The sequence below is a fragment of the Ovis canadensis genome, chromosome 14 (assembly GCF_042477335.2).
Source record: "Ovis canadensis isolate MfBH-ARS-UI-01 breed Bighorn chromosome 14, ARS-UI_OviCan_v2, whole genome shotgun sequence".
NCBI lineage: Eukaryota > Metazoa > Chordata > Mammalia > Artiodactyla > Bovidae > Ovis > Ovis canadensis.
In genome coordinates, this window is record NC_091258.1 from 74,560,997 (window position 1) to 74,633,085 (window position 72,089).

The following is a 72,089-nucleotide window of genomic DNA, read 5'->3' on the forward strand; positions in this document are numbered from 1 at the left end:
AACGAACTCACATGGCTTCCTCTTCGGAAGATCTGACCCAATGGGGCCTCCAGCCTTCAAGATAGAGGCGAGACAACAAAAACCCCAGGAGGAAGAAATTCCAACACGGGCCATGGCGGCTCTAAAGAGCTCCAGAAAGAACCGCCCTGGCGGCATCAACCTTATGATCTCCCCTCTTGGGGACAAATAAAAACCCTTATAATAATCAAGCTGAAAATCTGGTTTCTCAACAGAGAATGCCTCAGAGTCCTGAAAATATTTTTGTTGCCCTGCTTGCTTTGCTTGCTTGTGCCTCCCCACCCGCTAAAGCTGAACTAATTAATCTCACTTACTGGGCTTACATACCCAACCCCACTTTACTTCAGGTTGTAGAATAGACAGAGAAAGGACCAATCATATTAACCAATGACTCCATACATATACCTTCTCCCTGGAGCCTTAAAGGGCCCTCACACCCTGAAGAAGGGAAACTAATTAATATCTCTCCAGGTTATGAAGCGGAGAAGGCAATGGCACCCCACTCCAGTACTCTTGCCTGGAAAATCCCATGGATGGAGGAGCCTGGAAAGCTGCAGTCCATGGGGTCGCTGAGGGTCGGACACGACTGAGCGACTTCACTTTCACTTTTCACTTTCATGCATTGGAGAAGGAAATGGCAACCCACTCTAGTGTTCTTGCTTGGAGAATCCTAGGGACAGGGGAGGCTGGTGGGCTGTCTATGGGGTCACACAGAGTCGGACACGACTGAAGTGACTTAGCAGCAGCACCAGCAGGTTATGAAGTCCTTCCTTTGTGTATGGGCCCAGCAAAATTATGCATAAACGTTAGCTGACAAACTTGGGCTTTTGCCCTGTGTAGCTTAGATTATTTACTGCCCTTTCTTTGTCTGTGAACCATGTTTATACTACTGAAACGTTGGGGAAAGAACAAAGAACACTATGCAAAGGGTTTACTAATAAGAACTTTAAATATACTCCGGTTCATTGGGACAAATGTCAGGGCAAATCAGGAAAATTAATGTTTGTGGCTAATCATACAATTGTCGATTGGGAACCCCATGGTATGTGGTTATCTAACTGCTCAGATGATATTAACAGTACTGTGTGTGATTATGCTACTCAAATAGCATAGGAGGTTACTAACACTACAATGGAATATTACCACGACAAAGGACTTCTTGGGTGGTTGACAGTGGAATGGCACCCCCTCCTCCTCGAATCGTCCTTAATAAACAGATTGGGCCTGAACAATGGGACATCTGGAAACTTGCTGCATCCACCCAAGAACTTGGAATTTGGACTGGACATTTCACAGGGACCAACTGTAGTCACAGAAACTATTTCTTCCGTTATAATCAGTCATATTTCATACAAGCTTGTGTTCCCCTTCCTTTTGTTCTAGCTGTAGGAAGTTTACAATTAAGACTTTACGTTCTGTAACTTGTATAAATTGCAAATTATATACTTAACTCTTCTGTTTCCTTAAGAAATGAATCCCTTTTGATTCTTTGATCTCGACGTAGTCTGTGGTTACCAATAAATCTCCAGCGGCCCTGGGAAGAAGGCCCCATGGCTGGACTTGCTTCCTGGTTACTTACTAAACTGCTCTGGTGATCTAAATGATTCATTGGATGGCTGATTCTTCGCATTTTGGGGATTAATAGCTATTTGCACCACTGCTGCCGTCACTGGCACTGCTTTACAAACCTCAATTCAAATACATAATTTTATCCAAGACTGGACTAAAGAGCTCATATTATGTTGGCCACTCAGGCTCAGATAGATGAGGATATTCAAGATGAAATACAGGAACTAAAAACTGCCATCAAATGGTTTGGAGACCAATTAATAGATGTACAAAAACAGGTGATGCTAAAATGTGATTGGAATTCTACTCAATTTTGTGTTAGTCCTGTTCAATTCAATAATAGTACCTACAACTGGGAACAAATCAAATTTCATTTCCAAAACATACATGACAATGCCTCTCTGAATGTACAATTATTACAAAAAGAAATCTTTGAAACCTTTTCTAAAAATCTGCCCTCTTCCACTAATTTGGAAACTTTAGCTGAACAACTAGCTGACCAATTATTGGGGCTAGACCCACACGGATGGCTTCAAAGCATTACTCACAGCATTGGGTCTGGAACTGTAATTTTGGTGATTGCCTGGACAATTATATTTGTCATTTACTGTTGCCTTCATGCAAAAATTGTTAAAACTAAACAAACTCAAATGGTCAGAACGCTTTTTACAATTATTGTAAATAAATAAGGGGGAATTGTCAGGGAATGTCTAACAGGAGGATTCCTACATGCTGTTTCTCATAAATCCTCTGTACCTTATCAGTTTCTGTTGTCAGAAACCTCCCAGGACTGAGGTCATAGGATGAGACAGGCTTGAATCTCCTTCAGTAAACATTCTCCTTATGACAAAGCTGCTTAGTCTCAACCCTCTTTCTTGAGATATGGATTGTCTCCTGACCTTGTGACCATTATTAATCCCTTGTTCCCTTGGTAACAGTTGCTGTACGTTTGGTTTTCTGATCATTATCAAAAGAAACTTCTTGTGCAACAGCCTATATATACTCACAGAAAGATCATTAAAGCACCTTTGCTCCACCAGACCTTCAGTCCCTGTGTCTCTCCCTCTCTCTTTCTTATCATCAACAACAGACCGCCAGGCTCCGGTCCACTAAATGATCCCAACAGATTCCAACACAATATATTCTTTAATCCTATAACTATTGCTAATACAGCTTTATTGGTTTTAAAATTTTTTAACTTACCGCAAGGGGTATTTTGACAAAAGCAAAAAAACATTTGACTCATTGGATACCTCCCTTCCTCTGCCCATTTGACATCAAGAAAGGTTGACTAAACAATGGAAATCTGGAAAATTAATATTACAGGGAAAGAGGTATGCTTGTATTTCTCCAGATGGACCCAAGGAATTCAGTTGGCTCCTTCTTTGGAAGATCCGCCCTAGGGGAGCCACCAGCATTCAAGACAAAGAAACGGTGAATGCCGGGAGCCAGCATGGGAGATCCCACCCATGACAAGGTCAGGAGGAGGAGACCTGACGAGCAAGGTGGATCAGGACTTGAGGCACCCCCCTGACCTGCTCGAGCATCTACCCCCAAACCAGAATCTATTTTATGCCTTTCATCAACTCTTCTGACATTAATGGGGACTATCCCCGACCACCTTTCTCTGGAGAAAATCAACTTAGGGCTCTAGCTAATAAGTCTCCTGGGCATGATAGGAGTGTTTCAGTTCAAACCCCTCTGATGGCTTTCTAGCTTGCCTGACAGGTATATCCAGACTCTTGCAGCTACGCATGTGATTGTTCACAGCCTCCCAATCATGAGAGGCATGGGAAGCCTAAAACATTCTAAAAATATGGAGCCTTTCAAAGAGTTAAAAATTACTAGAATAGTGCTGGTGGAGGATTTCGTTGTTGAGCCAATACTTGCTGCCAACTTCCCATATCCCTTATCCACTGTGCACCTGCAATAGTTAATGTAGTTGGAATGTAAGAAAAACAAGTAGTAGCCTTGGAATTAACCACATCAGACCTTTGAGCTAATTGGTTCTTTCTTTGTTGTAACTCACTGCACCTTTGCTCAGTGAGAATGTAACTCTGTTTAGCACTTTCTGAGGCTGACATAGATTAGAAATCTAAAGAAAAAACACTTCAAGGGAAAGTAAGTTTTCTGGTTGAGCAGCCTTTATCAAAAGAGGGTCCTAAAAAATCCACAGGCCTCCAAGGCCAGAAGATAATGTACACAACACTGTTTATGGGAAAGGTATGCAGAAAAAAATCCTGGTTTTGATAAGCGCAAACTGCTGGAATGTTTCGGCTAACTCTGCATGACTTTGCATTTTTCATTTCCCTCTATGTACAAGTCAGGGTATAAAAGTTCCTTTTGAAAATAAAGTTACAGGCCTTGCTCACCGAAGCTTGGTCTCCTCGTGTCATTCTTTCTTTCTCTTTCCTTTTCTCCCTCTCTCTCCCTCCCTTTTTCAGGCTGATCATTTGGAGCACAGGGGCTCTTCGAGTTCACTTTTCTGCCTGGGCTTCTAAGACCCGATCGAGAAGGCGCTCTGCATCTTCACTCTGGCGAGAGGGTGCCTGCAGCCTCCATGAACAGACCAAGTCCCTTGTCTGGGCCTTTATTGGCTTTCTGTGTAAACCAAGGAATATCAGCCTCTATTCTTCCTTCTCTCTCTCTCCTCCCTCCTCGCCGATGCCGTTCATCCAAATGGTATCCCTGGATCCTGCCGGGGCTGTACGCCCGTAGGTGAAATCCCCAGGAGGAGGAGTTTCCAGTACAAGCCATGGCAACTTGAAAAATTTCTAAGAAACGCCACACTCAAGGTCATTGACCTTATGATCTCCCCACTTGGGGACAGATAAAAACCTTTACTAATCAAGCTGAAAATCTAGTTTCTCAACAGGGAATGCCTCAGAATCCAGAAAATATTTTTCTCGCTATGCTTGCTTTTCTTTCCCCCGCTCAGGCTGACTTGATTAACCACACTTATTGGGCTTATATACCTAACCCCCCTTTATTGCAGGTTGTAGAATGGACAGATACAGGACCAGTCATATCCACTCAGTACATATGTCTCCTCCTCAGAGCTTGGAGGGGCCCTCTCATCCTGAGGAAGAAGGAAGATTAACATTTCTCTAGTCTATAAAATCCTTCCTTTATGCATGGGCCCAGCAGAATTATGTATTAATGGTAGTCAACAAACGTGGGCTTTCATCCTGCCTCCAAAAAATAACTTCTGCACATTGTTTAGACTATTTACTGCCCTGGCCTTTTATGAGAACCATGTCAATACTACCAACACTCTAGGGAAAGGACAAAAGTTGGAATGCAAGGGGTTTACTTATAAGGACTTTAAATATACTCCTGTTTATTGAGATAGATGTCAAGCTAAATCATGGAAATTAATGTTTGCGGCTAATTACACCGTTGTTGATTGGGGACCCTATGGTATGTGGTTATCTAACTTCTCAGATGATATTAATAGTACTATGTGTGATTATGTTACTCAAGTAACATGGAAGATTACCAACAGTTCAATGGAACACTTCCATGACAAAGGATTCCTTGCCTGGCTTGACATCGGAATGGCACCTCTTCACCGTCAAATCGTCCTCAATAAATGAATTGGGCCGGAACAATGGGACACCTGGAAACTTGCTCCAAATACTGAACTTGGAACTTGGACTGGATATTTCACAGGGACCATAGTCATAGTAACTATTCCTTCTATTATAATCATTCATATTTTATACAAGCTTGTGTTCCCCTTCCTTTTGTTATAGTCATAGGAAACTCAGAATTTAAGAACACTGTACATTCTGTGACTTGTATATTTGCAAACTGTATACTTGTCTTAATTCCTCTATTTTTCTAAAAAATCTCTTTTGATTCTTTGATCTCGACATTGTCTGTGGTTGCCAGCAGATTTCCAATGACCCTGGAAAGAGGGTCCCATGGCAAAGACTTGCCTCCCAGTTATTCACTAAATTACTCCGACGATCTAAGCAATTCATCAGATGGTTGATTCTTGGCATTTTGGGGTTAATAGCCATTTGCACCACTACTGCTGTCCCAGACATTGCTTTACAAACTTCAAACACAAAACTTTATTCACAGTTGGACTAAAGATGCTCATACTATTATATGAGTCACTCAGGTTGAGACAGATGAAAAAGTTCAAGATAAAACTCAGGAATTAAAAACAGCCATCCAATGGGTTGGAGATCAATTAATAGATTTACAAAAACAAGTATTATTAAATTGTGATTGGAATTCTACTCAATTTTGTATCACTTTTCTTCAGCTCAACCATAGTGCTTACAATTGGGAACAAATCAAATTTCGTTTGCAAGATATGCATAATAATGCTTCCTTAAATGTACAATTGTTGCAAAAGGAAATCCTTGAAACCTTTTCTAAGAGTCTACCCTCTTCCAACAATTTGGAAACCTTAGCTGAACAGCTAGCTGATCAATTATCTGGGCTAGACCCTCAAAGATGGTTTCAAGGCATAACACATAGTATTGGATCTGGAACTATAATGCTGATAATTATCCTGGTGATTGTATTTGTAATATACTGATGCCTTTCAACTAAAATTGTTCAAACTAAACAAACTCAATTGGTCAGGGCCTTTTTCACAAAAGTATCTACAGTCATCTCCAATTATGAAAAAATAAAAAAGGGGGAACTGTCAGGGGACGTTCAACTTTAAGGGATCCAATATGCTAGTTTCTTCTTTTGTGTGCCGTTTCTCAAGGACTCTCTATTCCTTACCAGTTCTTGGAAAACCGGAATGAGCAGAGCTGCAGGCAATTCTCAGGATTGAGGTCATGAGAAAGGGCACCTGCTTGGATTTCTTTCAGTGACTCCATTCCGTGACTTTTTACTTAAAGGTAATCTATTCAGTTATGCCCCTCTTTCTCAGGATATGGAATGCTTTCTGGCCCTTTCAAGATTGCTATTTGCTTGGCTTTGTTTTTGCTCAATTTTTTTTTTTTTTACTGCCTAAAGCTGCCTTGTTTGAAGATATACTAAACATGCGTTTCTGCAAATAAAGCAACCCTGTTTGACTCTAGACTTGGGTCCCCTGCATCCTTCTCATCGACTCCAGTCCCCAGGTCCTGGTCTACAAAGACCATGACAGCTCTGTCTTCAATTTCCACAAATAAGAGTAACTCTTCTTTAATCACACATACAACAGTTATTTCTATCCAATGGAGAACATGACTCTTTTCCTATGCATCATTCCTAGCACACCATCAGTCCCTGGTAACTGTCCCTCTCCTCCTACGAAAAGCCCAGTCCTTTGAAACATCTTGCCTATTCTGTTCAAGGTCAGCTGGTAGAACATTATGTTTTATAATAGGCTGGACTATGTACGGAAGGGCTTCCTGATCCTACTGACCATGAGTCATGTCCTAGTTTTACGTTATTTTCCGCCCTCCCTGTTGCTAATTCACACACACTATTGAATTTCGTAATTCAGGCTGTGTGTTTTTCCAGGAAACACAGATGTGAATGAATCATATCTAATGAAGTTGGCCCCTTCATCTCACTGATTCCTTCCCAGAGACCATCATGAAATGCATGTAGCAAATGTGTTTGATCAATGTATCACCAAAGCCAAGCTCTTAAGAGCTCACACACAACAGCCCAATAAACTGAGAGACTACTTGTCAGGCAAGGAATAGTGACTTTATTCAGAAAGCCAGGAGACCAAAAAGATGGTGGACTACTGTCCCAAAGAATCACCTTTGTTGAGTTATAATTCGGGTTTCTTTTACATGAAAAGATCTCTATAGCTTCTCTCCAAATATGGACTTACTGCTGAGGCTGAGTACCTGAACTAAAGTCATCAGAGAATACATATAGTGAAAAAGGTAAAGGATTTGCCACAACCGCTCAGTCTGGGAAGTATGGCTCCACTATGTCCCAGTCTTGTGACTTTTGGGTAAGATCCTTGCCACACACATTACATTGCTGTGTGTTTTCTCCAGGATAAATACTCTGATACTACTGGTGAAATGTGAGCTGTGAGGATAGGGTTTGTTTCCCTCCCCCCACACACTTAAATTGGTGAGGAATCTTTCTAGAATGAATTCATGTTCTAAAGACCTAATAAATACATATATATCTCAGTTCTATCCAGTATGAATTTTCTCATGAAGCCTAAGATGTTGCCACACTCATGATATTTGTATGGTTTCTCAGTAGGATGAACTCTCTCACCAACAGTAGGCTGTGAATTTTGTAAACTTTGAATTTTGAAGACTTTTACCATATTCATACCATTCACATACGTTTCTCTCATGTATGGATTTTCTGATGTTTAGTGAGTGCTGAGACCTGAGTAAAGGATTTTCCACACTTGAAACATTTGAAAGCTTTCTCTATATGTATTGTGCAATGACTTGTAAGGTGTGAATTTTGACTGAAGGACTTGCCACACTCATCACATCTGAAAGGTCTCTCTCCAGTATGAATTCTCCAATGAAGTTGAAGATGTGGTTTTTGACCAGAGACTCTTCCACACTCATCACATTTGTAAGGTTTCTCTCCAGTATGAAATCTCATATGACTTATGAAATGTGAAGGTTGACTAAAGTGCTTGCCACACTCATTACATTTGTAAGGTTTCTGTCCAGTATGAACCCTCTGATGACCAGCAAGGTGTGCATTTCGGCTGAAGACTTTGTCACATATATCACATTTAAATAATTTATTTCCTGTATGAATTTTCTGATGTCTCCTGAGGTGTGAGCTCTCAGTAAAGGCCTTGCCACATTCATCACATTTATAAGGTTTGTCACCAGTATGAACTGTCTGATGACTTAAAAGGATTGACTTTACATGAAATGCCTTGCCACACTCATAACATTTGTAAGGTTTCTCTCCAGTATGAATTGTTTTATGCCTTACAAGGATTGACTTTACACAAAAGGCCTTGCCACACTCATCACATTTGTAAGGTTTCTCTCCAGTATGAAATCTCTTATGACTTATGAACTGTGAAGGCTGACTAAAGTGCTTGCCACACTCATCACATTTGTAAGGTTTCTGTCCAGTATGAACTGTCTGATGACTTAAAAGGATTGACTTTACACGAAAGGTCTTGCCACACTTATCACATTTGTAAGGTTTCTCACCAGTATGAACTGTCTGATGACTTAAAAGGAAGGCTTTAACACGAAAGGTCTTGCCACACTCATCACATTTGTAAGGTTTCTCTCCAGTATGAACTGTCTGATGCCTTAAAAGCGTTGACTTTTGACGAAAGGCCATGCCACACTCATCACATTTGTAAGGTTTCTCACCAGTATGAACTGTCTGATGACTTAAAAGGAAGGTTTTAACACGAAAGGCCTTGCCACACTCATCACATCTGTAAGGTTTCTCTCCAGTATGAAGTCTCTTATGACTTATTAACTGTGAAGAGTGACTATAGTGCTTGCCACACTCGTTACATTTGTAAGGTTTCTCTCCAGTATGAACCCTCTGATGAACAGCAAGGTTTGCATTTCGGCTGAAGACTTTGTCACATATATCACATTTAAATAATTTTTTTCCTATATGAATTTTCTTATGTCTCCTGAGGTTTGAGCTGTGAGTAAAGGCCTTGCCACACTCATCACATTTGTAAGGTTTCTCTCCAGTATGAACTGTCTGATGAATTAAAAGGGTTGACTTTACACGAAAGGCCTTGCCACACTCATCACATTTGTAAGGTTTCTCTCCAGTATGAACCCTCTGATGACCAGCAAGGTGTGCATTTCGGCTGAAGACTTTGTCACATATATCACATTTAAATAATTTCTTTCCTATATGAATTTTCTTATGTCTCCTGAGGTTTGACCTGTGAGTAAAGGCCTTGCCACACTCATCACATTTGTAAGGTTTCTCTCCAGTATGTAATCTCTTATGACATCTGAACTGTGAAGGTTGCCTAAAGTGCTTGCCACACTCATCACATCTGTAAGGTTTCTCTCCAGTATGAACCCTCTGATGACCAGCAAGGTTTGCATTTTGGCTGAAGACTTTGTCACATATATCACATTTAAATAATTTCTGTCCTGTATGAATTTTCTGATGTCTCCTGAGGTTTGAGCTGTCGGTAAAGGCCTTGCCACACTCATCACATTTGTAAGGTTTCTGTCCAGTATGAACTGTCTGATGACTTAAAAGGATTGACTTTACACGAAAGGCCTTGCCACACTCATCACATTTGTAAGGTTTCTCTCCAGTATGAATTTTCTGATGACTTAAAAGGATTGACTTTACATGAAAGGCCTTGCCACACTCATCACATTTGTAAGGTTTTTCCCTGTGTGCTTTGAGGTCTTGCGATACTACTGAAGGATTCATAAAATCATTCCCATATATATTAGAAACACTGGTTTGGACACAAGGAGGAATTCTTTGAACTGGTGAAAATGAGAAACTGTTGTTGACAGACCTCTCAACTTCATTATGTTCAGAAATTATCCCGCCAGTTTGAAATATCTGCAGTTTATCTTGAGACTTAAATCCAAGCCTGTTTCCAAAGGGCTTGATTCCTGCATTCTTTCCATCATGCAAATCTCTTCCATCAGGCACATTTCCATTAAAGCTTACAGGTGTCCCTTTGTAATTTCTTTTGTCATCTCCCCGCTGACACTCAAAGTCACACATATTTTCCTGACTTTCCCAAAGATGAAAATGTTTGATTTCACAGCTTTCAGGTCTTCCCGGCATCAATGTTTGGAATGTTTCTTGTTTATCACTGTTCGCTTTGGGTTGCAAATGCTTGATCACATATGTAGGAGAGATATCTACAAGATAAAAAGAACCACAGGTATCCTGCTCACAATAATTCAAAAATAAATCTTTCATGTTGAGTATATATTACACCAAAAGTAATACTTACACCAAGTTATGAAACACCACAATGATGACCTTAAGTTTTTAGAAATATTAAAGGAATAGAATTCTTAACTTAAGAAAGCATGGTAACATAAATTCAACATTAAGGTAGCCTAGTTTTAAAAACCATATGCCAAATACACTCACATTGGACAATCTTATGCCAACTCTCAAAAACAGAGTATTTTTCTACCAGGACCCTTAGGAACATATCGATCAACAGTTGTCTCAAATTGAAAAGAAAAATATTACGCTATCATTGTATTCTGCATACTTACTGTACATAAATAAATTCTAAACAATATATTATATATTGTAATAGTAAATAATCCAAAAGCAAGCTCACCCGATTAACTATACATAACTGTTGTTTACAATTGAAAACAAATGAGAAAATGAAGAATATGACTAAAACAATTTTTTGGAAACAACATAGTTTTCTAAATCTGCTATAGAACTATGTACCCAAAAAGAAAAGGCATTTTACAATGTTAACAAGTAGTATGTGTCAACTGTATTGCGAAATACATGCTAAAAGACCATCATCTGTAAATGACACATAAATTAAGACATAAAATAGTCACTAGTTTTCTAACAGCCAATAATCAAAGCAATCCCTACCTATGTTGTTGTTCAGTCGCTCAGTTGTGCCTGACTCTTTGCGACCCTGTGGACTGTAGCCCACCGGACTCCTCTGTCCATGGGATTTCCCAGGCAAGAATAATGGAGTGGGTTGCCATTTCCTTCTCCATGGGATCTTCTTGACTCAGGGATCAAACCTGCATCTTCTGCATTAGCAGGTGAATTCTTTACCACTGAGCCACCAAGGAAGGCTTCTCTCTAGCCATGCACTATTCTGAATTACCTGGTTTAATGGCACCAAAATATAATAAAAAGTGAGTGCTTTGGGTATTTATTGACTAGGGTCAGACACAATATTGCTGAAAAATGTTGCAAGTGAAAAGCATACAAGATATAATGTAGTTGAGGTTTGACAGACAACAAAATTCTGTAAAGCAATTATACTACAATTATGAAATTAATAAAATTTTTAAAAGATATAATGTAGATAATGTCATATCATAAAGAACATGACAGTACAGATATTACATTTTTTAAACAAAAGTAAATTTTGATTATTTACTATAAAACATGCACTACTGTAAGCCAACCAACAGCACTAATTTGCTTTGAAAGGCTTGAGGTAAATTAACATGTTTTTCTCTAATCAGAGCAGAAGACACACCCAATTGGTGCACAAAGTGGTAATAGAAACAGGATATGAATCTGAACCTACAGACTGAGAAAACTTATTTGTCAACATGACCACCCACTGAATGAATAGATTAGAAAACATTAAAAAAAAAAATACAAGGAACTTGGAAAAAAATATCAAGGCAGACACAAGACAGAAGTAGTCTGTTTAACTATTATTCAACCATCCCATCTAGATATGGGTTGTGAGTCATCATGGACGCACAGAGTGATTTAGGTCATGTCCTGAGAAACTTGTTCAATAAATGACCAGAGATTATCTTTACAGTGAGAGTATGTAAAAGGTGGAGGGATGTGGTAGGTAAGAACGATGTTTCCGTCCATATCAAGGTAGTATGTGAGGACTGGTCAGGACTAAGAAAGGGCCTGTGTGGAGCACAGGGTACACAGGTTTATGTCAGATATCAGCCTGTGACTGCCATGTCTTTGTGAAAATAACTGAGAGTGCAAACTAACATACTGACCTTAAAAGAAAAGAACTGGTTCAGCAAGTTCATGGGCATTATACTATGGGTATGGGACAGAAACGAGAGATTTTAAAAGTGACTGTGATATATGGAGAAAGCAGGATAATACCTGTTATACTATTTACAATGTAATGTATCCAACTGTGAATTTTGTAAGTTACAATGGAATGCTTATATTCAAGAAAAGCATATACAATATTCCAGGATATTGTGTAAGAATCTTATTAGCAGAAATCAGAAGGAAAATCCAGGAAAAGGCTATCTAAACCTGGGTTCCTCTGCCAAGTATGATTAACCTCTCTATTGGATACTTATTTCATTTCTTCTTCCACACATGCTCATCTCAAGATCGAAGGGTATCAAAGGAGGGATTGAAACTGACTCTGGAGGACGTTCCCAGTTACAAAAGCCTTTCTGAGGCATCCAACACCTTTTTGTAGAAAAAGGCTTTATTCTCCTAGACCTCCCCTGAGCCCAAAAGAGCAGATTCAAACACTTACTAATACATAAAAGGATCATACCATGATCAAGTGGGATTTATTGCAGGGATGCAAGATTTCTCAATATCCAGAAGTTAATCACTATGATACACCACAGTAACAGATGACTAAAAACCATATGATCACAATAGATGCAGAAGTTTCTCACAAAATTCAAGTGCCATTTATGATAAAAGCCCTTCAGAAAGTCAGCACAGATGGACCCTGCCTCAACATAATTAAGACTGTATATGTCAAACACATAGCTAACATCATACTCAACAAGGAAAAACTGAAAGCATTCCCCTTAACAACATGAATAAGACAAGAATGTTCACTATTGCCACTTTGACTGAACATATTTTTGGAAGTCCTAGCCACAACAATCAGAAAAGAAAAAGAAATAAAAGGAATTCAAGTGAAAAAACACAAGAAAGAAGTAAAACTGTCACTATGAGGCTACACACAGAAAATCCTGAAGATGCCACCAGATGACTACTAGACCTCATCAATGAACAGAGTAAACTTGCTGGATACAAAATATATAGAAAACTGCTGCATGTCTATACACTGATAATGATACATCAGAAAGTAAAATTAATAAAACAATCCCATTCACCATCTCAGAGAAAAGAATAAAATTCTAAGGAATAAACCTACCTATAAAGTCATAAGAACTGTATTCATGAAACTATAAGATGCTGATGACTGATAGCAAAGATGACACGAACAGATGGAAACATATACTATGTTCTTGGATTGAAAGAAGTAACACTGTCAAAATGACCATACTATCCAAGGCAATCTGCATATTCAATGCAACCCTTATCAAATCAACAATGACATATTTCACAAAACAAAGGAAAACTTAATTTGTACCAAAATACAAAAGACTTTGATATCTAAATCGATCTTGAGAAGGAAGAACAGAGCTGGAGGAATCATGTTCCCTGAGTTCAGACCATACTACAAACTTACAGCCATTAAAGTGAAAGTGAAGTCGATCAGTGGTGTCCGACTCTGGGACCCCATGAACTGTAGCCTACCAGGTTCCTCTGTCCATGGGATTTTCCAGGCAAGAATACTGAAGTGGGTTGCCATTTCCTTCTCCAGAGATCTTCCTGACCCAGGGATTGAACCTGGGTCTCCTGCATTGTAGGCAGACGCTTTACCGTCTGAGCCACCAGGGAAGTCGTGTGATGATGGCACAAAACAGAAACACAGATCAGTAGAACAGGACAGAAAACCCAGAAACAAATCAATTTACTTATAGTCAATTATTCTATTAAAAAAAAAAAGGAGGAAAGAAGATAGAATGAAGAAGTCTCTTTAATAAGTGACGCTGGGAATAAATGGATAATTACATGAAAAAGAATGAAATTACAACATTCTCTAACACCACATACAAAAACAAACTCAAAATGTGTTAAACATCTAAATGCAAGACCAGATACGATAAAATTCATAGTGGAAAAAAATGCAAAACACTGACATAAATGTCAGCAAAATTTTTTGGATCTTAGAGTCATGGTAATAAAAGCAAAATCAAACAAATGAGACCTAATTAAATTTAAAACCTTTTTGCAAAACAAAGGAAACCAAACAAAGAACAAAAACACAACTTTTGGACTAGGAGACTATATATACAAATGATGCTACCTATAAGGGCTTTATCTCCAAAATATACAAACAGTTCATACAGCTTAATATAAAACAAACAACCCAATCAAAAACTGGGCAGAAGATCAAAACAGATATTTCTCCAAAGGAGACAAACAGATGACCAATAGTCACCTGAAAAGATGTTTGATGTCTCTACCTAGGAGAGAAATACAAATCAAAACCACAAAAATGTATCACCTCACACTGGTCAGAATGACCACCATCAAAAAGCCTACAAACAATGAATGCTTGAGAGGGTGTGGAGAAACGAGAACCCTCCTACACTGTTGGAAGGAACATAAATTGGTACTGCCACTTTGGAGGATAGCATGGAGGTTCCATAAAGAACTAAAACTAGAGCTATCACATGAACCAGCAATTCTAATCTTGGGCATATATCCAGAAAGGATGAAAACTAATTCAAAATGATACATGCACCCCAATGTTTTAGTAGCACTATTTACATGAGGCAAAACATGGCAGCAACCTAAATGTTCACTGACAGACAAAGGGATACAGAATATGTGGTACATACATACAAGGGAATATTGTGAAGTGAAAGTAGCTCAGCCGTGTCCAACTCTTTAAGACTCCATGGCCTGCAGCCTGCCAGACTGCTCTGTCCATGAAATTCTCCAAGAAAGAACACTGGAGTGGGTTGCCACTTCCACAGCATAAAACACAATGGAGTAATGCCTTTTGCAGCAATACAGACAGACTTAGCGATTATTCTAAATGAAATCAGACAGAGAAAGACAAATATCATAGGATATTACATGTTGAACTGAAACAAATGATACAAATGCACTTATTCACAAAATAAACTCCCCAGCATAAAAAACAACCTTATGGTTACCAAAGGGAATACTGCAGGATGGTGGCTGGGGCAGGAAAGGGAGAGATAAATGAGGAGTCTGAATATACACAAACTAATATATATATAAAATAGATAAACAAGAAACCTACAATATAGCTCAGGGAACTATATTAAGTATCTTGTAAACTGCTGTATACCTGAAACACAACATTGTAAATTAACTATACCTAAAAAGTGGAGAAGAAAATGGCAACCCACTCCAGAGTTCTTGCCTGGAGAATCCCAGGGACAGAGGAGCCTGGTGGGCTGCCGTCTGTGGGGTCGCACAGTCAGACACGACTGACGCGACTTAGCAGCAGCATACCTAAAAAGAAAGGTTAAAACAAAAACAAAAACACCTCTTCTGGAGATGTTCAAACAATGTTTCACAAGGGTTTAAAAATGACTAAATGTTGGAAGCAGTCTATGAAACAAGACATGTTGACAAAACTGAATACCCACCAACAAAAGAATTTACTTGAAATATTATCTAACTCTATAGACAAAAATGAACTCAAAATGGTTTAAAGACCTAAACCTCAGTCCCAAATGTATAAAACTCCTAGATGTAAACATGTAGGAAATCTTTCTGGAAATTGGACCCACAAATGATTTACCAGATGTAACAACAAAAGCACAGGCCACAAAATAAAACCAGATATTAATAATTTGAACTATATCAAAATTATAAACTATAGCCATGAAATCAAAAGATGCTTACTCCTTGGAAGGAAAGTCATGACCAACCTAGATAGCATATTGAAAAGCAGAGACATTAACATTACTTTGCCAAAAAAGGTTCCTTCTAGTCAAGGCTATGGTTTTTCCAGTGGTCAAGTATGGATGTGAGAGTTGGACTGTGAAGAAAGCTGAGTGCCAAAGAATTGATGGTTTTGACCTGTGGTGTTGGGGAAGACTCTTGAGAGTCCCTTGGACTGCAAGGAGATCCAGCCAGTCCGTTCTGAAGGAGATCATCCCTCGGATTTCTTTGGAAGGACTGATGCTGAAGCTGAAACTCCAATACTTTGGCCACCTCAGGCGAAGAGTTGATTCATCGGAAAAGACTCTGATGCTGGGAGGGATTGGGGGCAGGAAGAGAAGGGGACGACAGAGCTGAAATGGCCGGATGGCATCACTGACTCAATGGACGAGTTTGAGTAAACTCTAGGGGTTGGTGATGGACAGGGAAGCCTGGCGTGCTGCGATTCATGGGGTTGCAAAAAGTCGGACACGACTGAGGAACTGAACTGAACTGCATTAAAGTGCAGTGAGTTTGAAAAGACAATTAACAGTAAAAGAGAAAATATGTGGAAATCATACATCTGATAGTGAGTACAAAGAATATATAAAGAATTTTAAGAGGGACTGAGATCACCAGTTCCACCATAGGTACCATTCCCCAATCAACCATCCAACGCATTGCAAATACAAAACAGAAACACTAAGAGTAACACAGAAATTTGAACTCAATGATAAAATGAAAAAAAAATACTTACAATGCACAGAACAACAGTGCAGCCAATAGCCCCATAGATATGAGAATGTGAACTGGGACAAAGTTGTCCTGGGATAAATTCCCATACCATTTACAGAGGCTAAAATATATGGTCCTTGATATACAGGAACAACACTGTCATGGTGCCCTTGACAAAGTCTCCAAATCCAGAAAAAATGTGGAAAGATGTAACAGGCTCTTGTGATACTTTCTCTCTCATAATCTTAGAACATACTGACCATTCTACTGGATAGCTTCAAGTGGTGAGTTTGTGCAGAGCAAGAAAATAACATTAGGACTAGTGTCTGCTAGTAAATCCACTCCACAGAGACTCAGCAGAGGCTGCCAATTAAACATAGGTGGATTATCACAGCAAGGAAAAACCAGATAAACTTTCAGACCCTCAGGAATATATTTCAAATAAATTTAAGAGGTAAAATGATACAAAGTAAGGAGAATGGAACATCGGGAACAGCTGACATTCCCAGACTGGGTAGAACAGCACAAGAGTAAAAATAATACAACATGAAGGTCAGACATTAGAGGATCTTGAGATGAGACCATGCGCTCGACCTACAGACGGCAAGGTAAGAGTCCGTGAGATTCACATATGCTCCCCTCATAGGATCTAGGATCAAAAAGACAATCTCTCTACCCACTCTCCTTACATTTTCCTAAGTAACAACCACAGAGGATCCAATCCACCAGCTGTCCCACTCCTAAACAGAAAAAAACAGCCCTTTGGGATACTCGTTCTTTATACATTCTATTTTTCACTACTTTTACATCACTCCCCACTGTCCAGAGCTTTTTCTCATGCTCCAATGTGAAGATAATATTCAGATCAGAAACAGAAATTCTGGGACTCCCCTGGTGATCCAGTGGTTAACACTCTGCACTTCCAATGCAGGGGGTGCAGGTTTGATTCTTAGTCAGGGAACTAAGATCCCACCTGCAGAATGGTAGAGCCAAAAAAAAAAGCAAGCAAAAACAAACAATAAGAAGTAGATATTCAGGGTTATCAGAAGAAACAAATCTAAAGAGCTGCGGATTTTTTTAAACACTGAGCCAAAAGTCAAAAGGCAGAAAATAGGAAATCAGGTTTTTTGGTGTTTTTTTTTTTTAACATTTGCCAGTGAGCTTTGTACATAATTAAGCTCTAGGACAACCTCAGATGTGACATGAAACAGACACAGCATCTGAAGAGGGTCAGTTTAACCTTGTGAAGCTGTGTCATGCCCCAGTCACCAGAACTCTCAGATGAAAGACATCAGGGCCTCCCAAGGGGCACACAGGGAAAATGCAGATACCCAAGGGTAGCTCTGGAAGGAAGTCATCCTCACCCACACACAGCAGGTTCCTGTAGGTCTCCAGCATCACATCCCTGTACAAGGCCCTCTGAGCAGGACCCAGGAATTCCCACTCCTCCTGAGTAAATTTGATGGCCACATCCTCAGAGGTCAGTCGTTCCTGAAATGAAACCACATGTCACCAAAAGGGCCATGAAAAGTTCTCATTTTCATGCAAAAGAGAAAGGGTGGTAAGGGGTACGGATTGACTTGGTTGTAGTATGTGTTCTAACAGATCCATGCAGGGGTATCTGGAGAAATTATGCATCTCTTAATTTTAATTTCTTATGTTTTTTCATATGGCGTTATGAGATCCTCCAATTAATATGGATTTTTCATCACTGTTCAAAATCCATGAAATATATTTGAATAAAGCTCAACACTGTTTTGGCTATACAGAAGTGTCAGATATTATGTTCTACCCAGTGAGTGCAACTCATTATCTCGATGAGGTACAGCATGAGTGGTGTCTTCAGAGATGACAAAGTCCACGGCACTTTTAACGGAAAGGTCAAAAGTTTCAGTTATGACGTTGATAACAGCAGCAAAGACCAAAAGTGTCTGAAGGCTTCCTGTTGCTCTAAATTACTGTAGTATTACTCTAAACATTAAATAAGTACTTTACAGGCAAGAACCTGTCATCAATATAATAGCTCATTAAAGAACGCTCTGTTCCCACCTTACAGAAGAAAAACTGTGTCACAGACACTCTGAGAAACTCGACTCAGATCAACAAGGTAAGAAATGTTACACGAAGCACCTGAACTCAGAGGCTTGGGCTCAGCAACTGAAGCTTAAGCATCTAACAGTTAAGTAATACAGAGAACATTGAAAGTCCTTTGACAGAGAGCTCCTAAAGAAAACTTGAAAGAAGTCCAAGGTGAGCCTCTTCCCTGCCGCTCTGTCTTCTCTGCAGGGGGAGCAGCTCTAGGGCCTCAGGCCTTCATCCCCTGAAAATGGACGCCTATGCCAAATTCGTCTCCACTCCCTCCCTGATCGGGACAACCTCCTCCCCCCTGTTGAGTGATCACTGTCCACAGTGGTGGTGAAGGACTGAAGACACTGACCCATGAGAGCCACAGCAGCTTGGCAGCCCCAGGTCCCCGAACCATCTCACTTATTCCTAGCCACAGCTTCCAAACCAGTGCCATTTCAAAGGACTCTGACACAGCAGCCAAGTTCCCTGGAGCTCGACCTGCCACAGAAGGGGTGGCTGGCCCACTGGGCTTGGCCCTCTCAAAGGCTATGGGGCTATTTTGCCTGATGATGGTCTAGCTCATCTTCACGATGTGAAGGAGCTGTTTCCACCTCCCATAGCTCTTTTTCCTGTGTCTATCCAGTATGTTCTCTTTCCTGTAACTCCTCAGGCAGCCTGGGGAAAGTGGTGGGCTCAGGGGTTGACAGAAGGAAAACAAATAAATATTGTATTAATATGAAAAAAAAAAAAAAAAGTCCAAGGTGAAGAATGTGGAATGGCATGAAAGGTCATTATACACGTGGATACAGAAACACAAGTGTTAGTAATTTGCTACGTAAAACACTAACATGATTGTTTAGAAAATTCCAAGGCCACAGATTATACTGATAACATACTTTCAACTGAAAAAAAAAGGTGATATGTAGTTTTTAAATCATGATGTCTTCTATCTAAACCACAAAGTTGCACATGCATGCATGCTTATCTATAAAAAATTAACTGACATGAGAGGATTCGTCTCTTGATTTTTTTGGGGGGACAATTTTATGTCATCCTTTTATTCACATGTATTTCAGCATCTTTCAGATGATAAAAATGTACCCTTTGTACTCAGCTGAGTTTGTCAACAGGATTCTATACTAGGCTACCAAAAGAAAACTTAAAAAAGAATACTTGAACTCAATTCATAATAAAATTACCATATACAAAAGTACAAATACAATTATATCCATTTAAATTTACATAGCAAGGCATCAACAGAAGGCAAAGACTTTCTTTGCTTTTTTTCCCATTAATAAAACAGTGATTTGAAATTAGAAGAGTCCTAAATTATGACAAAAAAAATTATCACAATAATAAAGTAAAAAAACTTCTTGGAGAATTAAAAATCATGGCAAAAAAAGAATATGGAAAAAATAAAGGTATTAAGCAAGACTATCTCAAGAAACATCATGATGGGAAGGAAACATTCAATACATTCCTTCTGAAATTACAGTGGCATGAAAGGAGCTGTCCAGGGTGCCTGTCTTTCGCCACCATATGATGTGCATGGGCAGGGGCCACCAGAAGAAGTAAGAGGAGGAAAACTACAGGGCAAGAGACACAGAGTTTGTCAGAGAGTTGAAACTGGTAGTACTCACAAACCTACGGACATGGAAAGGTGAAAAGTGAAAGGATAGAAAAAGACAGTCCATCCTAAAGAGAGCAGCGGAGACTGTTACATCAGACAAAGTAAACTGAAGAAAAAAAAGTGCAATGAGATAAATACTGTGTAATGATAAAACGGTCAATTTACCAAAAAGCTGTAACAAGTAAATATCTAAATATACATCTAACATTAGATATCTCAGAAAAATGAAGCAAACATTAAAGGAAAGGAAGACAGAAATAGCTGCACAGGAGTAGTACAAGATTTCAACGCCCAAGTTGAACAGGCATGCACAGATCACACGGCCCAAAAGCATAAAACACATGCATCTCAAGGACACATAAAACATGCTCTATGAGAGACCACATGTTAGGCCAAAATTAACCATTTTAAGAGACTGATACCATAAAAGTATGTCCCCTAACAACAATGAAATAAACAGAAGAAAAAAAGAAAATTCCCCAAATGTGGACATTAAACAACTCACTCTTACACCACAAATGGGTCTAAGAAAAAAATTACATGGAAATTTTTAAATACATGGATGAAAACGAAAAGACAACATTACAAAATTTATAACACACAGAGAAGACTGTACTAAAAGAAAACTCTGAACTGTTAAATGTTTACAGCAAAAAAGAGAAAACATCTTAATCTGAAATCTATTTTTAGACCTCTAGGACGCAGAACACGGAAAGCTAAACTCAAGTTTAGCAGAAGGAAACAGGTAACTAAGAAAGATTAAACCAGAGATAAAATAGAAAGCAGAAAAATATAAAAATCAACAAACCAAGAGTTGATGTTATGAAAAAACTGTATAGGAAAACCCCAACCTAGACTAAGGAAAAGAGAAAAAAAGATTCAAATAACTAAAACCAGATATGAAACAGGACTGGTTACAACAGAGGTTAAAGGAAGTTTCTAGGAAGTACTATAATCAATAAAAAGATCTTCACGACCAAGATAATCACGATGGTGTGATCACTCATCTAGAGCCAGACATCCTGGAATGTGAAATGGGCCTTAGAAAGCATCACTACGAACAAAGCTAGTGGAGGTGATGGAATTCCAGTTGAGCTATTTCAAATCCTGAAAGATGATACTGTGAAAGTGCTGCACTCAATATGCCAGCAAATTTGGAAAACTCAGCAGTGGCCTCAGGACTGGAAAAGGTCAGTTTTCACTTCAATCCCAAAGAAAGGCAATGCCAAAGAATGCTCAAACTACCGCACAACTGCACTCATCTCACACGCTAGTAAAGTAATGCTCAAAATTATCCAAGCCGGCCTTCAGCAATACATGTACCGTGAACTTCCAGATATCCAAGCTGGTTTTAGAAAAGGCAGAGGAACCAGAGATCGAATTGCCAACATCTGCTGGATCATCGAAAAAGCAAGAGAGTTCCAGAAAAACATGTATTTCTGCTTTATTGACTATGCCAAAGTCTTTGACTGTGTGGATCACAAGAAACTGCGGAAAATTCTGAAAGAGATGGGAACCAGACCACCTGACCTGCCTCTTGAGAAACCTATATGGAGGTCAGGAAGCAACAGTTAGAACTGGACATGGAACAACAGACTGGTTCCAAATAGGAAAAGGTGTACGTCAAGGCTGTCTATTGTCACCCTGCTTATTTAACTTCTATGCAGAGTACATCATGAGAAACGCTGGGCTGGAAGAAGCACAAGCTGGAATCAAGATTGCCGGGAGAAATACCAAAAACCTCAGATATGCAGATGACACCAACCTTATGGCAGAAAGTGAAGAGGACGAAAGTGAAAAAGGAGAGTGAAAAAGTTGGCTTAAAGCTCAGCATTCAGAAAACGAAGATCATGGCACCGATCCCAACACTGCATTGGAAATGGATGGGGAAATAGTGGAAACAGTGTCAGACTTTATTTTGGGGGGCTCCAAAATCACTGCAGATGGTGACTGCAGCCATGAAATCAAAAGATGCTTACTGCTTAGAAGAAAGTTATGACCAACCTAGATAGCATATTAAAAAGCAGAGATATTACTTTGCCAACAAAGGTCCGTCTAGTCAAGGCTATGGTTTTTTCAGTGGTCATGTATGGATGTGAGAGTTGGACTGTGAAGAAAGCTGAGCGCCAAAGAATTGATGCTTTTGAACTGTGGTGTTGGAGAAGACTCTTGAGAGTCCCTTGGACTGCAAGGAGATTCAACCAGTCCATCCTAAAGGAGATCAGTCCTGGGTGTTCATTGGAAGGACTGATGCTAAAGCTGAAACTCCAATACTTTGGCCACCTCATGTGAAGAGTTGACTCACTGGAAAAGACCCTGATGCTGGGAGGGACTGAGGTCAGGAGGAGAAGGGGATGACAGAGGATGAGATGGCTGGATGGCATCACCGACTTGATGGACATGAGTTTGACTGAACTCCAGGAGTTGGTGATGGACAGGGAGGCTTGGTGTGCTGTGATTCATGGGGTCGCAAAGAGTCAGACACTACTTAGAGACTGAACTGAACTGACTGACTGATGACCAATAATGCCTATCAATGACAGTATATAGGAGATACTGGCAAATTCTCAGAAACATGCAAACTATTTTACTTATTAAGAAATAAAAAAATTGAGAAGTGTTGAAAGTGAAAGTGTTAGCCACTTAGTTGTGTCTGAATCTTTGTGACCTCATGGACTGTAGCCCACAAGGCTCCTCTGTCCATGGAATTTCTCCAGACAAGAAGACTGGACTAGACAGCCATTGCTTTCCCCAGGGAATCTTCCAACCCAGGGACAGAATCTGGGTGTCCCTCACTGCAGGCATATTCTCTATGATTTGAGTCACTAGGTAAGCCCATTATAGCTAGAGAGATTTAAAAAGTAGTCAGAAACCTCTAAGAAAAATACAGGATCAAATTCTACCAAACATTTACAGAAGAATTACCACCAATCCTGCTAATTCTATGCAGCAAGCATGATTGTAATAGTTTGATGATTTCCCAAAGACACAAGAAAGGAAAACTGGAAACCAATACCACTGAAGAATACTGATGCAAAATTAAAATACTTGCAAACCAACTTCAACACATATTAAAAAGATCTGGAGAAACAGACACAGAGAACGGATGGAGGGGGGAGGGGAGGAAGGAGAGGGCGAGAAGAGAGCCAATGCGAATTTGCTGAATGACTCAGGCAACTCAGAGGGGCTCTCTAACAACCTACAGGGGTGGGATACAGAGGAAGATGGGAGGGAGGGGACATATGTATACCTATGGCTGATTCATGTCGGTATTTGGCAGAAAACAACAACTTTTGTAAAGCAATAACCCTTCAATTAAAATAATTTAGATAAATAAATAAAAAGATCTGACATCATGACCAAGTGGATTTTATTCACATAAGGCAAGGAGAAGTCAACATATAAAAATCAATTAATATGACACACTACATTAACAGATTAAAGGGAAAAAAACCAGGATCATCTAGATGCAGAAAAAAATCAGTTATCTTCCTTCCCACATGACAAAGTTTCATAGGTAAAAATCATAAACATTACAAAAGAAACATGCTATATCAAAAGTGATTCTTTAATAACCACACAAAGGATCAATCACCCAATTAACTCATTATCAAAACTGCCATGGCAATCTTTGTAGAAGTAGGATAAAACATGGTGAAAGTCACAGAACTATTCAAAGAGCAAACAGCAAAACTCTTGAAGAAAGAAGATGGAGGTCTTTCTATTTCAAAACATATTACAAGGTAATCAAGGTGATGTGCTACTGGTATAAAAACAGACAAAGAAACCAACTGAACAGAACACAGTACTCAGAAATAATTCTTTGTGTATATGTAGGTATATTCACAAGGATGTAAAGATACACAAAAGGGCAAGGACAGTCTCAATAACCATGATACTGAGAAAATAGATATCTGACAGCAAAAGAGTGAAGCTGGAATCTTGCTTGCATTCAAGGTTAAAACATCTCTGTGTCAAAGCATTCAATCCACAGAGTGAAAGGACAACCTCTGAATGGAGGTGATGAAACTTACCACCTGCCAGAGACTTAGATTCATTTCACAGTTTAAATCTGATGATGAACTAAAAAACCCTGTATCACTGATGTCTATTTCTGAACTTTCCATTTTATTAACAATAAGGATTTAAAGAGGTTGACCCACATCTTTAGTTTGAACTGCCTTAAAAAAGTCAGAACAAACTGCCCCTAATTGATCTGATTCCCAGATTTTACCAGGTATTATACATATTAATACCTGACTTCCACGTGCAGTTTCCTTACCCTGGTTGACAGAGAGCAGACAGCACATCCAGATGAGCCCTAAGCAAATCCCTGCTGCCCAACAACACTGAGACCCTGTCTCCAACCCGTGGGTGAGAAGCCCTGCCCGGGACGGTGCCCAGGGGAGCCTCCTCACAAGGGCCAGGTCACCGGGTCATGGCGAGACAGGATCCAAGTGGAGACGACAGGCCCTGAGGGAAGGCCCCAGGTGAGTATACGTGTACAAGAGCCAGACAGGACACTCCAGAGTCAGACACGATTCGCAAGTCCAGAGAACGGCATTTCAGGAAGGACAGACTAAATATGACCTTACCTGACAAAGAGCCATGTCTCACTCCTTTTCTTTCCTCTTCCTCAACTTCAGGGCTTCCTCAGGCAACACAAGTCTTCAGAGGTCTATCATGAAAGTTGAAAACATGCTGTTTAATGCTCAGAGTCAACACATCCTCTTCCTGAGCCCCAACCGCCCACATGGGAAGCCCTCACCGTGTGGAACAGACAGTTCCCTGTGGCCAGTCTCAGGAGGGACTCAGGACAGTCAATTCTGGCACAGAGACCAACATGGGACTTTCCCACACTTTCCCTCACATCACACTCCCTTCCTGGTGAGGCCTCATGCACACAGCAGCAGGGGCCACCTCCACTGACCCCACGATCCCCTTCAGGTCACACAGCAGGCCCTTGTCCAGCCTCAGTCAGAGCAGAGTGCCCCCTCCTCAGCCCAGATCTCTGCCCTCAGGACTGGGAGGACTCAGAGTCCTGATGCTCAGCGAGGGATCCACACTGGAATCAACTGGGACACCTTAAACATTCTTGTGCTGTGGACCAACACAAACTACCTGAAGGGGAATCTCTGGTCAGAGGGTATAAAACATGGGTATGCAAAACGCCTCATCAATGAAGCGTGAAGCCTGGATTGAGCACCATTCAGAGGAGAAAAGCTCCTCCCAACTCTCTTTCTTTCCCAGCCATACTAAGGTGTAACTAACAAAAATGGTATAAACGTACTGTGTACAAAGTGATCATGTGATAGATTCATACACTGAACAATTGTTATAGTCGAGTAGGTTACACTTCCACCTATGAGTACACTTTATTATTTCTCTCTGGGTGAATTTCAAGTATATAGAAACACTACAGGCAGCATGCAGTACCTCAGATCCCCAGAACTTACTTATTTTACAATTGATAATCTCTGCTCTTTGACTAACAGTGCCTCATTTCCCCTCCACTCAGGTCCTGGTAACAGCCTTATTACTCGATGGTTCTGAGTTTGACAAGTCTAGTTTCCACATAGTGTCTGTCCTCCTTTGTGAGGCTTATTTAACTTGGCATAATGTTCTCTAGGTTCATTCATTTTGGCATAAGTGCAGGATTCTTGATTTTTATATTTATATACAGAGAAAAAATAGTTCATGAATATACAGTATATAATAGATATTTCTATACCACTCTTTTGTTACCTATTCTTTTGTCAAGAGACATCTGGCCTGTGTCTATGCCTTGGCTACTGCAAATCCAGTCACACTCATGGGACTGTGGACATTGCCCTGAAAAACTAATCGCTTATTATTTGGATATCTGTCAGAAATGAGTTTGACAGACTGTAGGCTTATTTTATGTTAATTTGTTAAGGAACTTCCATTTTGTTTTCCAACATAGCAGTACCATTTACATTACCACCAACAGTGCACTTAAGATTCCGTGTTTTCTGTACTGTGCCTGTGTGTGTGCTTATTTTGGGAGGGACAGCAGTGGATAACACAGAACCTAACACTGGCCAGGCAGCAAGAGAGTTGCAGCTGCATCTTCTAGAGGACAAGCCTCCGGGTAGCAGATCACTGTGCATCGCTGCCCTCTGATTCTCTGAGCCATCTTCCCCTACGTCACAGGACTTTATGACTCTTCTCAGGTTGGGCCCAGAGAGCCCTACCGAGCAGGACCACCTTATAACAAGCATTCTGTGACTTTAACCTTAGTGCTTGTAATTTCCCAGCGCGCCTCAAACAAACTTACAAACGTTCATGGTGTCCAACAGAGTGTCCACAGAGCCCATAATGAGCCTCTAACCCTCTTACACAAACACAAAGCATTCCAAGCCCTGATAGCTCATGCATGAGGCAAAATACAAAAGAGGACACCCAAGGATCCACAGACACAAGATACCATAGTTTCATTTAGAGTGAGTGATCCAGGTCAAACATCGAAATCTCCAAAGACTATGAAACAGAGGGATAACTCCAATGATGCACATGGCCCAGTGAGACCTCACCATCTTCCAAGGAAACACTCCAGATTCTCTTGGTATCTTCCCAAATGCACATGAACCTTTCTGCACCAGCAACTCCAAGTACACAATGATACCAAAGTTGATGCAAAAAATGACCTGAGATTTTCCCTGTTACGCTACAGTGCCTGCCTGCTAAAAGAGCCACCAAAAGCCAGGGAGTGGAGTGGATGCTGGGGGCACCTGCTAGAACCAGCCCCTCAAGCCCAAGGCTCCCATCCTCCTGCATCCACAGCTGCCTGCGGGCTCAGCCCAGGCCACAGTTCTAACAGTGGAAAAGACTTCTCTTGGCTGAATTCCATGTCCTTCATTGCTGTTCATGTGTGGTCACGAGTTGTCAAATCAAACCTGTGCAGCCAAGTGTCAGCCTCAGCACTACTGTCCCGGGGAACATGAGCTAAGGCATTGGAACCTCAAACCATTCCATGCGGGCTCTCCAACAAACCTGCTACCAGGTTCTCCAGCCTGAACTGAGACATTCTCTTCCAACAGATCCACACACCCCTTGTCCCTGCAACTACACTTGGGATGGGCGCACGCTCCATTCACTACGCCCACTTTGATGGCCCCAAGTACTGCCACAAGCCTCCTGCAGACCCCACCAGGCTCTCTCCGCTTTCCCCATTTGTCTACCTCTCCTCCCTGCATGACTGGACTAAGCAAGACTAAAGCGCACAGGGGTTTCTTGGCAAAGGGGATCACAAGAGGAGTGCCCACGAGCTACCACCAAAAGGACACTGCAGATTCAGCATGAAAATCAAGAGACTGGCCCTCCTGGGAAAGTCTGCCACCACCTGGGGATATTATGGAGTCCACGTACAAAGGCATTTGAGATGAGGAAGTCTCAAAGCAAGGGTCTCCAGGTCTCACTATCTCCTGTTTTGCCCACCCACACCTACTTGGAAGATATTCTAGCTCTTGAGGGGTGCGGGGGACAGCGTCTCCTTCCTACCCCATTAGGTTTGGGATTTCTGCTCATCCTCAGCGCGATGAAATCACAATCACTGACACTGAGCACATGAACTCATAGATGGCAAAGCTGCTGTCCACGATGGTGACTGGTCCCTGGATGGACAAAGCGTAGATCTAGGGGCTGCAGTGGACTAAACACAGCAGACTAAACATGGGGACATCTCAGCCCACTGCTTGAGGACACCAGTTCTGTAGGGCTTTTCAGGACTTCCTATATTTCTTGGCTCTTCTTTTGAGTAATTAAGTAGTCACAGGGGGCAAAGATCAATTACAGCTGAAATGTCCAGAACATGGGAAACATCTTCATCACCTGCCCTGTTCTCTTGGTCTTTCCTGAGGATTATTCAGCCCAACCCATAGTCCTGTCATCTACAGACATTTCCAGTAACAGGTACTGCAGCCACGCTGGGAAGAAGAGGAACACTATGAGCCCTAAAAAGAGGGGAACCAGGAAGGACTCAAAATAACCCATGAAGAAGGGCATTAATTTCTGCTGATGGCAACTGATACACAGGCAATAAACCTGGGTAACAGGAGAGAGACTGTTAGGAGGGCATGGGGAGACCTCTCTGAGCCTAGACTTGAAGGGTGACAAAGGGCCTCAGCCAGGGTGACTTGAAGGTGAGAAACGAAACTAAGATGTCAGACAGAAATGGTTTTGGTATTTGGAAACAGAGAAAAGGTAAATGATACCAGGACAGGCTGAACCATGAGCAAAGAGTCAACTCCCAGGATGAGGCTGGAGACACTGACAGGGCCCTGAGCTTGACAGAGGGCTGTGGAACCACAGCGAGGAGTCAAGCTTTTGCCCCAGGAAAAGATGAAAGCCAGTGGAGGTCTGAACGTCAGGATGTAAAAGAAATCTCCCTTCAGATTTAGCCTTATTCATAGAAGTCATCTAATTCTGAGCCTGTGATCCTGCCTCCATCCTACAGTTTTCCTTTTCATTTTTCATTGAGGGATGACTGGGATCTATTTAAAATTCTCATTACCACCAGACACTCCCTCCAAACCAGAACTGCCACAAACAGACACACAGCCAATTTGGCTAATCATTTCAGGAGTCAGTGTTGCTCACGCTCAGAGTTTCCGGTCTAGCCTCTCATCTCCATGTTACAAGTGGGCTCCCTCAGGCCCAGAGAGAAGCCGTTTATGAGAAGGTCTGAGCTGAGTGAAGAGAACCGGTATAAGTGAATAATGAAATGAGAGGCTGAAGGGCAAGGGGGCCAAGTTTGTCCCTAATGCCCATCCCATTTAAGACTAGGAACATCTGTCATGTATCTGAGCAAAAGAAACTTTTCTTTCAAGATTGGGTCAAACTGACACCAAGCAGGTAATTCTTTATTATAAGATTGCAGTAAAATATTTTAAAAATACAGAATTGCAAATATATATCCACTGGTACAAAAAACATTGTAAGGGGTCAGCTTAGAAATAGGATCTGACCAATCTTTTTCATCATGAACAGAGAGACTCTGTTGGAAGGTTTCAGGTCAGTCCAGCTCATCCTTCCTCATTTGCACAGAAAAGTCAAAAAGGGACCTGAGGGAAACATCTTCATATCACCTCACAGCTCACTTTTTTCACTGATCATAGAAAATGGAGAAAACAGACCATTAGACTAACCAGTTAAACTAGGTAGTTTTTTTTTCTTTTTTTGAAAGGAAAGAATGAAGCATTTTATTTTGTTGCTTTTATCGTGTTAAATGTTCTTTTATTTTCCCATTTCTCAAAGAAATGCCTTTAATTTCACAAGACCTAATGTCATACCTCCGTCATTCTCTGGTAAAGAGCTGAGACCAGAAATATCCATTTGTGTGTGCACACATAAACACATACACACAATTCATGTCTTTGGTAAAACCACAGCTGAAAATATGTCTGTTTTATTATACGATGTCCCATACATAAAACCCTCCAAGATGTATTTCTCTTTGAATTCAGAGAAAGAGAGGGGAGGTGATCTTTGCTTATTAACTTTTATTTTTTCAGTTTCCTCATTTTTAATTTTTAATTATTTTAATTGGAAGATAATACTTTATAATATTGTGATGGCTTTTGCCATACATCAACATGAATTGGACATGTGTCTCCCCCATCCTGAACCCCCTTCCACCTTCCTCCTCACCAGATCTCTCTGGGCAGTTCCAGAGCTCTGGCTTTGGGTGCCCGGCTTTGTGCATCGAACTTGCACTGATCATTCTATTTTACATATGGTAATATGCATGTTTCAATGTTATTCTCTCAAACCATCCCACCCTCACCTTCTCCCACTAAGTCCAGAAGTCTGTTCTTTACATCTGTCTCCCTTTGTTGCCCTGCATGTAGGATCACTGGTACCATCTTTGTAAATTCCATATATACACATTAATATACAGTATTTGTCTTTCTCTTTCTGACTTATTTCACTCTGTATAATATGCTCTAGGTTCATCTACCTCATTAGAACTGGTAAACGAAGTGACATTTTTGCTAAGTATGGCACAAAATAGTCCAAGATGATTTACTACTCACCAAAGAAAATTTCAAATGTACGAGATGAAGGGAAGAAAGCACTCAGGCAAGGAATGAATCTGAAAAAAATATGAAAAAAAAATTGTGAATTATTTTTCATCTAAAAATCTGGTGTCAAAGTTTAAAAAAACACTGAGAATAATCATATTTAGAAAAGGATGGTAAGAGTAGAATACTGGAAACTTAAAAAGCTTATTTCTGAAGTTAAAAATGATTACAGAAACGGAATGAATTAAGACCTACTCCAAGCCACAAAAAGCAACATACATAAAGAAAGGAGAAAGTGTGAATCCAGTATAAAAAAAGTGTTCCTTTAAAAATGCTACTCAATAGTGATACAGTGCATGAGAATCTGCCTGATAATACAGGGGACATGGGTTCTATCCCTCCTTCAGGAAGATCCCACAAGTACAAGCAACTAAGCCTGTGCACAACTACTGAGCCTGTGCTTTAGAACCTGGGAGCCACAACCCCTGAGCACACAGCACAGCCTGGCCAAAAAAATTCATTAAAAAAAAAAAAAGCTACCACAGAGTGACACCCTGCAGTCAGTCATTTCTTGTCCCAGGTCTCTTCTTCCCTGACCTCTATCTCATGATAGGACAAGGGAAGGGGGTCTCTCACACCTCAGTGAATCAAGCCACTGCCCCAGGCTCAACAGGGTTTGCAAATGAAAGTCATCTTCTGCCACAACTAATAAATAAAGACACAAGCCTCATAGATAGGAGTTTTGAAATTCTCATCCTCCTCTGTATAACTAAAGAAATTATCTGTATCCAGACAACTGGCCACACCTGGATCGAGCTTACCCCTCTGTTCACCTATCTCCCTATTTCATCTGGGTCTCGGTGTCTCTTTTTCTCCCCCTCTGCTCTCCTGCTGCTCCTGTCCTATTTCCTCCCTCACAAGTGTCCTGTCCCAGGCTGCTGCAATTCGTTCCCCCTCGAAATGCTCTCTCTCCAACCTTCCTGAGTCTTTCAAAAATCCATACCTAAGTCTGCCTCTTTCTTCCCCCATTTCGGCTCCCTCTCTGCGCTCCAGATTACTCCCCTCCTCTCGCTGAGACTCTCCCTTCCTCCCCACTCTCTAGCAGGCCATGTGGCTATGCTTCCTTCCAGCTCTTTCTTCCTGTGCTCCTTACCTCTTTCTCTGTCAACACCATAAAACCAGCCACCTCAAATTGAGACTTGACCCCATGTGGCGGGACTCGAACCGGGTGAAAAGACAACTCGGCACTCTAACCGAAGAGGCCAGGACTCAAACCCGGCCTAAACCCAGTTAGGGACTCTCCACCTCTGATGTCCCTCATCACCCTTCGCCTCCCCGCTCCCATCACTGAGACAGGGCAGTTCTCCCTGTGCTGTTTTCCAGTCCCTGGAGATCTGGCTTTCTGATTTATTAATACTTCTCTATTTTACTCACTTGGCTATTTTCAAGGCTTAACCTCTTTGACTTGACTATCCCTTTGCAAGTCCCTCAGCCAGTCTCAGTTTTCCCATTGGTTCTCCCTGATGCTTTTCTCCTCAGTTTCAGTTATTTCTCTCAGTCCTTCTGACTCTGCTTCTGCTGATCCTCCTGCCTCCTGAATTTACTGAGTGGGCGACAGAACGAGACGCCCCCGGACCGGAAGATCACCATTTCCGACCGAGCTGAACTGGGCATGCAACAGCACTGGCTGTCACATGGCTGGCCCAGGTCACCTGCCCTATGAGGGGTGAGGGGACGGGCTGACAGGAAAGGGGGCTGCTGCGGGGCAAAAGGACCGGCCTCAGGAGACGCGAGGACAGTGGGGCTGAGAGGGAGGGGGCTCAGGAGCGGGGCGGCCTCTCCGGAATCCCGGGACCGGGGAGAGGGCGCGGCCTCTCAGGAGAGCGGGGGCGACCGGCTCTGCCTCCAGCGGTCGAGAAGGTGACGCGGCGGGGCGCTGCTCCAACTAGCGAGAGAGGGCTTTACTTGGCGAGGCCAGAAGTAAAAAAGGGTTTTAAGCAGGACAATGTCGCCAGAGGCGGTGTCTACGCGCACCGAGGGCCGAAACCGCCTCAGCAACACTTAAAACCCAAACGAAAAGATAACTGGGCCGCAGCGGCAGCGTCTATTCGGGGCCGAGCACCGGGTGCCAGGGATTTCAGGTCGCTGGCAATTCCCACACCATGAGGACGAGTGAGCGGGGGCGCAGGTGGGGGTTGGAGGGGTGGCGAGCTCTGCAAACTTACTCGAGAAGGAATCTTAGACGCCGCTCGGGAACCTCGGCTCCGCGCTCTCCAACTTCCGGCTCCGTGTGAAAGGGCTCTTGGTTTTAGAGCCGCGGCTTCCGACCAGGGGCGGGGCGAGCACCCGCTGTGCGCAGAGTTCGTGGGAGGGGCGGGGCGCGGAGGGAGCGGGGCCTGTTACCTTGACAGCATTAAGTTACGTCTGTAACACTGCTCTGGTAAAAGCTTCGTTATGTTGGAAGCCAAGATACTTCCTCTTAAGACTAAAAGGGTTTATTCTCAATAAAAAGCTGTTTTTCACAGCATGGTGTGCTTAGATCTGCCAGTGAGGCTGAAGCAATTCAGGGATCTGGGAACTTGGGCAGTTTTAAGAAATAAGAAAGGGACGAGTCTCTATATTACAAACACAAAACTCTACCTGGGTAGAAATGTGCTATTCCTACCGACACCCTGCAAAACAGCAAACTCAAAATAATGCTCAGTTCAACAAACTCAGGGTCAGTACCTGGGTGTCTGAGATGGAGGACTTAAGGGATATGATCATTTGGGTCACTAACCACAGCTTTAAAAAGAGCAAGACGCTTTAAATGATACTGTGTTATTGTTTCTCCTATCCAACGTGTTTTCATTATTTCCCTTTCTAAACCTTATATGCAGAGTACATCATGAGAAACGCTGGGCTGGAAGAAACACAAGCTGGAATCAAGATTGCCTGAAGAAATATTAATAACCTCAGATATGCAGATGATACCACCCTTATGACAGAAAGTGAAGAGGAACTAAAAAGCCTCTTGATGAAAGTCAAAGAGGAAACCAAAAAAGTTGGTTCAAAGTTCAACATTCAGAAAACGAAGATCATGGCATCCGGTCCCATCACTTCATGGGAAATAGATGGGGAAACAGTGGAAACACTATCAGACTTTATTTTTGGGGCTCCAAGATCACTGCAGATGGTGATTGCAGCCATGAAATTAAAAGATGCTTACTCCTTGGAAGAAAAGTTATGACCAACCTAGATAGTATATTCAAAAGCAGAGACATTACTTTGCCAACAAAGGCCCGTCTAGTCAAGGCTATGGTTTTTCCTGTGGTCATGTATGGATGTGAGAGTTCGACTGTGAAGGCAGAGCACCGAAGAATTGATGCTTTTGAACTGTGGTGTTGGAGAAGACTCTTGAGAGTCCCTTGGACTGCAAGGAGATCCAGCCAGTCCATTCTGAAGGAGATCAGCCCTGGGAGTTCCTTGGAAGGAATGATGCTAAAGCTGAAACTCCAGTACTTTGCCCACCTCATGCAAAGAGTTGACTCATTGGAAAAGACTCTGATGCTTGGAGGGATTGGGGGCAGGAGGAGAAGGGGACAACAGAGGATGAGATGGCTGGATGGCATTACAAACTTGATGGGCCTGAGTCTGAGTGAACTCCGGGAGTTGGTGATGGACAGGGAGGCCTGGTGTGCTGCGATTCATGGGGTTGCAAAGAGTCGGACACACTGAGTGATTGAACTGAACTGAACTGATACTGTGAAAGGATTATCACAAAAAGTTTACCTAGCATCCATAATTTCCTATGAAGGAATGAATGAATGAATGAAGTCACTCAGTTGTGTCCGACTCTTTGCGACCCCATGGACTGTAGCCTACCAGGCTCCTCTGTCCATGGGATTTTCCAGGCAATGGTACTGGAGTGGATTGCCATTTCCTTCTCCAGCGGATCTTCCCAACCCAGGGATCGAAACTGGTCTCCCACATTGTAGACAGACGCTTTACCGTCTGAGCCACCAGGAAGTAGGCGTAATTTTTCTTTTCTTCTATTTTGCTTTCTCTTTTTAGGTTATCTATAATTTCAAACTCTATCTATTTCTAGATAACCTAAAAAGAGAAAGCAAAATAGAAGAAAAAAACATTTTTTTTCTTTTGATGAGAACCGCATTATTCTTTAAAATACTCTATTCTATACTTCGGAGGAAGTGCTTAGTCACTCAGCTGTGTCAGATTCTTTGCAACCCCATGGACCATAGCCTGCCAGGCTCCTCTGTCCGTGGGACTCTCCAGGCAAGAATACTTGAGTGGATTGCCATGCCCTCCTCCAGGGGATCTTCCCAACCCAGGGATCGAACCCAAGTTTTGTGCATTGCAGGCAAATTCTTTACTGTCTGAGCCACCAGGGAAGCCTGACTATTAAGTATCTTTCCCAAAAACTTGTTTAGGAAATTACACTAAACTAAATAATATCAATAATGTAACTTCAAGTTGATTATATGTTCAGTATGAACATAATTAGAATTTTTCACTATTTTCAAGTTGTAATATATTTTAGGACTTTATTTTCTAAAGCTATGACAAACCTTGACAGCATATTAAAAAGGAGAGACATTATTTTGCCCACAAAGGTCTGTATAGTAAAGCTATGGTTTTTCCAGTAGTCATGTATGGATATTAGAGCTGGACCATAAAGAAGGCTGAGTGGTAAAGAACTGATGCTTTTGAACTGTGGTGCTGGAGAAGACTCTTGAGAGTCCCTTGGACTGCAAGATCAAACCAGTCAATCCTAGGGGAGATCAATCCTGAATATTCACTGGAAGGGCTGATGTTGAAGCTGAAGCGCCAATACTTTGGTCACGTGATATGAAGAGCCAACTCATTAGAAGAGCCCCTGATGCTGGGAAAGATTGAAAGCAGGAGAAGAAGGGAAAGACAGAGAATGAGATGGCTGAATGGCATCATCCACTCAATGGACATGAGTTTCAGCAAGCTCTGGGAGATGGTGAAGGACAGGGAAGGCTGGCATGCTGCTGTCCACAGGGTTGCAAAGAGTCGGACATGACTGTCCAAATGAACAACAACAACGTTCTCTCAAATGTGTGTAAAAAAGTCTGAAAAATAGTCTTCCGAAGATTTGAGATTTCTGGATGAGCACCATACCCCCATCAAATCATGGAATCTAATCAACATTTTCAGAACCTTCAAAAATGGCAGATTACATGTTATTTTCCAAAACACATGTCAAAATATATCAGTCTTAGCAAAATCTTCTTAGATGCCCTTCTAGTAGCCAACTCCCACACTTAGATTTGTTTCAGAGCAGACTGTTTGATTCGAAATCTCATAGGCATTCTCTTCCTTATTCAATTCAGTTCACTCACTCAGACGTGTCTGACTCTCTGTGACCCCATGAATCACAGCACGCCAGGCCTCCCTGTCCATCACCAACTCCCAGAGTTCACTCAAACTCATGTCCATCGAGTCAGTGATGCCATCCAGCCATCTCATCCTCTGTCGTCCAAACTGAGCTATCAGGGAAGCCCAAATGAAATATTAACTTCTGCATTAAAAAAAAAAAGAAAGAATGCCATTTGCAGCTACATGAATGGAATTAGAGATTATCATACTAAGTGAATAAGCCAGACAAAGACAAATTATCACTTATATGTGAAATTTTAAAAAAGATCTAATTGAACTTACATACGAAACAGAAACAGACCCAGAAACGTAGAAAACAAACACAGAAGTGACCAAAGCGGAAGGTAGGAGGGATAAATCAGGATTTGGGATTAATACAGACACACTCCTAGGTATAAAACCGATACCCAACAAGGAGCTCCTACACAGTACAGGGAACTATACTTCATAGTTTGTAATACCCTATAAGGGAAAAGGATGTGTCAAAGAATATATATAAATAAAACAATCACTTTGCTGTATACCCCAAATTAACTGAACACTGTAAATCAACAACTTCAATAAAAAATTTCTAAGTAATAATACCTACAAATTACATATCCTAAAATAAACAGGTAAATTTGTAGAAACATACTATCTAATCCTTAATCATAAAGCCAATAAAAATGTGAACCAAATTATAACTAGAAAGATTCAAGCAGTAATTAAAATCCTCACACTAAGAAAAACCTAGGGTCAGATGCCATCTGTGAAATTATACTAAACCTTTACAAAAGAAGCACCTCTAATCCTGCCAAAAATATTACAAAGAGTTGAAGATGCAACACTGACAAACTCACTGAATGGAGCCAACATGATTCTGAAATCAACCAAAAAAGATAAAAGAACAAAAAAGTAAAATCCAATACTCCCTGATGAATATTGATGCAAAATCCTTAACAAAACACCAGCAAACCAACTTCAACACCACATTAAAAAGATCTGAATTCATGACCAAGTGAATTTTATTCATATAAAACAAAGAGGACTCAACAAACAAAAATCAATTTATACATCACATTAACAGAATAAAGGGGAAAAACAACAAATGACCACCTCAATTGACACAGAAAAAAAGCATCTTACAAAATTCAACCACCTTTAAATATATATACACAAACTAGAAAAAATAAGGTATCTCAAAGTAAAATATACCCTGTATGAAAAGAGCACACCTAACATTGTTCTCAATGCTGAAAGACTGAAAACTTTTCCTCTGAGATCAGGAAGAAGGCAAGGACGTGCACTCTGCATCACTGTTCAACAAAGGACTGAAACCCCTAACCAGAGCAATTGGACAAGAAAAAGAAATCAAAGCTTCCCAAAGTGAAAACTTAGAAAAGTTACCTTCTTTCCTAGAGGACAAGGTCTTTTATGTATAAACTGTAAAGACTCCACACAAACACAAAAAAACCCCTGCCACATCAAATAACAATTTTAGCAAACTGGCAGGATACAAAAGTCAACATGCAAATCAGTTGCATTTCTATATACAATGAACAATGTCAAAAGAAAATCACATAACAATTTTATTTACTATTATATTAAAAATGGCTGAAATATTTAGGAATAATTCACCAAGGAGGTGAAATATATACACTGAAAACTACTTAACCACTTCTAAAAGAAATCTAAAATAAATAGATCTAGTAGTCATGGACTGGAAAACTCAGTACTGTTACCCAAAGTGTTCCACAGATTTAATGAATTCATTATGAAAATTACAATAGAAGTGTTTGCAGAAATATAAAAAAACTTGCCAGAAGTCATAGAGAATCTCAAGGGACCATAAACTGCAAAAATACTCTTCAGTAAGTAGAAAGATGTTGAGGTCTTTTAACGGACAGGAACCTGGTGGTCTGGAGACTACCGATAAGAAAGTAAAGGAGAGAGAAAAAGGCTGATATTCCTTGGTTTACACAGAAAGCCAACAAAGTCCCCGACACGGGGCTTGCTCTGTTCACGGAGGCCTCAGGAGCCCTCTCGATGGGCTGAAGGCGCAGCACGCCTCTCTTATTGGAACACAGAATTCCTGACAGATCCAAAACAGCACGCAGGAAGCCTCCTGTTAACAGGAAGAAGAAAAATGAAGGCCACCCTTTTTAAAATTTCAAGCCATATCACAATATAATCCAGATGGTATAGTGCTGGCATAAACATGGATTTATACACCAAGGGAACAGAAAAGAATGCTCAGAAATAACCATTTGCATATATTTAAAAATCTAATAACAAGGATGCTAAGAAAACCCAGTGGAAAAAAGACAGTTGCCATAACAAATGGTGAATCTATGGGTAAAACAATGAAGAGGAAACCTCACCTGCATCAAAAGTAAAAACATCTCTGTGCCAAACCACAAAATGAACACAGTGAAAAGACAAAATCTGAAAAATGATGGCAATGAAAGTGAATTTCCAATTCTCAGATTTAGATTCATGTCACAGTTTCAAACAGATGATGGAATAGCACACCCTTTATCACTGATACCTGATTCTGAACTTTCCATCCTATTTCCAATCAAGATTTTGAAGTCAGTGCCTCACTCACTTAGCTTCAACTACCTTAGAACAAATTTCCCGTTTTAGGTCTATTTCCAGATTTTACCAGGTACTATACATGTTAATCAGAGAAGGCAATGGCACCCTACTCCAGTACTTTTGCCTGGAAAATCCCATGTACGGAGGAGCCTCGTAGGCTGCAGTCCATGGGATCGCTAAGAGTCGGACAGGACTAAGCAACTTCACTTTCACTTTTCACTTTCATGCATTGGAGAAGGAAATGGCAACCCACTCCAGTGTTCTTGCCTGGAGAATTCCAGGGACGGGGGAGATTGGTGGGCTGCCGTCTATGGGGTCGCACAGAGTCAGACACGACTGAAGCGACTTAGCAGCAGCAGCAGTGCATGTTAATACCTGCCTTCCATGCACAGATTCTTAATCCTGATTGACAGAGAGCAGACTGCACATCCAGAAGGACCAGAGGCAATCCCTGCTGCCCAACAGCACTGAGACCTCTTCTAAAACCTGTGGGTGTGAAGCCCTGCCCAGGATGGTGCCCTCTACACAAAGTCCAGGCCACTGGGTCATGGGAAGACGGGATCTAAGTGGAGACGACAGACCCTGAGGGAAGTTCCCTGGTGAGTGTGCACTACAGGTGTCAGGAAGGATACTTCAGAGTCAGAGATGATTAGTAAGTCCAAAGAAGGGATTTCAGGAAGGACAGACTGAGAATCAACTGAGAATATGATTTTACCTGAGAAAGAGCCATTCCTCTTTTCTTTTTTCCTCCTCTTCCCAGCTTCTTCCTCAGACAATCTAAGTTTTTAGAAGTTGATCTTGCAAGTGGAAAACAGGCTGCTTAAGGCTTAGGATCAACATTCCCCCTTCGTCTGCCACAACCAGAAAAACAGGAAGACCTCCCTATGTGGAACAGTGCTTTGGTGTCCACTGCCTCAGGTGGGATGCTGTTTCTGCCCTCCTATTTCTTCCCTCACACCTCTCTTGCCCCCTCGGCAACTTGTTTCTCCTCTTGCTGCTCTTCTCCCCACTCCCACCCTTCTAAGTGTCCGAAGTATCTGTACATCTGTCTCTTTCTTTCTCCAACTCTGCTCCCTCTCTGCCTTCTAGTCACACCTCTTCTCTCCCCGTTACACTCCCACTCTGGGGCACTCCAGGTGTCTATGCTTAGCCCCTTCTCTTCTCTTCCAGTCAACACCTACCCGTTTCTCTCCCAGGATCACCCCTGTCAGCCCTCCTACCGCAGACGCAGGGCCCCTGTCTCCTTGTCTCCAACTCCTGGAGATCCCACGCCTTTGTCCATTTCTCTTTCACCCACCCGCTACTTTAAGGGAGGGCTAAATCTATTTCATTTTACCATCTCTGCAAGTGCCTCAGCCATCCTGGGCCACTCCGTCGGTCCTCTCATTGTTTCCCACTTCTGACTTTGCCTTTCACTCTCAGTCACTGCTTCTTCTGATCCCCCTCGCCCACGTATCTACAGAAATGAGCAAATGAAACGCTCACCTATCAAAACAGCACATTTTCCAACGAGACGGACTCGTGACGGAAAAACACTGGGTGTCACACTTCCAGCCCAGGGGTGAGAAAAAGGGACTGACCGGGAAGGGAAGCCTGCGGGGCAGAACGATCGGCCTGAGGAGACGCGAGGGCAAAGAGGGTGGGAGCGAGGGGGTCTCGGGGGCCGGCCGGGCTCTCCAGAATCGCAGGATCGGGGAGAGGACGCGGCTTCTCCGGGAGTGGGGCTGTCGACGCGACCTCCAGGGGCCGACAGGGTGAGGGAGAACCAGCGGGACCCTGAAGATGGGAGTGGCGAGGGCCGGTTGGACGGCTAAGCGCGCAGCACAGATTCACACTAAGAGAAAAAAACTCAAGGGCCGCCGGGCGACCTTCTCTCTCGGCCTTCCGCTTCCGCAGGAAACTGCGCACGCGCGGATCACGAGGCGGAGCTTCCGGGTCGGGGGTTAGGCGGATCGCTGCAGGCAAGGGGCGGGGCGAGGAGCGTCCAAGTCTGCAGAGCGAGAGCAAGGCGGGGCAAGGGGCAGGGAGATGCTTAACAGTCCTATGAAAGTGAAGTAGCTCAGTGGAGTCCGACTCTTTGCGATCGCACGGACGGTAGCCTACCAGCCTCCTCCCTCCATGGGATTCTCCAGGCAAGAATACTGGAGTGGGTTGCCACTTCCTTCTCCTAGGGCTCTTCCCGACCCAGGGATCGAACCCTGGTCTTACGCATTGCAGGCAGACGCTTTAACCTCTGAGCCACCAGGGAAGCCCCGTAACAATCCTGTGATGTCCCATAAATTACAGCCTGTTTTTTTTAATCTGTTGCCTTTAACATCTAAATAGATAGCATATTCTTCTATAATTACAATATGGAAATGTCTATGAACAAAATAAACTTTTTGTCATATGTTGAGGAAAGAACGGTGGTAGTAGTGAAAGTCGCTCAGTCGTGTCCGACTCTGCGACCCCATGGTCTATACAGTCCATGGAATTCTCCAGGCCAGAATACTGGAGTGGGTAGTCTTTCCCTTCTGCGTGAGATCTTCCCAAGCCAGGGATCTAACCCAGGTCTCCCGCATTGCAGGCGGATTCTTTACCAGCTGAGCCACAAGGGAAGCCTCTGTTAGCGAGATTCATCCAGTGTTTTAGCAACAACATCTAAGCAGCCAGGGTTTCGTCAGTGTTTGGAGACAGACTTAAACATCTGCAATCTGTGCATACCTTTGATTTCTTCTTTTAGTGCCTGTTGTCTGCTGGACAGTTCTCTTCTCCTTAAATTCTTCCCATTTAATTTAAATTTTATATATTCCCCCACAGCCTCCTGGAAATTTTGAGGATTTGGGTCACTTTGCGCTCCCCCTCAGGATGAGAGGAAAACATACACTGGGCACAGTGGAGAGGAGGAAGCTGGCGGGTTCCGCGGATCAGAGGCACTGTTACCGGCGGGGCTCCACACGGCCATGCAAGCAGAGGTGGCGGCCATCCCAGGTCGCTGTGTCACCCAGTTACACTTTTAAGGCAAAAGCTTATAACTTTGTAGACCAGTTATGTTGGAAACTAGGATATTTCCTCCTAACAAGTAGAAAAGTTTCAACAAAGATTTTATTTTCCTTTTTAAAATTTTTTGAAATGACAAAAGTATGACAACACATTTACATCAGGCTTTGAAAATAGTTACAGACAATTCCACTGTATATTACAATTTTTTCAGTAGACAAATTAAGATTTTTACTAGGAATCTCAATATTAAACTCTCAAAAATTAATAGAATGGACAGGAAAGTAGGTTATAGTAGACCTGAAAAAAATTGTGAACCAATTCAACATAATTAAGACTTATACAATTTTCACACAAGAGCAGGATACAAATTTTATTCAAGTTCCCATAGACTATTAACCAGGAGACACTGGAATATGACGTAAAACAAGGTGCAAAAGTTTCATGGCCTAAATAAAGAGTATTGAAATCATACAGGGCCTGCTCTCTTATTACTGTGAAACTATGTGAGAATCAATACCAAAAGGTATTTGAAAATAACCCACATATTTTCAAGTGCAATAAATAAATAAATGTTTTTGTCAGCAGGTTCTTGCCTGTCCTGCTCCTGGCAATTCAGGGATTGGGAACCTGGGTCTCCAAAGAGTTCCTGAACGGCCGTAATTGGATGCAGAAACTTTCCTCCCATTAGAATAATTTAAGCATCTTAAGAAAACAAGAGATTTTTCTGGGTTTCTCTCTGTACTGTAAACTAAAATAAGAAATACAAAACTATCCCTGGGGAAAACATGCCATTTTACAGTGACATCCTGTATCACAACTTTTCCTCTTTGTTCCTCATTCAGCTAGAAGGCCAAACTCCAAACTGTGTCTCAGTTCCAGAGACACAAGGTCAAAACCTACAGTCTGAGACTGGAGGACTAAGGTATGTGATAACTTCCGTCAGTACCTTTTTTTTTTTTCATTTTGAAACTGACAAATTTTACTAACCATTGCTTTAAAAAGAGCAATTTTCGTTGATCAGTTGCTAAGTTGAATCTGACTCTTTGCAACTCCATGAACTGCAGCACACCAGGCTTCCCTGTCTTCACTATCTCCCAGGGTTTTCTCAAACTTGTGTTCATTGAGTGGGTAATGCCATCCAACAATCTCATCCTCTGTCGTCCTCTTCTCCTGCCCACAGTCTTTCCCAGCGTCAGGGTCTTTTCCATTGAGTCCGCTCTTTCCATCATGTGGCCAAAAAGAGCAATGTATCTTTAAAAATTGATGAAAACCACCTTTTCCTTTAGTACACATTCTAAGATTCTACTGCTCTCCACACAACAGGCCAATAATTGAGAGACAAGTTATTGGGGCAGGAATAACGACTTTATTCAGAAAGTCAGCAAACCGAAAATATGGTGGACTTGTACCCCCAAAACCATCTTATCCGAATTAGAACTCAGTCCCCTTTTTTATACTTCCTGACCTGCATGCAGGTTTCTCAAAAGGCAGATCACGTAGTCTGGTATTCCCATCTCTTTCAGAATTTTCCACAGTTTACTGTGACCCACATAGTCAAAGACTTTGGCATAGTTAATAAAGCAGATATAGATGTTTTCTGGAACGCTCTTGCTTTTTTGATGATCCAGTGGATGTTGGCAATTTGGTCTCTGGTTCCTCTGCCTTTTCTAAAACCAGCTTGAACATCTGGAAGTTCGCGGTTCACGTATTGCTGAAGCTTGACTTGGAGAATTTTGAGCATTACTTTACTAGCATGTGAGATGAGGGCAATTGTGCGGTAGTTGGAGCATTCTTTGACATTGCTTTTCTTTGGGATTGGAATGAAAACTGACCTTTTCCAGTCCTGTGGCCACTGCTTAGTTTTCCAAATTTGCTGGCATATTGAGTACAGCACTTTCACAGCATCATCTTTCAGGATTTGCAGAGGAATGGAAGGCCATAAAAGGTCATTGTATAGGGTCACTCCTCAACCCCTCCCCCACACACACAATATCAGTAATCTTATTACTGTTTAAATCATTCATGTGCTGAGGTAGAACAAATTTAAGGCAACATAATATATTTAAGATATAATTTCAACTGTTAAAAAGTACAAAGCTTATTTATGAGATGATGTTTTGTAATAAAACCATGGAGTTGCATATCCATGCACACAGGCATGCACATGTAAATACACAACTGACTGAAATGAAGAGTTGCCTCTTGACACATTTTTAAATCATTTTCTCATTATCACTTTTAGTCATGTATTTCAGCATTGAAAATGAATCAACTGTACTTAAGTTTGTCAATATTACATTTTTTTAAAGCTTGTTTATTTATTTAGGTTGTGCTGGTCTTTGTTACTTTGTGTGGCTTTTTCTAGTTGCACTGAGGGGGAGATACTCTGTAGTTGTGGTGAGTGGGCTTCTCACTGCAATGGCATCTTTTGTTACAGAGAACAGGTTGTAGGTGAACTGCAGGCACAAGGCTTCTGTAGTTGCAACACATGGGGTCTGTGGTTTTGGCTCGCAGGCTCTCGAGCATGGGCTCAGTAGTTGTGCTGGATGGCCTTAGTTACTCCCGGGCATGCGGAATCTTCTGAGACAAGGGAGATCAAACCCATATCCCCTGCATTGGCAGGCACATTGTTATCCACTGGAACAACAAGGAAGTCTCAACTCTAATACTATATTAGTTTAAAAAAACAAAAAGTACTATACATATAAAAGACATGTATAGAATACTTCGAGTTCAATCTCTATAAAATACCTATATTCAAAAATAATATGAGGGCATCTCTCCTGACGCAATGGTAAAGAATCCACCCGCAAATGCGGAAGACATGGGTTCTGCTCCAGGATAAGGCCACATGCCTCGAGGCAACTAAGACCAAGTGACACCACTACTGAGCCTGTGCTGTAATGCCCAAGAGCCCAAACTACTAGGCCCACGTGCTGAAACTACTGAAGCCCAAGCATCACACAGCCCATGCTCTGCAACAAGACACCACAACGAGAATCGCATACACCAGGACTAGAGAACAGCCCCCACTGCTGGCAACTAGAGAAAAGACCAAGCAGCAACAAAGACCCAGAACACACAAATAAATAATTTTTCTAAAAAAATAATGATTTTATCCTTAGTTATTTTAGTGTGTCAGTTCAGTTCAGTTCAGTCACTCAGTCATATCCTACTCTTTGCGACCCCATGATTGCAGCACATCAGGCCTCCCTGTCCATCACCAAAACCAGGAATTCACCTAAACTCTTGTCCATCAAGTAGGTGATACCATCCAGCCATCTCATCCTCTGTTGTCCCCTTCTCCTCCTGCCCCCAATCCCTCCCAGCATCAGAGTCTTTTCCAATGAGTCAGCTCTTCGCCTTAGGTGGCCAAAGGATTGGAGTTTCAGCTTTAGCATCAGTGCTTGCAAAGAACACTAAGGGCTGATCTCCTTCAGAATGGACTGGTTGGATCTCCTTGCAGTCCAAGGGACCCTCAAGAGTTTTCTCCAACACCGCAGTTCAAAAGCATCAATTCTTCGGCGCTCAGCCTTCTTCACAGTCCAACTCTCACATCCATACATGACCACAGGAAAAACCATAGCCTTGACTAGACGAACCTTAGTCGGCAAAGTAATGTCTCTGCTTTCGAATATACTATCTAGGTTGGTCATAACTTTTCTTCCAAAGAGTAAGCGTCTTTTATTTCATGGCTGCAGTCACCATCTGCAGTGATTTGGTAGCCCAAAAAAATAAAGTCTGACACTGTTTCTACTGTTTCCCCATCTATTTCCATGAAGTGATGGGACCGGATGCCATCATCTTCGTTTTCTGAATGTTGAGCTTTAAGCCAACTTTTGCGCTCTCCTCTTTCACTTTCATCTAGAGGCTTTTTAGCTCCTCTTCACTTTCTGCCATAAGGGTGGTGTGATCTGCATATCTGAGGTTATTGACAGTTCTCCCAGCAATCTTGATTCCAGCTTGTGTTTCCTCCAATCCAGTGTTTCTCTTGATATACTCTGCATATAAGTTAAATAAGCAGGGTGACAATATATAGCCTTGACATACTCCTTTTCCTATTTGGAACCAGTCTGTTGTTCCATGTCCAGTTCTAACTGTTGCTTCCTGACCTGCATACAGATTTCTCAAGAGGCAGGTTAGGTGGTCTGGTATTCCCATCTCTTTCAGAATTTTCCACAGCTTCTTGTGATCCACACAGTCAAAGGCTTTGGCATAGTCAATAAAGCAGAAATAGATGTGTTTCTGCAACTCTCTTGCTTTTTCCATGATCCAGAGGATGTTGGCAATTTGATCTCTGGTTCTTCTGCCTTTTCTAAAACCAGCTTGAACGTCAGGGAGGTCACAGTTCACGTATTGCTAAAGCCTGGCTTGGAGAATTTTGAGCATGACTTTACTAGCAAGTGAAATGAGTGCAATTGTGCAGTAGTTTGAGCATTCTTTGCCAGTGCCTTTCTTTGGGATTGGAATGAAAACTGACCTTACCAGTCCTGTGGCCACTGCTTAGTTTTCCAAATTTGCTGGCATATTGAGTGAAGCACTTTCACAGCATCATCTTTCAGGATTTGAAACAGCTCAACTGGAATTCCATCACCTCCACTGGCTTTGTTCGTAGTGATGCTTTCTAAGGCCCACTTGACTTCACATTCCAAGATGTCTGGCTCTAGATTAGTGATCACATCATCATGATTATCTGGATCGTGAAGATCTTTTTTGTACAGTTCTTGTGTGTATTCTTGCCACCTCTTCTTAATATCTTCTGCTTCTGTTAGGTCCATACCTTTTCTGTCCTTTATGGAGCCCATCTTTGCATGAAATGTTCCCTTGGTATCTCTAATTTTCTTGAAGAGATCTCTAGTCTTTCCCATTCTGTTGTTTTCCTCTATTTCTTTGCATTGATTGCTGAAGAAGGCTTTCTTATCTCTTCTTGCTATTCTTTGGAACTCTGCATTCAGATGCTTATATCTTTCCTTTTCTCCTTTGCTTTTCACCTCTCTTCTTTTCACAGCCATTTGTAAGGCCTCCCCAGACAGCCATTTTGCTTTTTTGCATTTCTTTTCCATGGGGACGGTCTTGATCCCTGTCTCCTGTACAATGTCACGAACCTCATTCCATGGTTCACCAGGCACTCTATCTATCAGATCTAGACCCTTAAATCTATTTCTCACTTCCACTGTATAATCATAAGATATATGATTGAAGTCATACCTGAAAGGTCTAGTGGTTTTCCCTACTTTCTTCAATTTGAGTCTGAATTTGGTAATTAGGAGTTCATGATCTGTGCCACAGTCAGCTCCTGGTCTTGTTTTTGTTGACAGTATAGAGCTTCTCCATCTTTGGCTGCAAAGAATATAATGAATCTGATTTCAATGTTGACAATCTGGTGATGTCCATGTGTAGAGTGACCGCTGGAAAAACCATAGCCTTGACTAGACGGACCTTTGTTGGCAAAGTGATCTCTCTGGCTTTTAATATGCTATCTAGGTGGGTCATAAATTTCCTTCCAAGGAGTAAGTGCCTTTTAATTTCATAGCTGCAGTCACCATCTGCAGTGATTTTGGAGCCCAAAAAAATAAAGTCTGACACTGTTTCCACTGTTTCCCCATCTATTTCCCGTGAAGTGATGGGACCGGATGCCATGATCTTCATTTTCTGAATGTTGAGCTTTAAGCCAACTTATTCACTCTCCTCTTTCACTTTCATCAAGAGGCTTTTTAGTTCCTCTTCACTTTCTGCCACAAGGGTGAGTTCATCTGCATATCTGAGGTTATTGATATTTCTCCCAGCAATCTTGATTCCAGCTTGTGATTCTTCCACCCCAGCGTTTCTCATGATGTTCTCTGCATAGAAGTTAAATAAGCAGGGTGACAATATACAGCCTTGATGCACTTCTTTTCCTATTTGGAACCAGTTTGTTGTTCCATGTCCAGTTCTAACTGTTGCTTCCTGACCTGAATACAGATTTCTCAAGAGGCAGGTCGGGTGGTCTGGTATTCCCATCTCTTTCAGAATTTTCCAGTTTTTTGTGATCCACACGTTCAAAGGCTTTGGCCTAGTCATTAAAGCAGAAATAGATGTGTTTCTGGAACTCTCTTGCTTTTTCCATGAACCAGTGGATGTTGGCAATTTGATCTCTGGTTTCTCTGCCTTTTCTAAAACAAGCTTGAACATCTGGAAGTTCATGGTTCACGTATTGCTGAAGCCTGGCTTAGAGAATTTTGAGCATGACTTTACTAGCGTGTGAGATGCGTGCAATTGTGTGGTAGTTTGAGCATTCTTTGGCAGTGCCTTTCTTTGAGATTGGAATGAAACTGACCTTTACCAGTCCTGTGGCCACTGCTTAGTTTTCCAAATTTGCTGGCATATTGAGTGCAGCACATTCACAGCATCATCTTCCAGAATTTGAAATAACTCAACTGGAATTCCATCACCTCCACTAGCTTTGTTCATAGTGATGCTTTCTAAGGCCCACTTGACTTCATATTCAAGGATGTCTGGGCTCTAGGTGAGTGATCACCCCATCATGATTATCTGGGTCATGAAGATCTTTTTTGTACAGTTCTTGTGTGTATTCTTGCCACCTCTTCTTAATATCTTCTGCTTCTGTTAGGTCCATACTATTTCTGTCCTTTATCGAGCCCATCCTTGCATGAAATGTTCCCTTGGTATCTCTAATTTTCTTGAAGAGATCTCTAGTCTTTCCCATTCTGTTGTTTTCCTCTATTTCTTTGCATTGATTGCTGAAGAAGGCTTTCTTATCTCTTCTTGCTATTCTCTGGAACCTGCATTCAGATGCTTATATCTTTCCTTTTGTCCTTTGCTTTTCACTTCTCTTCTTTTCACAGCTATTTTTAAGGCCTCCCCAAACAGCCATTTTGCCTTTTTTGCATTTCTTTACCATGGGGATGGTCTTGATTCTTGTCTCCTGTACAATATCATGAACCTCCATCCATAGTTCATCAGGCACTCTATCTATCAGATCTAGTCCCTTACATCTATTTCTCCCTTCCACTGTATAATCAGAAGAGATTTGATTTAGGTCATACCTGACTGGTCTAGTGGTTTTCCATACTTTCTATAATTTAAGTCTGAATTTGAGCCACAGTCAGCTCCTGGTCTTGTTTTTGCTGACTGTAGAGAGCTTCTCCTTCTTTGGGTGCAAAGAATATAATCAGTCTGATTTCGGTGTTGACCATCTAGTGATGTCCATGTGTAGAGTCTTCTCTTGTGTTGTTGGAAGAGGGTGTTTGCTATGACCAGTGCGTTCTCTTGGCAAAACTATATTAGCCTTTGTCTTACTTCATTCCATATTCCAAGGCCAAATTTGCCTGTTACTCCAGGTGTTTCTTGACTTTCTACATTTGCATTCCAGTCCCCTATAATGAAAAGGACGTCTTTTTTGGGTATTAGTTCTAAAAGGTCTTGTAGGTCTTCATAGAACTGTTCAACTTCAGCTTCTTCAGCATTACTGGTTGGGCATAGACTTGGATTACTGTGATATTGAATGGTTTGCCTTGGAAACAAACAGAGATCATTCTGTCATTTTTGAGATTGCATCCAAGTACTGAGTTTTGGACTCTTTTGTGGACCATGATAGCTACTCCATTACTGAATCTTAAATTCAGACTGTTGTCTAAAAGTCTTGATACATACATTACATCAACGTAGCTTCTATGTATTATAGTGTCAATTTTCTCATGAAGCTAAATGGAAACACCTGACAAAAACCTAAACACAATGATTACATTTGTTAGGTCTCTTTCGTATGGATCACCTGATGTCTTTTTAGGCCTGAATGCTGCCTGATACATTTGCCCCACTCATTACATTTGCTTTCTCTGCATTATGAATTCCGTGATGATGTGACTAATGAGACTTGTACTGAAGCACTGGTCACATATATTACATTTACATCCTTTCTCTCATCTACAGGTTACCTTATGGTCCCCTTAAGATTTACTGCACTCTAAATATATGGCTTCTTTCCAGTATGATTTGTTTTCACGATTTGTAAGGTTTGAATGCCTTCTAAAACACTTGTCACAATCACTACATGGGTAAGATCTCAGAATTCATTACATGACGGTTAGTTAGTTCTGAACTCAGAATCCAAAGCTTTGCCACACCCACCGTTATTTGTGCAGTTTTCCTACAGTTTGACTTTTCTGAAGGTCAAAAGGATGATATTCTTTATTGCATTTATTACATCTGTAAGGTTTCACTCCAGTATGGATTCACTGATTATCTGCAAAATGATTCCTGTGACTGAAGGCTTTGATATTTAAATTACATTTATGTGGTTTTGCCTAATGTGCAATCAAAGCTTTGCCACACTAACTATATTTGTATGATTTCTCTCTGGTATGAGTTCTCTGATGAATTAGAAGGCCAGAAATCTGACTAAAGGCTTTGTCACACATGTTACATTTGTAAGGTTTCTCTCCAGTATTAATTCTCTGATGACTTCCAAGGTTTGCATTCTGAGTAAAGCACCAGCCACAAATATCACATTTATATGGTTTCTCTCCAGTATGAATTCTCTGATGAACTGTAAGGTGTGTATTTTGACTAAAGGTTTTGCCACATACATCACATTTATATGGTTTCTCTCCAGCATGAATTCTCCAATGAACCATAAGATAAAACCTGTAACAGAAGTCTTTGCCACATAAATTACATTTATACGATTTCTTTTCTGTATGAACTGTTTGATGCTTGTTTGGAGCTGAACGTGCATTGAAATATTGGTCACACTCATTACATTTGTAAGTTTTCTCTCTAGTATGAATTCTCGGAAGAATTCCAAGGCTGGCATTTTGAGTAAAGCACTGGCCACAAACATCACATTTATACGGTTTCTCTCCAGCATGAATTCTCTGATGAACTAGAAGGCTTGCAGTCTGACTACAGGCCTTGCGACATATGTCACATTTACATGGTTTCTCTCCAGTATGAATTCTCTGATGAATTGCAAGCTTGGCATTTGGACTAAAGGCCTTGCAACATACATCACATTTATAGGGTTTCTTTCTAGCATGATCTCTCTGATGAATTCCAAGGTGTGAATATTGATTAAAGCATTAAAGATGGAAAGAAAAATACTTCACAAATTCATTCAGTCTCTGCCTCCTTCTGATGCATAAGGAATAGTACAATATGAAAATATCTATTACTTTTAAACAACTAATAAACAAAGACCATAGGGGTAGAAAATAAGAAATTAGATATTTCAAAAGGTTGAAATCAGCTTTATAAATACTTAAGCTCAGGAAAAACTCCTTGTGTACCATGTAGTGGGCAGATCACCTGAAGAAAGGACAAGTTTAAATTCCTAATGCCAATCATGAAGCTTTTCATGTCTGAGTCAACAGGGCTTTGACCTAGGTCACGAAAAATGGGCTACTAAGAGGCATAGAGAGAAAATGCAGAGACACACCCCCAGGGCAGATCCAAAACTTCAGAGGCAAGTTATCCTTACCCACAGAGCACATTTCTGAGGGTCTCCAACATCACATCCATGTACAAGGCCCTCTGAATTGGATTCAGGCATTCCCATTCCTCAGGAGAGAATTTGATGGCCACATCCTTGAAGGTCAACTGTCCCTGAAATGAAAATACATTTCACCAATAGGCCCTGAGCAGTTTTTATTTTCACACAAAAGGAGAAGAGGAAAAAGAGGGAAGGATCATTTCAGTAGAAATAATATTCTGATAAATCCATGGAAAGCTATTTGGAGCAAATTCTTGGTCTCTAATTTCCTACATTAAATATTGTTTCTGAAGTAAATAATGAATCAAAATTAGTAAAGATGGGACTTCCCTGGTGGTCCAGTGGTTAAGACCCTGCATTTCCACTGCAGGGGTTTTAGGTTCAATTCCTCCTCAGGCACCAATATCCTGTAAGATGCAACTTGCAACCAAGAAGAAAAGACAAAAAATATTAGTAAACTTGATTTCATGGTTTAAATAGAATGGAAAGAATTACAAAAAGAAGAAAAAAAAAGGAAACTGAAAAAGAAGAAAAAAGATAAAACAGACAATGATATGAAATACCATCTAGTCCTGAGATCTCTTTCTGAACTTTCCATTCCATTCCCAAACACTAAGAAATTGAAGGAGGTCCTCATATAGTTTTAAATGTACTATAAAAAGTCAGAACTGATTTCCCGTTTAGTTGCTTTTCCAGATTTTTCAGGTACTGGGGATGTTAATAACTGACTTTCAGATACAGTATCTTTACCCTGGTTGACAGAGTGCAGACAGTTCATCCAGATGAGCCCTCAGAAATCCCTGCTGCCCAACAGCACTGAGACCACAGCCCCAACCCATGGGTGTGAAGTCATGCCTAGGACGGTGCCCAGGGGAGCCTCCTCACAAGGTGCAGGTCATCTTTTGAGCTTTTCCCTCAGGTATCATGAGTCTTTAGAGGTCTGTCATGCAAGTTGAAAAAATGTTGCTTAATGCTTACAATTAACACATTCCCTTCCTGTGCCACAGCCACATACACAGGGAAGACCTCACCGTGTGGAACAGACAGTCCTCTACTGCCCACTTTCATAGGAGGGACTCAGGACAGTAAACACCCACACTGAGAAAAACAAGTTTTCACATACTTTCTTCAACCATACTTCCCTCCAGATGAAGTCACACACACACAGCAGCACTGGGGACCTCAGCTGACCCAATAATTCCCTTGAGGTCATACACCAGGCCTTAGTACATCCTCATGCAGAGTGGTGCACCTCAGCCTTCAGGAGTGAAGGACTCAAAAGTCCTGATCTCGAGACTAGATGCACTGGGGCCCCTTAAAAAAAAATCACTGGGAATCAGCCCCACCCAGACTTTCTGAAGGGAAATCTCTAATCAGGGTGCAAAGGTATTTGCAAAATGCCTCACTGCCATAATTTACAGCCTGGATGAGCAGCACTCAAGAAATCAAGCCCTGCATACTGCCCACTTTTCCAGTTTTCTTGAGGTTGAATTGACTAATGAAAAGGGTATGTGTACATATAACACGCACAATGTGATGATATGACATATGCACACTGTGAAATATGTATCATAATCCAGTAATCAAAATGGGCTTCTGTGGTGGCTAAGTAGCAATTTGCCTGCCAGTGCAGGAGTTTCGGGTTCAATCCCCCCCCTTCAAAAACATCTCCTAGAGAAGGAAATGGCAACCATACCATTATTCTTGCCTGGGAAAACCCATGGACAGAGGAGCCTGGCGGGCCACAGTCCACTGGGTTACAAAAGAGTTGCACATGACTTAGCAACTCAAAACACACATCAACTCCCAATTCCCATGGTTTTGTGTGTGTGTGTGTGGTGAGAACACAAGATTTCCTCTCTCGGCAAATTTCAAGCTGTAGTAACAAAGTAGGGTTAACTATAGTCAGCAAGCTGCACAGAGCTCCCCAGAACATACTCATTTTATGTCTGAAAGTCTCTACCTTTGGACAAAGATCTCCCATATATCTTTACCATGTCCCATTTCCAGATAACCATCATCCTACTGTCTGGTATGACTAAGTGTCACTTTTTCATACTCCACATGTAGGCTAGCACATACGTGTTTTTCTCTGTCTTAATTCACTTAGAATAATGTTGTCTACATTCATCCAAGTTCTCTTTAAGTGACAAAATTCTACATTTTTATGGCTGAATAATATGTCCATATATATATGTATGTGTGTGTGTGTGTGTGTGTGTGTTTGTACATAACCTACCTGGAAACTTGGGGTCTTTAATTAATAGAAATTATAAACAGACCAGAGGACAAATTCAGGCAAGGCTTCATTGGGGCTCCTGCCACAGTAAGAGCAAGAAAAAGTAGGTTTCCCTTGCTGTTTTCCAACAGGTGGGAGTGGGAGGTAGGCCCGTCCCCTAAATGGGGTGAGGGTAGGGGGAGATTGGTGGGTTGGGCAGGACGGAAGCTGAAGTGATCTGCCCCTCCACTCCACTCCCTTTGGGGCTGTTGTGGGTAGAGATCATGGGCACACCCCTACTTTTGCTTCTGGAACCTCAGAAATAGCAGCTGGTCTGTGGCCTTTTAATTTCTTATCGTTCAGAATTGCCCTGACTGTGCATGTGGGTGACTACAGTTTCTTTGGTCCCTTCCAGTGTCTTTGTGTTCTGTTGCCCAAGGAGACATTTGTCCAGGAGCAAGCCCTGCAGTAAAGGGCCTCAGGCCCCAGTCTGTCTCATGTGCTGTGTGCTCAGACACTTCAGTCGTGTCCTACTTTTTGTGATGCTATGGACCTTAGCCCACCAGGGTCCTCTGTCCATGGGATTCTCCAGGCAAGAATGCTGGAGTGGATTGGCATGCCCTCCTTCAGGGCATCTTCCCAACCCAGGGGTCAAACCTTCGTCTCTTATGTATCCGGTAGGGGCAGGTGGTTCTTTACCAATAGTACTACCTGGGAAGCCTGTCACACACACGTTTTTATAATTGACTTATTTGTCAACAAACATTTAGGTTATTTCTACAACAAATGATTGTTGTGGATAAAGAAATACTGGTTATACAAATGCAGGTAACTCGTTCAAATCACTGACTTTTCACAGGACATTCTGGTGCTCACAGGAATTCCACGTTAAGAATCTGCCTTGCAACAAAGAGAACTCGTGTTCAGTCCTTCATAAAAGCAGGGCACACCCCTGCTTTTGCTTCTGGAGCCTCAGAAATAGCATGAGGACTTAAGATCCCACAGGAGACGGAGCAACTAAGCCCAGGCACTGCAAAGACAGAGGCTGCATACTCCAGGGCCCCCATGCCACGATGAAACGTCCTGTGTGATGCAATGAAGATCCCATGATCCACAACTAAGACCCACTGCAGTCAAATAAATAAATATTCTTTAAAGTATACTGATTCTGCTTCCTTTGGATACGTAATCAGAAGTTGTGAGACTGAGGTCCTATGCTTGTTCTATTTGTAACATTTGAGGAACCTCCATACTGCTTCCCATGTACTACTGACATTCCCACTAACCATTCACTAGAGTTCCTGTTTACCTGTATTGTGCAGGTATGTGGCACGTGCACATGATTTGGAAAGACATGGAGAGAACCCCACTGCCCTGGCAGCAAGAAATAGCAGCTGCATCATCTCCAGAATAAGCCTTTGTACTCTAGACTGCTATGGAGCTGATGGTCCTCAGAGTCTATGAATAATCCTTCCCTGTGCCCGTGAGTTAAGTTGCTTCAGTCATGTCTGACTGTTTGGGACCCTATGGACTGTAGTCCACCAGACTCCTCTGCCCATGGAGTAGGTTGCCATGCCCTCCTCCCAACTCAGGGATCAAACCCGCGTCTCTTACTCCTGCACCACCAGGAGTAGAAATTCCCTGGTGGTGCAGTGGTAAATAATCTACCTGCCAATGCACAGGACCCAGGTTTGATCCCTGGTCTGAGAGGATACCATGTGCGTCAGAGCAACTAAGCCCATGCTACACAAGTACTGAGCTTGTGCTCTAAAGCATGTGCTCTGCAACAAGAGTAGCTACAGCAGTGAGAAGCCTACACACAAGTAACCAGAAAGTCGCTTCTGCTTGCTGCAACTAGAGAAAGCCCACGTACAGAAAAAAAAAAAAAAAAAAAAAAAACAAACGCTCAGCACAGCCCAAAAAACAAAAAAGCATTGAGTCCTCTGTACTGACCCCAAAAAGCATCAAAATGCCAGTCTCCAGCCACACCCCAGCCAAGTTTATGTGGAGAATTCATGGCCCGATTGCTGCAAAAAGAGAAAGAAGCCAGCACAATGAAGACTTCGCATAGCCAAAAATGAAAGATTAAAGAGAGAAAAAAACTTTTAATGAGAAATTCATTCTTCTTTATGAAAGTTTCTGTTCCATGCTTATGATGACAAAACTTCAAATACGTATATGAGAAAAAAAACTTGTTTACATCATAATATATAATACTTCAGCCTATACTTCAATGTAATGGAATGTCAAATTACTATATGATCATTTGACGGTAATTAGGCAATTTACTTTTTGTTGAAAAATTGTAATATATTTTCTCTCATTTCTTTGTTGTCTGTTTCTGAAAGATATGTCAGTTGTGGACAACAAAGCATATTGTAAAATGTAAAGTCTTGACACTAGAATTTATTTTCACCAAAATTATCAACTTGGCACTATTTCTAAATATTTCTATGTGTATTATCTGACTGAACTCAAGTCCTAAAGGAACTGTCTTTCTTTACATTCACAGGGCACCTACTATGTTGTCTGTCATTGTCTACGTGCATTTTAATGTTACAAAAGTCTCAAAATAACCCACTGACTTCTGTATTTGTTAGTGTAAGGCAGGAAGGAAATGTAAATTAAACATTAAATCTGGGTCATAACATGTGGATAGAAAAACTAACAGTAGGGAAAAAGTATTGAAAAAAAAACAAAAGAAATAGGATGGCAGGAGTTAAGAGATTAGCACTGAAACATATATATTACCATAGGTAAAAGAGCCAGTGGGAGTTTGATGTATGAGCGAGTGCTCTGGGCCGATCTGGAGGAATACGGTGGTGAGAGAGGTGGGTTCAGGAGGGAGGGGACATATGTATGCCTATGGCATATTCATGTTGATGTATAGCAATAACCATCACAGTATTGTAAAAAAAAAAAAGGTCAAAAATTTCATATATTTTACTGCATTCTCTACATGTGTAAGTTTTCACTGCAATATGGATTCTCAGATGATCTGCAACATCATTCCTTGTGACCGAAGGGTTTGCCACATTAATTTCTCTTCTGTATGAACTGCCTAATGGGCAGTTAATGCTGACTATGCACTAGAAACTCTGCCACATTCATTTCCCTTGTATCTTTTCTATGCAGTATGAATTCTCTGAATTACAAGGCCTGAACACTGACTAAAGGCTTTGTGACACTCACGACATTTGCACTAAAATGTTTCTCACAACTGTCAGATTTCTAATGCTTCTCTCTAGTATGAATTCTCCGATGGTTTCTAAGTTCATCATTTCATGTAAAGCACCAGCCATATACATCATATTTATATGGTTCCTCTCCTGTCTGAACTGCTTGATGATGAGTTATGGATGACTGTGCCTAAATGGTTTGTCACAATTTTTACATTTGTAAGGTTCTCTCCAGTATGAATTCTCTGATGAACTGAAAGCCTTACACTGAAAGCCTTGCCACATATACCACAATTATATGGTTTCTCTCCAGTAACAAACTCTCCGATGAACAACAAGGTATCCAGTACGACTAAATGCCTTGCCACACACATCACATTTATAAGGTTTCTCTCCAGTATGAATTCTCCAATGAAGTCCAAGTTTTGCAGTCTGATTAAAGGCCTTACCACATACATCACATTTATATAGTTTCTCTCCAGTATGAATTCTCCGATGAACTTCAAGGCTTGAAGTTTCACTAAAGCCTTTGCCACATACATAACATTTATATGATTTCTCTCCAGTATGAATTCTCCAATGAAATGCAAGGTTTGCAGTTTGACTAAAGGCTCTGCTACATATATCACATTTATATGTTTTCTCTCCCATATGGAATCTCCGATGAACTGCAGGCTTTGCAGCTTCATTAAAGCCCTTGCCACATAAATCACATTTATATTGCTTCTCTCTGGTATGTACTCTCAAATGAACTGCAAGGTGTAAAGTTGCTCTGAAAGTCTTGCCACACAGATCACATTTATATGGGTTCACTCCAGTATGAAGACTCTGATGAATAGTAAGTCACATTTATGTGGTTTCTCTCCAGTATGAACTCTCTGATGAACTGCAAGGCTTCTAGTTATACTAAAGGCCTTGCCACATACATCACATTTATGTGGTCTAAACGCCTTGCCACACACATCACATTTATATCATTTCTCTCCAGTATAAATTTTCCGATGAACTGCAAGGCTTGAAGTTTCACCAAAGCCTTTGCCACATACATCACATTCATATGGTTTCTCTCCAGTATGAATTTTCTCATGAATTGCAAGGTTTGCAGTTTGAATGAAAGTCTTGCCACATACGTCACATTTATATGGTTTCTTTCCAGTATGAAGTCTCTGATGAACTGCATGGCTTGCATTTTGACTAAAGGCCTTTCCAGAAACATCACATTTATATGGTTTCACTCCGGTATGAGTTATCTGATGATTTTCAAGGTGTGTACTTTGTTTAAAGCAGTGACCACACACATCACATTTATATTGTTTCTCTCCGGTGCGAATATTCTGATGAACTGCAAGGTTTCTAGTTTGATTAAAAGCCTTGCCACACACATCACATTTATATGGATTTCCTCCTGCATGGATTCTTTGATGTCCAGTGAGTTCTGAGTCCTGAAGAAAGGTTATGTCACATTCATTACATTTGTAAGATCTTTTGTTTTTTGTTTCATGGTCTGGAAACAGTTCTGAAGGATGCATAACAGCATTCTCATGTTTATGAGAAAAGCCTTTGCAGACATTACGAGTTCTCTGAGACGATAAACCTGAGGCGCTGACGTTTGTCACAACTTGACTACATTCAAAAATTATCCCTTCAGATTGTACCATCTGCAATTCATCCTGAAAGGTGGATCCGGGCCTTTCAAAAGGTCTATTTCCTGCATCACTTCTACTATGACGGTCTCTTCCATCAGTGAGGTTTTGTTATGGGATGTAGACATTCCTTTGTCATTTCTTTCATCATCTGTCCACAGACAGTCAAAGTCATGTATGCTTTCCTGGATCTTCCTGAGGCGAAAATCTTTGATTCAAGGCTTTCAGCTCTTTCAAACATCACTCTTTGAAAAATTTCCCCTTTACTACTGTTTGCTTTTGCCTGTAATTTCTTCATCATATGTATATGAGACATATCTACAAGACATAAAGAACCACAGGTATTCTATTAGTTACAACTCATAAATAAATTTCCTGTTGAATACATGATATTATACCAAAAGTTATATCCATCTTGAACAGAATTATGAATCTTCACAATGATGATCTTAAAACTATAGAAAAATAAATGAATAGAATTCTTTAAAAAACAGTGAAGTAACTCAAATTAATTTTAGTGTAGTATAGTTTCAAACACAATCAGAAAACATTCATTTTATGCAAACTCATGTCAGTTCTCAAAGAAAACATATTTTCCCACCATGACCTCAAAGCTCATCCTACTTTGTACTAAACACACTGCTGTCTCATAATTGAGGAGAAACTAATGGTATATTGTACACACTTTATGTACACTTATACATAGTTAAATGGTAAAGAACATACAGGACTAGAGAGGTGACTCAGTGGTAAACAAGCTGCCTGCCAATGTAGAAGACACGGCACGGGGGGATACAATCCCTGGGTAGGAAAGATCCCCAGGAAGAAGGAATCTCAACCCAGTGCACTATTCTTGCCTGAGAAAAATTCCGTGGATAGGAAAGCTTGGTGGCCTACAGTCCATGAGATGAGATCACAAAGAGTCAGACAGAACTGGGCAAACAAGCATCAAACAGGCAATATATTGGAATGGTAAACAATGCAAAAGAAGTATTCTAATGAATAATGTAAAAAATGAATGGCAGTTAGTAACTGTTCAACAAATACTGCATTGAGAAAATAAAGAATTCCGTAAACTATATATATATATTTTTTTTTTCCTGGAGCATATGGTTTATGAGATCTTAGTTCCGTGACCATGGATTAAATCCAGGCTCACTGCAGTGAAACTACTGAATCCTATCCACTGGACTGTCAGGGAATTCCCTAAATAATTTTAAAAAATAAAAAAAATAAACACTTTTCCAAATAACTCTTAGAAATCTATCAGTAGATAGACATATAGGCATTTTATGACATTAACAAGTAGTTCATGTCAGTTATATTGTGTAATACAAAAAAACCGTCATTTTTAAAAAACAAAAAGTAAGTGAAACATTCTCTACTTACACAATAATCTTTCAATATATCAGCTCTCTATGTACACAGTAACCTAAACTCACCCAGTTCATTGGCTCCAAGATATATGTAAAGGAACAAGCTGTGGGGCTTCCCTTGTGGCTCAGAGGTGAAGAATCCACCTGCTAGTGCAGGGCACACATGTTTGACCCCTGGTCCAGGAAATTCCCACATGCCTGACAACAACTAAGCCTGTAGGCCACAAGTGATGATTCTGTGCCCTAGAGCTGGGGAGTCACAACTACTGTGCAAACACACAGAGACCACGCAGTGCAGCAGGAGAACCCACTAGAATGAGAAGTCCATGCACTATAACTAGAGGGTAGGCCTTGCTCGCTGCAAGTAGAGAAAAGCCCCTGAAGCAACAAAGACCCGGTGCAGCCAAAAACAAACAAATTTAAAATAAATTTTTAACTTGCTGTTATGCAGATAAAATAATGTGATTGGAAAACTTAGTTAACTAGAGTCAGAGACAACTCTCTTGGGAATGAAATGTAAAATAACAACATACAATATGCAATGTAGACAGAGAGACATGTGACAATAAGCATGACAGGAAGTAAATATATCTTTTAAGCAAAAGTAACCTTTGAGGCAAACTCCCTGTGGTCCAGTAGTTAGGACTATGTGCTTCCACTGTAGAGGACACAGATTTCATCCATGAATGGGGAACTAAGAACCAGACTGCCATGCGGCACAGCAAAAAAAAAAAAGTAACTTCTGATTCTTTCTATACAACAGTCAATGCACCTAACAGCACTAATTACCACAGGAGGGGGACAAGGGGAAGTAAATACCTTCGAAATAGCTCATCACGTGCTACCCAAAGTCAAGCAACAAAATTGACAGGAGTCAAATGACAGATTGTTGCAGAACATACAAAGACCTTGCCTTTGGGACCTCTTTTCTTGGAGTCCAGTTTCCATGAGGCCTCTCTCTTTTTTAAAAAACATCACTTTGTTCATTTAGAAACAGCCATGTATAAGTCAGCAGTACTTTCCATTTTCCTTAATAAAATGTAATTTTGAGGTAGCAGTTGGATGGGCTGCAGGTTGGACATCTACAATCAGCTACCCTCCTCTTTGCATGCCCTGAGATAAGAGATAGTTCCTCTGTGGTTGAGGAATTTACAGCCAACAAAAACAGGGTAAACCACCAGTTTGTCTCTTAATTCAAGGGAACAATCATGGCAAGGACAAAGAAAGGAAAACACCCTGTCTGATGAAGGAGACAGTACACAAGCGCAGAAAGGCGCCTTGGAGTTAAAAGTCAGAGGATCAGTCCAGGCCATAATGAGTTTTGCTCCTCTAAGAAGCCTTTACTTCAAGATCCCCGTGTGCTGTGTACCCAAGGGGAGTGTCCTGAGACAAATTAACCAGGGAGGACAAAGCAAGGTGATTGGCCCACATTTCTCATACCTTTCCTTCTAAAAACACACGTCTTACTTTCCTTAAGCAACCATGAGCTGTCCATTATATTAGCATTTTGTAGGCTGGTGAGCATTTTGTAGACTAGTGATTATGTCTAAGAATATTTGCTTTCTTATAGAGAACATCTCAGGGTGGCACCAAACGTATTCATTAATAGTCCAAAGTCTCCTTAGTTTGTCTGTAAGAGGAAATGAGTTTTCAGTAATCTGTGTTTCAGAATCTTATTTTATTTGGAAATAACCTAGATATTCAACGAACTTTCATCACTTAGTTTAGCACAACCCTAGAAATTCAGGTTATTCAAATCTGGAGAGACGATTTTAGACAGACATTTCTAAAGTATACTCATTCCTAACAGAGTTTATCTAAAAGCTTCAATTGCATTTGCTGTCTTCCCTTAAAAGTTTCTTCACTTGAGAACTTTGTTGACAAACTTATAAGTAGGTACAATAAATGTATGAGACAATGTTGGAGACTCAAGACATGTCTTAATTAGATTAACAAAGAAACATTAATACTAGATATTTAATACTGAATATTTTCCAGTTCACGTGAACTTGAAATTCATTTAGGTTAATTTCTGTTGTAATTGTTTGATTTGTAACTGCTTCCTTTTTTTTTTTTTAACAAACAATTGAATTAGAGCTTGTTTACAAATAAACCTCAGCAATATTACCAAACACAAAGACACACATTGAGATAAACATAAATGCAGATCGACAGACATGAGAGCTCTCATACTTTCCTGCTTGAGATTTAAAATGTCTCTTTCACCTTTTTCTTCCCACCCCTCGCCCCGTGGTTTAAAATTCTAATTTGCCCAAGACTGAAATCTCTGGAAAAATGGGTTACGTATTTCAAGGACATGCAAAAGTGGCATGCTATGCAAGTTCGCATCAGTCCTGTCCAACCGCCTGCAACCCCGTGGACTCTAGCCCACCAGGCTCCTCTGTCCATGATGGGGCTCTCCAGGCAAGAATACTGGAGTGGGTTCCATTCACTCCTCCAGGGGATCTTCCCTACCCAGGGATCAAATCCATGTCTCCTGTGTCTCCCCCGGGGTGGGAGGTTCTTTACCACTAGAGTCATCCGGGAAGCCCTGGCAAAGGTTAACTTTCAGCTTTTTTTCCGGCAGGTCTTTTTAACAAGCTTGCTGTTTTTAATTCCACATGTAAAAAGAACCGGTTTTGCACTTTCAAAGAAAAAAAAAATCATCTTAACCAGTTTTCTTCAGAGTCTAAACAATATCATGGCCATCCTATATCAAACAAGTTATCTTTCCTTTCTATAGTCACAGCTTATGGCTACAATACAGATTGAACAGAGCTCAAATTGACTGTGATAACAGGGACAGAAGGACTGATAAAAACCTTGGAATGTCTCTGCACGGAGATGGGGATCTTTCATCAGAAGAATCTAAAGGGGTAAACAAACTTGCTAGAGTGGGGGAACCTGAGCTCCCCCTCCCCGCTCAGAGACTGGGGCCGTTAGAAGGGGACCAGCTGATGGAGAGGGAGACAGAGGGGTTGGAAGGGGTGTAAGGCCACAACAGGACAAAGAATGGAGAAAGAAAGGGCAGTTGGGGACAGTATTGGAGCTGTGGGCTGGCTAAAGAGAATCGACTTAAAAAAAAGTAAAGATTTGATCAGCCAAAATATAATGTGACATTGTAATATGGGTAATCATCCTCACAAATCACGCAATTCTTTTTCCAGTTGTAACTTTTCTTTAGACAGTTTAAAGTTACCTTTATTTACCTCATGGTAAGCTGAGAGGAGGATCCAGGACCAACTTGGATGGTGCTAAGCCTGGGGCTTGGTTGGCAAGGGCCCCTGCAATGGCTGAACAATCTCAAGATTTGTCCCCTATCTTATCTATGGTGCTGCAAGCCTTGCATTCACAGGAGACAGTCAGGACATTCATACTCAGGCCAGTTTCCATGCACATTAGAAGCAAGGTCAGAGGAATGCACTGCTTTGTCTTGAAGCCTAAACAAGACTATTTATTTAATTTCCCAAATACCCTGGTGGCTCCCTGGTAAGAATCTGCTCAGTAATGCGGGAGACATGGGCTTGATTCTTGTTTTGGGAAGATTTCACATGTCACGGAGACTAAGTTGATGAACCACAGATACTGACCTTATATGGTAGAACTACTCAAGCCCGTGTGCCTAGGGCCTGGGCTTCACAACAAAAGAAGCCACCACAATGAGTAACTGTGCTTCCCGCAACTAGAGAGTAGCCCTTACTCGTCTCAAATAGACAAAAGTCCAAACAGCAAAAAAGACCCGGTACAGGCCTAAAAAAATGACCTTGCCTTCATCTCTGTGGAGGCTACAGCACCACTCGAGGGTGCTGTACATTTCAGAGGTCAAAGAACAGAGCTGTAAGTTAGGGAGAAGAAAAATCTCCTGTGAGAGTTCACAAACACTAAACATCTGTTTTTCACAGAACTCTCCCACTTGGAGAGTTTCCAAACCCCATGAACGGTGTGGCTTCCTCTCTGTCCTTCTGACAGTTGCCCTGGGATCACACTGTGGATACTTTCCCACTCATCTGGTTGTTTGCTATTAGCACCTCATTCTCCATAATCCAGGGGTCTTCTTCCTTGTGCCATAAGAATGGAGATAACGTTCAGATCAGAAAAGGAACTTCCTACTCGGAAGTAATGCTATATACTGTGGCTTCCTCCAGAATCCACCTCTCTCTCTCTTTTTTTATAAATGTACCAGTTATTTTTAATACATTGGTGTATTCATTTCTTTTGGCTCTGGTGAGTGTTCGTTGCTGCTTGGTCTTTTCTCCAAGTTCAGCAAGCAGGGGCTACGCTCCAGTTGCAGTGCTCATGCTCCACTTGCTGCGGCTTCTCCTGGGTGCATGGGCTTCAGTAGTTGTCCCATGTGGGCTCAGCAGTTGCAGCTTCCAGGCTCTAGAGTGCTGGCTCGTAGTTGAGGCACACAGGCATAGCTGCTCTGTGACGTGTGGGATCTTCCCAGACCAAGGATCCAACCTGTCTCTCCTGCATTGGCAGGTGTAGAATGCAGCTCTTTTGTCAGCCAAGGAGTGAGGACATTACAAACTGACAGAAAATACTTCTCAAATGAATTTACTCTCTGCCTCCTTCTGAATGCACAGGGAACAGTATAATATACAGCACAACATGCAGCAGGTATCCAGTTCCTGTCTAAGAACTACTGAACCAAGAACACAGGGCTAGAAAACAGGCAACTGGATATTCAACATTTGAAATCAGCTTTATAAACACTCAAGCTGCGGAGAAACTCCTTGTGCATCACACAGTGGGCAGGTCACCTGAAGGAAAGTCAAGTTTAAACTCCTGATGCCAATCAGGAAGCTTTACATGTGTGAGTCAACAAGGTTTTAAGCTTAGTCAAGAAAAACAGGGGATCTCAAAAGGTACAGAGGGAACATGCAGAGGTACCCCAGGGCAGATCCCTGCTTCAGAGGGAAGGGATCCTCACCCACAGACAGCAGGTTCCTGAGGGTCTCCACCATCACATCCTGGTACAAGGTCCTCTGGGCAGGGTCCAGGCATTCCCATCCTCAGGAGTGAAATCTAGGAACACATCCTTGAAGCTCAACTGTGCCTGAAATGAAAACAGATTCCTCCAATGGGCCCTGAGGAGGACTCTCAGTTTCACACAAAATGAGAAGAGGTGAGAGGGGTAAAGCTCAATTCACTTGAAGTAATATTCTGATAGATCCATTAAAAGCTGCTTGAAGCAAACTGTTGGTCTCTAATCTAATTTGTAATTTCCTCTTTTTCCCTAAGATTATGATGTCCTGCAATCAACATGAATTTGTCATGTATGTGGACAATACATGAAAATCACACAAAGTAAAACCAGCCCTGGGTTGTCTATGCAGAAGTATTACATTCAACACACTGAGTGACATAGTGTCACAATCTAGAAGAGTTACAGCAAGACTGGTGTCTTCAGACGACAAAGTCCACAGTGACTGTAAAAGAACACACACTGTGATGATGACGACATCATCACACTGACGACAGGTGTTTCACCACATCCTACACACTAAGCATTACTCTAAAGACTTCATACGGATGAACTTGTCATCAACAAAACAGCACGTTAGAGAAAGACCTGTGTCCACCTTACTGGGGAGAAAACTCTGTCACTCTAAGAAATCGCTCAGATCAAACAGTTAAGAAATGAGGCAACAGCACCTGAGCTCAGGTGGTTGGGAGAGACAACTGAAACTAAAGAATCAACCAGTTAACTAGCAGAGAAGGAAAGGGCATCCACAGAGAGTTCCCTGAGAATACCTGAAACAAGTTTAAGGCAGCTGAAATACAATAGAACAGCATAAATGGTCACGATACAGGGTCACACCCTCTCCCATGACAACCCACACAATGTCAATAATCTTACTACAGTTTACATCATTCATGTGATGATGTAGAAAAATCAACGCCATGAAATACACTAAAGAGACAACTGCAACTGCTACAAAGCATACACCATTATTTATGAGATTATGTTTTTGTAATAAAACCATGGAGTTACATATCCATGCATTCATGCATGCGTGTGTAAACACACAATTGATTGAAATAAGAGTTGTCTTTATTTTTTTTCTTTCATTCTATCAAAATTCATTCAGCATCAGCTTTGTGCCTCAAACTTGAAATACAGCAGTGAACATGATGGAGCTTACAGTCTAGCAGCCAGCCAGCCAATTTCATCCACAATTTTAACGTTACTACTGAAATAAGTGCTCTGACACAGGCCTGGTGCTAAGACATGATTAAACAGAAAGTCTTAACCTACACTGAGAAATCAGACAAGGTCTCTGTGAGGAAGAAACACTTAGGATTGGCAAGGTGGGAAATGGAAGAGTATTGCAAGCAGAGAGAGCAGACTGCATGCTGGCCCGGGGGAAGAAAGATATTTACTGAACAGAAAGTCAGCCAGTGTGACTGGGACACAGGGAATGTAGATGGGGTGATGCCACATAGAGGCTCATTTATGGAAGATCTATGGATTTAGGACTTGATTCTAAAAGCTATTGAAAGTCACTGAAGAATCTGCAGGAGGAAAGTTAGACACTTAGATTTGTTTTTCAGAGCTCAATCTGCTGTGTGTGGAAGTGGTTGTTTACCTACTTACTCATGCTAAACTCTTTGCAACCCCGCTGACAGCAGCCACCAGCTCCTCTATCCATGGAATTCTCCAGGCAAGAATACTGAGTGGGTTCCCATTCTCTTCTTTCATTTTACTTCTTCATTCAGTAACTTTGTCAACATTCTATTTCTTTTTCAAAGCTTATTTATTTTGCTTAAGTTGGGTCCTTGCTGTGAGTGGGCTTTCTCGAGTTACAGCTGCAGTGCCCAGGCTTCTCATTGCTGTGGCTTCTCTTGTTTTGGAGCACAGGCTCTAGAGTGTGTGGGCTTCCATAGAATGGATCCCGGACTGTAGAGCACAGGCTCAGCAGTTGTGGCCCATGGGCTCTGAGACATCTTCCCGGACCTGGAATGGAACCCGCGCACCCTACATTGGGAGGCATATTCTTAGCCACTGTACCACCAGGGAAGTCCTCAACATTATCTTATCCTAGTTCAAAAAAAATAAAAAGTAATACAAGCAGAAAATAACATACAGAAGATCTCCTCCAATCTTTATAAAATACTTGTTTTTAAAAATATGTAGCCCTCCCTACAGGTAAGTGGTAAAGAATCCACTGGGCAAAAGTTAGAACTGATTTCCACTCATTGGCCTCTTCTACAGATTTTACCATGTACTGTACATGTTAATACCTGAGGTCCACGTACAGCTTTTTTACCCTGGTTGACAGAGAGCAGATGGGCCTGGTTGGCTGCATCCAGATGGGCCCTAATCAATCCCTGCTGCCCAACAACACTAAGACCCCGTCTCAGACCCGTGGGTGAGAAGCCCTGCCCAGGACGGTGCCCAGGGGAGCCTCCTCACAAGGTCCAGTTCACCGGGTCATGGGGAGATGGGATCTAAGTGGAGACGCCAGGCCCTGAGGGAAGGCCCTGGGTGAGTGTGCGTGTACAGGAGTCAGACAGGACATTCCAGAGTCAAACATGATTAGCGAGTCCTGAGAAGGGCATTTCAGGAAGGCAGTGTGAGAATCCACTGAGAATATGACCCTACCTGAGAAAGAGCCATGCCTGACTCCTGTTATTTCCTCTTCTGGGCCTCTTCGTCACAGTTCTATCACGAAAATTGAAAACATGCTGTTTAATACTTAGAGTCAACACACCCCCTTCCTGAGCCCCAACCACACACACAGGGAAACCTTCACCGAGTGGAACAGACAGTCCTCTGTGGCCACTGTCTCAGGAGGAACTCAGGACAGTCAACTCCCGCAAAGCGTCCAACACGGGACTTTCCCACACTTTCCTTGGATCACACTTCCTCCTGGTGAGACCTCATGCACACCACAGCAGGGGGTACCTCCACTGACCCCACGATGTGATTCAGGTCACACAGTAGGCCCTGGTCCAGCCCCACTCAGAGCAGAACGCCCTCTCCTCCCCCACGGCCTGATCTCAGTCTCAGAAGTGGAGGCTAAGAGCCCTGGTGTGCAATGCAGGATCCGGATCGGAATCGTCTGCAGCTCTGTGCACCTTCCCGGGGCGGGCCCCACATGAGAACCTGAGGAGCCTGTCTGATGGGGGAGAACCGACTAACCAAAGGAGTATGTGTATACATACCATACACCCTGTGACCATGTGACACGTGTACATTGTGAAATATTTATCACAATCCACTAATAAACACATCCATCACCCCCCATCTTCTGTGTGGGGTGAAATCACTGATGATGTACTCTCCTGACAAATTCCCAGCTTGCAGTAACAGAATAGGATTAACTACGGTCAGCATGCTGTGCATGCCTCCCCAGGACGCACTCATTTCACAACTCAAAGTCTGTACCATTTGACCAACATCTCCCCATCTTCCCCACCTCCCAGCCCCAGAGGACCACCCTGGGGCTAGTGAGTTTCATTTTTTTTAATAGTCCATATAATGGAAGGACATATGATACCAGTCTTTCCCTGTCTGTCTTAATTCACTTACATTCTCTACATTCATCCAAGTTGTCCCAAGTGAGACAAATCTCCATAATTGTTTACAAGAAAGTCGCTATTGAATGAACAAATCTTTATCCCAAGCTACAAAAACAATTAAATGTAAAGCAGAAGGCCAAAAGTTAAACCATCACTGAGATACACGTTTAAAGTTCCTTGAAAAGGCATCATGTAGTAAGAGTCAGTCCGGAGAGGGCAATAGCACCCCACTCCAGTACTCTTGCCTGGAAAATCCCGTGGACGGGGGAGCATGGTGGGCTGTAGTCCGTGGGGTCGCTAAGAGTCGGACACGACTGAGTGACTTCACTTTCGCTTTTCACTTTCATGCATTGGAGAAGGAAATGGCAACCCACTCCAGTGTTCTTGCCTGGAGAATCCCAGGGACAGGGGAGCCTGGTGGGCTGCCGTCTCTGGGGTCGCACAGAGTCGGACACAACTGAAGCGACTTAGCAGCAGCAGCAGCAGCAGCAAGAGTCAGTCAGTTCTTGCCCCATTTCTTCTCTCGCATAACCTCTACTTCCCACCAGGAAGGGGAAGGGGGTGACTCACACCTCAGAGAATCAAGTCACTGCCGTAGGCCCCAGCTCAACAGGCTCTACACATGCATTCTCTTTTAATACAAATAATTACAAAATACACATGCCTCACAGACAGAAATTTTGCAATTCTCATTCTTATCTGTATAATTTAAAGAAGCAAGATTTGCTGCTGCTGCTAAATCACTTCAGTAGTGTCCAACTCTGTGTGACCCCATAGATGGCAGCCCAACAGGCTCCCCCGTCCCTGGGATTCTCCAGGCAAGAACACTGGAGTGGGTTGCCATTTCCTTCTCCAATGCAGGAAAGTGAAGTCGCTCAGTCGTGTCAGACTCTTAGCAACCCCATGGACTGCAGCCTACCAGGCTCCTCCGTCCATGGGATTTTCCAGGCAAGAGTACTGGAGTGGGGTGCCATTGCCTTCTCTGAGCAAGATTTGCATTAGATTTAGAGCCCAAAATCAATGTATAACGACTTAATAATTCTTACCCAACTGATTAAGCATTGTTCGAGATCTAGTCCCCACCATCACCTGCACACTAGCTGTTTCCACTCCATTTGGTTGATCTGTTTCCCTGCTTCTTTCTCTGGTCTCATCTCTGCTCTCCTGCTGTGCCTGTCCTCCTCTCTACTTCTTCCCTGCCTCCTATCCCGCCTCTCTCTGCCATGTTTGCCTTCAAGTTGCTTTCACTCCAACCTCCCTGGTGATCCTCAAACTCCTTGTATTTCTGCTTTTCTTCTTCCACCTCTGCCCTCCCTCCCTCCCAACTCTCTGGCACTCCCAAGTAGCTATGCTTTCTTTCAGCTCCCTTTTTTTCTCAGCTCCTCCAATCTCTAGGGGTCCGTTTTGTCTCCCAGCAGGATATTATTTCTCTGGTCTCAACTCTTGTATCCCCTTTGCGCTGTCTGTATGAACTGCCTCTCCACTGTCGCCCTCTTTGGGACCCCTGATTTACAGCCCCTCTCCCTTGAAGGCTACAGAAGGGGGCGGCAGAGGATGAGATGGTGACATACCATCCCTGGACTCAACGGACATGGATTTGAGAAAACTCTGGGAGATACAGGGCTCGCAAAGAGTCGGAATGAACAACCACATCTCCCTATGTTGCTCACCCTTAACTCTACGGAGACCCTGCTTTGCTCTGAATTTATCTCCTTTCCCCACCCGCTCCCTTCAACGCTCATTCTCTTTCATGAAGCTGTCTCTTCCAAGTTCCTCACCATCCTCTTCACTGCCATCGCTTGTCCCACAGGCTTTTCTCAATTTTCCATTTCCCTAGGAGTCGCTGTCTCTGCTTCTTCTGATCCCGCCTTCCGCCCACTATTTACAGGGTAGGAGACTGAATAAGAAAGGCCCTCTCGCAAGAGCCAAATTCCAGCGGGTGCTATTTGGGGCCCAAGAACCATGGGCTTCACGTGGCTGGCTCAGGTCACCACCTCACACAAGGGATCAGGGGAAAGGTCACTGAAGGGCAGAAGGACCGGCCTGAGGAGACGTGAGGACAGAGCGCTGGGAGGGAGGGGGGTCTCAGCGCGGGGAGGGCTCCCCAGAATCCCAGGACCGGGGAGAGAACGCGGCCTCTCCGGGAGCGGGGCGGCCGGCGAGGCCTCCAGGGCCGAGGAGAGGCTGAAGAACGTGGAGCGAATAAACCACCTCGCCTAATAGAACTGTATATGGTGCAGAAAGGGTAGAGGGGTCAATGAGGTCAGTAAATGGTTTTAAGCCGGAAAAAGGTGCGAAACGCAGCGTTTCAGTCTTCCAAACGCAGGAACCTGCTTCAGTGCGGACTTTAAACCAAAAGGCGGGCGCCCCTTCGCCGCTTATGGAGACGTCTCAATTTGCTGGGGGTGATGGGGCGGGAGCGGGGATTTAGAGTCAGTAGCGACCCTCAGACGCGGGGTATAAAGAAAAGGAGACTGCAAGAGGCAGGTTTGACTCCAAAGACAGAAACTCACGCTGCGCTGGGTCCTCCACTCGCCACTCTCCCCTTCCACGTGGGTCACGGTGCCGCACGCGCAGACAAACGGAGGCGGGCCCAGGCCTTCAGCGGGTGGTGGAGAGAAGCCGAACCAGCACACGGCCTTTGAAAGGTGAGGCGGAACCTGGCTGCGCGGCAGGGCGTCGTCTCAGCGGGGAGGGGCCGGGCGGGGCGACTTGGCACAGCGGGCAGAGGAAACTGTAGCTCAATACAGTAATCACTGCTAAAGGGGACTGCAGCCAGGGGACTGCTCCTTGGAAGTGTTCAGTTCAGTCGCTCAGTTGTGTCCGACTTTCTGCGACGCCACGAATCGCAGCACGCCAGGCCTCCCTGTCCATCACCATCTCCCGGAGTTCACTCAGGCTCACGTTCATCGAGTCCCTGATGCCATCCATTCGTCTTATCCTCTGTTGTCCCCTTCTCCTCCTGCCCCCAATCCCTCGCAGCATCAGAGTCTTTTCCAATGAGTTAACTCTCCGCATGAGGTGGCCAAAGTACTGGAGTTTCAGCTTTAGCATCATTCCTTCCAAAGAAATCCCAGGGCTGATCTCCTTTAGAATGGACTGGTTGGATCTCCTTGCAGTCCAAGGGCCTCTCAAGACTCTTCTTCAACACCACAGTTCAAAAGCATCAATTCTTCGGCGCTCAGCCTTCTTCACAGTCCAACTCTCACATCCATACATGACCACAGGAAAAACCATAGCCTTGACTAGACGGACCTTAGTCAGCAAAGTAATGTCTCTGCTTTTGAATATACTATCTAGGTTGGTCATAACTTTTCTTCCAAGGAGTAAGCGTCTTTTAATTTCGTGGCTGCAGTCACCATCTGCAGTGATTTTGGAGCCCAAAAAAATAAAATCTGACACTGTTTCCACTGTTTCCCCAGCTATTTCCCATGAAGTGATGGGACCGGATGCCATCATCTTTGTTTTCTGAATGTTGAGCTTTAAGCCAACTTTTTCACTTTCCTCTTTCACTTTCATCAAGAGGCTTTTTAGTTCCTCCTCACTTTCTGCCATAAGGCTGGGTTCATCTGCATATCTGAGGTTATTGATAGTTCTCCCGGCAATCTTGATTCCACCTTGTGTTTCTTCCAGTCCAGCGTTTCTCATAATGTACTCTCCATAGAAGTTAAATAAGCAGGGTGACAATATACAGCCTTGACGTACTCCTTTTCCTATTTGGAACCAGTTTGTTGTTCCATGTCGGTCTAACTGTTGCTTCCTGACCTGAATACAGATTTCTCAAAGAGGCAGGTCAGGTGGTCTGGTATTCCCATCTCTTTCAGAATTTTCCACAGTTTCTTGTGATCCACACAGTCAAAGGCTTTGGCATAGTCAATAAAGCAGAAATAGATGTTTCTCTGGAACTCTCTTGCTTTTTCCATGATCCAGCAGATGTTGGCCATTTGATCTCTGGTTCCTCTGCCTTTTCTAAAACCAGCTTAAACATAGGGATTTCATGGTTCATGTATTGCTGAAGCCTGGCTTGGAGAATTTTCAGCATGACTTTACAAGCATGTGAGATGATTGCAATTGTGCGGTAGTTTGAGCATTCTTTGGCAGTGCCTTTCTTTGGATTTGGAACGAAAACTGACCTTTTCCAGTCCTGTGGCCACTGCTGAGTTTTCCAAACTTGCTGGCATATTGAGTGCAGCACTTTCACAGCATCATCTTTCAGGATTTGAAACAGCTCAACTGGAATTCCATCACCTCCACTAGCTTTGTTCATAGTGATGCTTT

At 42.1% G+C, this 72,089-nt stretch overlaps 1 protein-coding gene and 1 non-coding gene across 11 annotated transcripts; both read right to left on the reverse strand.

The window, feature by feature from the left end:
* Nucleotides 1–7,235: 7,235 nt before the first annotated feature.
* LOC138419231 (zinc finger protein 665-like) lies at nt 7,236–40,306 on the reverse strand. 10 transcript variants are annotated; one of them, XM_069551798.1, is made up of 8 exons: nt 39,975–40,292; nt 39,731–39,850; nt 39,110–39,191; nt 32,640–32,763; nt 30,427–30,485; nt 24,967–25,049; nt 18,039–18,165; nt 7,236–10,370 (listed from the first exon to the last, which is right to left on the reverse strand). In XM_069551798.1, the coding sequence occupies exons 6-8, from the start codon at nt 24,979–24,981 to the stop codon at nt 7,870–7,872; spliced, it is 2,643 nt and encodes an 880-aa protein (XP_069407899.1). In that variant the 5' UTR covers nt 24,982–25,049; nt 30,427–30,485; nt 32,640–32,763; nt 39,110–39,191; nt 39,731–39,850; nt 39,975–40,292; the 3' UTR covers nt 7,236–7,869. The 10 variants fall into 10 exon arrangements, with proteins under 10 accessions (XP_069407899.1, XP_069407897.1, XP_069407896.1 ...); XM_069551796.1 differs by having other exon boundaries at nt 32,640–32,817; XM_069551795.1 differs by having other exon boundaries at nt 32,640–32,817; nt 39,110–39,245.
* Nucleotides 13,800–13,872, reverse strand: TRNAC-ACA (transfer RNA cysteine (anticodon ACA)). The gene has a single exon. It is a non-coding gene; the product is annotated as a tRNA-Cys (tRNA).
* Nucleotides 40,307–72,089: the final 31,783 nt, after the last annotated feature.

What these genes read in the sequence shown, in the direction of transcription:
- LOC138419231 (XM_069551794.1), bottom strand. An exon ending in CAGGAACCTGCTGTGTGTGG is followed by an intron (nt 10,371 to 18,038) that starts GTGAGGATGACT and finishes TTTATCTTGTAG; the next exon opens with ATATCTCTCCTACATATGTG.